Raw genomic sequence first — 67328 nt, forward strand, 5'->3', positions numbered from 1 at the left:
CCTCACTTGGGGAATGGATAAACAAACTTTGGTGGGTCCACACATTGAATTCTACGCAGCAATAAACAGGAATAAACTGATACACACAACTACATGGATGAATCTTAAACGTACTATACTAAGTGAAAGAAGTCAGACTCAAAATGCTATATACATTTTAACTTCCATTTTAGGAAACTCTGGAAAAGGGAAAAGTTTAAGTTAAGAAACTATATCAGTGGTTACCAGGAGCTTGGATTGGAGGAAGCCTTGACAATAAAGTGTCATGAGGGAAATTCTTGTTATGATGGAGCTGTTCTAATCATTAGGAACATTATCTTACCTTCTGTCCCTTATTTTTCTTACTAGGGGAGTGAAAAGAAGAACACTATCAACCCTCTAGAGCTAATATAAGATTAAGTGACACAAAATAATTGCAAAACACCAGGTACCAAGTATGTGATCAAGAAATACACTGTAAGGAAACTATATTCAATATCCTGTAATAAACCATAATGGAAAAGATTACAAAAAAGAATACATTCATATGTATAGCTGAATCAGTTTGCTGTACAGCAGAAATTAACACACACTATAAATCAACTCTACTTCAATAAAATACATGTAAAAAACTACATTGTAAATTTCAGTGTTAGCAATCTACTTTCCGCCATTGTACTCTAAACTAAATTAATTATTTGTCAGTGTTTGCCTAATGCAAGTCTTTGCCTGGAGCAACTTCCTCATAGGATCCACACATGTGAGAACCAGGAAGTATAGCTGCAGAGCTACTTACCTGTTAGTACCTGAATAAGTAAGTGGAACCAGTTATTTCACATCAGACAGGGCTAGAATTACTTCCAACATATACTAGTGACTTCATGCAAATCATCAGAAGCTGCCTTATTTGGTACACAAATTACCCAATTATGGCCCCTCCAGGAGATCAATTCTGAAAAGATATCATTGTTTTGGACTAAAGCAACTCCACCCTAGGATAGGGGTTGGCAATTGAAGCATAGACTGGATTTCAGCTGGTCTGGCTTCCTCTTGGGTTTCTTTGAGCAGGGCACAGCTTGTTCAACCTGTTCATTCTTTACCAGAGTTATATTCTGTAAAGATCACAACCAAAGTATAAATCCAAATATTGCTTGGGTCTTAAGTATCCCTATCTGATTTGCAGCCCACCGACTATTTGCTTTTAAGCAATGAACTAGACTCCTAGGGAGGCATGTCTTTCGGAAAAATCATGTTTATTATTATTTCCAAATTATAAAAGTTATAGATGCAAAATTAGGAATTGAGATGGTACAGAAAAGTATAAAAAAATGCAAAGCACCCCACTCCTAAGAATTAATGGCTAGTATATCTATTGTGATATTTCAACCATATGTATACATATATACTTTTTTTCTGTACTTAGATCTTAGCTCCATAAACATCAATATTAATGACATCCAGGTTTTTAGAAGAACAGCTATAATCAGGTTTCCATATATGATTCAAGATTGAATGGTTGTTCCTTGCTTTTCCTGGCCTTGGTGACCTTGAAGAAGAAAGAGATAAGATAAACAATGAGATGACCCTGATTATACATTTCCCCCTTCACTCACACTGTGTCACCTTTCTATGGGCTGCATCCCTTTTTCTCTTCCCGTCTGAGGGGCTCTTCTCCCACTCTCACCTATCTTCTTTAGTGAATTCCTGTCTTTTGAGTCACCACCCCTAATTCTTGGCTGGAACCCTGAAATGAGATATGCACTCACACCCAGCGTGAGTGCATGTGGACAGGCAGGAGTTATTGGAGAACAAGAGAGAGGAAGGAGCAGGTGTACTCAATGCCAAGAGTTGAAGGGAAAGTTCTTACTGGAAAGAAAGGTGGAAGAAAGGGGCAAAAGTTATTCCTGCCACCATGCTGTGAAGGAAGGATTGGGATATATCATTGAGAGTCTGAGTAATGGCAAGATCAAAGAGCATGTTCATGTTGGTGGGAATGTAAATTGATGCACTATGGAGAACAGTATGGAGGTTCCTTAAAAAACTAGAACTACCATATGACCCAGCAATCCCACTACTGGGCATATACCCTGAGAAAACCATAATTCAAAAAGAGTCATGTACCACAATGCTCATTACAGCTCTGTTTACAATAAAATAGCCAGGACATGGAAGCAACCTAAGTGTCCATCGACAGATGAATGGATAAAGAAGATATCATCAGAGTAGCTACTTCATAGGGTTATTCTGAAAATTAAATGAGAAGATCTATGTAAGATATTTAGCACATGTCCAAAATTATCAATATCATCCACTCAAGCAAGCTCTGTTCCACATTGACTATCTTCAGTAATAAGCAAATTCGACGTTAGCTGATTCCACATGTTTTGTGCAATGATTGGGTCCTATGGGATTAACTGCAATTAAGTACTCCAAGTTTGATGTCCTTTATTCCTACATAGGCATCTATACACAGACTAGAAATCCAGAGAGCACTAAAAGCACCATCATGATGAATGGCAGGGAGCAAAATTATAGTATGAGATTTTTTTACAACCTCAGTCACAAAAGATTTTGGGGAGAACACTTAATCGTAAAGACTTTTTTTATACCTACTATTTCACTTAAATGTCAGAATAGAGAATAGGCTTTAATTAAAGTTTGTAATAAGTAAAAAAAAAAAAAAAAAAAAAAAAAAAAAAAGAGCATGTGCATTTCTGAGTGCCTGATATGTCAGCCTTTGTATTTGATCTGTTTGCATTCCAGTGCAGGCATACCTTGAAGATATTATGGGCTCAGTTCCAGACCACTGTGATAAAGTGAATATTGCAATAAAATGACACACAATTTATTTGCTTTCTCAGCACATAGAAAACTTATGTTTACACCATACCATAGTCTATTAATGCAGTAGCATTAATTAATGTATTAATCAATGTATTCATGTACATACCTGAATCAAAAATACTTTATTGCTAAAAAGACATTAACCATCACCTGAATCTTCAGTGAGTCCTAATCTTTTTTTTATGGAGGAGGATCTTGCCTGGATGTGGATGGCTGCCGACTGACGAAGGTGATGGTTGCTGAAGGTTGGGGTGGTGGTGGCAATTTCTTAAATAAGACAATGATGAAGTCTGCTGGATTGATTGACTCTTCCTTTTCATGGAAAATCTCTCTATAGCATGCATTGCTGTTTGATAGTGTAGGGGAACAAAGTTTGCCACGTTTACCACCCCAAAATATGTCTTTCTGGCATAAGGATTAATTTATGTTGATTATTTTTGAGAAAGAGAAGAGTCTGTAAGTCTTTCTTTTCACCTCCCCTTTAGCTGTGTAAACAATTTAGATAAAGGGGCTGTTGCCAGAATAAAGGCCTCATCAGAGGTACCTGCAAAGAATATGGGCTAGGTGTAGTGGAGGAAAACTTGGCAGGGCCCAGAGATCAGAGTCCAGTCTGTGTCCCATCCTCTCTGCATGCCCAGAAACCATTTGTTTACCAAAACATTTGTTTTTCCGTCTTCATGTGAATTGTCTTTCTCCCCAGTGGAAGTCCCAAACAACTACCCCCAACATACTCTTTTGTCATTAACTGAAGATGGTATTTAAGGTGAGGGTTTCAGTCATCTTGGTGAGTTACTCACTTTTTCTGGGTCTCTCCCATGTATACATGCTAGTAAACTTTTGTTTGCTTTACTTCTGTTTATCTGTCTCACGTCAATTTAATTCTTAGACCAGCCAAAGAATCCAGGAGGGTAGAAGAAATTTTTTTCCTCACTGAGAATAGCATTTTACACACAGTAGAACTTCTTTCAAAATTGGAACCAAACTTCTCAAACCCTGCCAAAGCTATATCAACTAAGTTTGTGTAATATTATAAATCCTTTGTTGTCATTTCAATAGTATTCACAGCAGCCTCATCAGGAGTAGATTCCATCTTAAGAAGCCATTTTTTAAATTCACCCATAAGAAGCAACTCATTATACGCTGAAGTTTCATCATGAGATTGCAGCAATTCAGTAACATCTTCAGGCTCCACCTCTAATTCTAGTTCATTTGCTATATCTACCACATCTACAGTTACTTCCTCCACTGAAGTCATGAACCTTTCAAAATCATCCATGAGGGTTGGAATCAAACTTCCTCCAAATTTCCTTCAAACTCTCATTCATGTTGGTATGTTGACCTCTTCCCATGAAATAGGAATGTTCTTAATGACATCTAGAATGGTGAATCCTTTCCAGAAGATTTTTATTTGACTTTGCCCTGATCCATCAGAAGAATCATATCTACTGCAGCTATATAGCCTTGTGAAATGTATTGCCTAAATAATAATCCCTGGGCTGCAGAATGGATGTTGTGTTAGCATGATAACAACATTAATCTCGTTGTACATCTTCATCAGTGCTCTTAGGTGATCAGGTGCATTGTCAATGAGCCGTAATATTTTAAAAGGAACCTTTTTTTTCCTGAGCAGTAGGTCTCAACAGTGGGCTTAAAATATTCAGTAAACCATGTTGTAAACAGATGCACTGTCATCCAGGCTTTATTGTGCCATTTACAAGAGCAGAGGCAGAGTAGACTTAGCAATCTTAAGGGCCCTCAGAATTTCAGAGTGGTCAGTGAGCACTGATTTCAACTTAGTCACCAGCTGCGTTAGTCCATAACAGGAGAGTCAGTCCATCCTTCAAAGCTTTAAAACCATGCACTGACTTCTCCTCTCTAGCTATGGAAGCCCTAGATGGCATCTTCTTCCAATATCAGGCTGTTTCATCTTCATTGAAAATCTGTTGTTGAGTGTAGCAACCTTTATCAGTCATCTCTGCTAGATCTTCTGTATAACTTAGCTGCAGCTTCTACATCAGCAGCACTCGCTGCTTCACCTTGTACTTTTATGTTATAGAGATGGCTTCTTAATCCTCATGAACCAACTTCTGCTAACTTCAAACTTTTCTTCTGCAGATTTCTCACATCTCTCAGCCTTCACAGAATTGAAAAGTGTTAGGACCTTACTCTGGGACTATTGTAGCTGGTTTGACCTTCTATCCAGACCACTAAAACTTTTTCCATATAAAAAATAAGGCTGTTTTGCTTTGTTATTCATAGGTTCACTGGCATAACATTTTAAAATTCCTTTAAAACGTTTTTCTGTACATTCACAACTTGTCTAAATGCAAGATATCTAGCTTTTGACCTCTTTTTTGCCTTCCTCACTAAGCTTAAATATGTCTAGTTTTTGATTTAACCTGAGAGATATGTGACTCTTCCTTTCACTTGAACACTTAGAGGCCTCTGTGGGGTTATTAATTAGCCTAATTTCAATATTGTTTTTTCTCAGGGAATAGGGAGGCCCAAGGAGAGGGAGAGAGATGGGGGAATGGCCCATCAGTGGAGCAGTGAGAATACACATAACATTTATGAAAGAAATTTGCCATTTTATATGGGTGTGCGGTTCATGGCACTCCAAATGATTTCAATAGCAACATCGCTGATCACAGATCACCATGACAAATATAAGAATAATGAAAAAGGCTGAAATATTATGAGACTTGCCAAACATGACACAGAGACTCAAAGTGACAAACGTTTTGGAAAAATGGCACCAGGAGACTTGCTCTACACAGGATTGCTACAAACGCTCAATTTCTCAATTTGCCAAAAAAAAAAAAAAAGCAATATCTGGAAATCACAAGAAAATGAAGTGCAATAAAACAAGGTATGGCTGTGTTAACTTTTGTTAGTGTTCCAGGAATCCATCCCACATGAATGTGTATATGTGAGTTTGACAAAGACCATGGAATTTTCCCTGTAGGACCAAACACTTCTGTTGTAGACCAGTATGTGTATCTCACTAAAGGCAGGTAACTTTGAAATGCTCAGGGGCATCCTTGATCATTTAGATTGAAATGAGCTCTGTTAACTATCCTCTGGGATAAAAGGTTTTTCTTCTATTCTATACATGATGAATCAGATATACATCTATACATGATGAATCAGAGGTTCCTAGTATTTAAGTTATTAGTCACCTAGCAAATGACAGAGCCAGTATTTGAAACAAATCTGCCTTAAGGAAGTCCAAATTTACTAAATAATCTACCTGGTCTGAAAATTCAAACAATTCTACAATATTTAGCTTAGATATCATATCCTTTGATAGCCTCTCTGAAGTTTCTGTCTTCAATATGATTAAAAGTACCCTTAAATGAAAACTATAAGATGCTGATGAAAGAAATTGAAGATGGCACAAACAGATGGAAAAGTATATCATGTTCTTGGACTGGAAGAATCAATATTGTTAAAATGACCATACTACCTAAGGCAATCAACAGATTCAATGCAATCCCTATCAACTTACCAATAGCATTTTTCAAAGGACTGGAAAAAATTTTTTTATTTTGTATAGAAACACAGAAGACTCCAAATAGCCAAAACAATCTTAAGAAAGAAGAATGGAGCTGGAGGAATCACGCTCCCTGACTTCAGACTACTACAAAACTACAGTAATCAAAACAATATGGTACTGCCATAAAAACAAACAATAGATCAATGGAACAGGATAGAAAGCCCAGAAATAAACCCACACACTTATGGTCAATTAATAAATGACAAAGGAGGCAAGAATATACAATGGAGAAAAGACAGTCTGTTCAATAAGTGGTGCTGGGAAAACTGGACAGCTACATCTAAAAGAATCAAATTAGAACATTCCCTAATACCATATACAAAAATAAACTCAGAATGGATTAAGGACCTAAATGTAAGACCGGATACTATAAAACACCTATCACAAACATAGGCAGAACACTCTTTGAAATAAGTTGCAGCAATATTTTTTTGGATCAGTCTCCTAGAGTAATGGAAATGAAAACAAAAATGACCAAATGGGACCTAATTAAACTTACAGATTTTGCATAGCAAAGGAGACCATAAACAAAACGAAAAGACAACCTATGGCCTGGGAGAAAATATTTGCAAATGATGCTACCAACAAGGGATTAACTTCCAAAATATACAAACAGCTCATACAGCTTAATATCAAAATAACAAACCCAATCAAAAAATGGGCAGAGGACCTAAATATACATTTCTCTAAAGAAGACATATAATGGCCAACAAACTCATAAAAAGATGCTCAATGTTGCTAATTATTAGAGAAATGCAAATCAAAACTGCAATGAAGTGTAACCTCACACCAGTCAGAATGGCAATCATTAAAAAGACTACAAGGGGGCAGAGTCAAGATGGCAGTATGGGCTTCCCTGGTGGCGCAGTGGTTGATAGTCCGCCTACCGATGCAGGGATCGCGGGTTCGTGCCCCAGTCCAGGAGGATCCCACATGCCACGGAGCGGCTGGGCCCGTGAGCCAAGGCCGCTGAGCCTGTGTGTCTGGAGCCTGTGCTCTGCAACAGGAGAGGCCACAATGGTGAGAGGCCCATGTATCACCAAAAAAAAAAAATGGTATGGGAAGACACCAAGTTACCATCTGCCCACAACTAGGGAGCCTGCCTGCTGCCGGTGGAGGATCCTGATGCCCAAGGAGACGGAGGAACCCCGAAGTGAATGGGTAGGATGTGGGGGGACTGAAGGGGGAGGCCAGACAGGATTGGCACCCCTGAGGACAGGGAGATCAGGAGATGCAGGTAGGAGGGGCCCTCTGGGAGGAGGAGCTAGAGAGGAGTGGAGGGTGACTGCCCCACCCACTTGGGCCCAGGGAGCCTGCTGAGCTCCCAGGCCAATGCCCTGCCTTCCAAAGGCCCCTCCAGGCCACGTGGGCCCTTGGGAGTATAGGAGGGAGGTCGGGGAGATCAGGAGAGGCAGGCAGGAAGGGCCCTCTAGGAGGGAGGAGCAGGAGAGGAGAGGAGGGTGTTTGCCTCACCCACTCAAGCCCAGGAAGCCCGCTGGGCTCCCAGGTGAGGTCTCCTGCCCTCTGGGACCTCTGTTCTGTTGAGCCTAGGCCCCACGCCCCACTGCTCCCAGAGCCTTTTCCAGGACTGTGGGTCCTAAGCATAGGCCCTGCCCACTGCCCAAACCTTGCCCTTGCTTAGGCCCTACCCTCCACAATCAAGGCCTTTTCCACCATTTTTTTTTCTTTTCCCTCCTCCTCGTTTTTACTATTGTGGTACCTTCCAGTTGATAATTCATTTATATTTTTATTTTTATATTCTTTCTAACGTATCTGTTAGTTTACTAGTCCAATTTTATTTTCTACATTGTTATTGTTCCCTCTCTCTCTCTTTTTTTTTTTGCCACCCCCACGGTTTGCAGGATCTTCATTTATGAGCCAGGGGTTGGGCAGAAGCTCCTGCAGTGGAACCTCCAAGTCCAAACCACTGGACTAACAGAGAATCTCAGACCCCAGGGAATATTCATCAAACTGAGGTCTCACAGAGGTCCTCATCTCAGCACCAAGACCCAGCTCTACCCAACAGCCTACAAACTCCAGTTTTGGAAGCCTCAGGCCAAACAGCAAGTAAGACAGGAACACCATCCCAATAATTTAAAAAAAAAATAAAAATGAGAGGGCAAAAAATGATGTCACAGATGAAGAATCAAGGTAAAAAACCTACAACACCAAATAAATGAAGAGGAAATACACAATTTACCTGAAAAAGGATTCAGAGTAATGATAGCAAAGATGATCCAGAGTCGTGGAAATAGAATGGAGGCATGGATTGAGAAAATATAAGAAATGTTTAACAAAGATCTAGAAGAAATAAAGAACAAACAAAGAGATGAACAACACAATAACTGAAATGAAAAATACACTAGAAGGAATCAATAACAGAATAACTGAGGCAGAAGAACAAATAAGTGAGCTGGAAGACAAAATGGTGGAAATAACTGCTGATGAGCATAATAAAGAAAAAAAAAGAAAAGAAAAGAATTGAAGACTATCTCAGAGACCTCTGGGACAACACTAAATGGACCAACATTCACATTATAGGGGTCCCAGAAGAAGAAGAGGAAAAGAAACGGTCTGAGAAAATATTTGAAGAGATTATAGTCAAAAACTTGCCTAACATGGGAAAGGAAATAGTCACCCAAGTCCAGGAAGCACAGAGAGTCCCATACAGGATAAACCCTAGGAAAAACACACCAAGACACATATTAATCAAACTAACAAAAATTCAATTCAAAGAAAAAAGATTAAAAGCAGCAAGGGAAAAGCAAAGATAATATACAAAGGAATCCCCATACACAGATTTTTCAGCAGAAACTCTGCTGGCCTGAAGGGAGTGGCAGGATATACTTAAAGTGATGAAAGAGAAAAACCTACAATCAATATTACTATCCCCAGCAAGGATCTCATTCAGATTTAACAAGAAATCAAAAGCTTTCCAGACAAGCAAAAGCTAAGAGAATCCAGCACCACCAAACCAGCTTTACAACAAATGCTAAAGAAACTTCTCTAGGTGGGAAAAACAAGAGAAGAAAAAGACCCACAAAAACAAAGCCAAAGCAATTTAAAAAGTGGTAATAGGAGCATACATATCAATAATAACTTTCAATGTAAATGTATTAAATTCCCCAACCAAAAGGCACAGACTGGCTGAATGGATACAAAAATACGACGCATATATATGCTGTCTTCAAGAGACCCACTTAAGACTAGGGACACATACAGACTGAAAGTGAAGGGATGGAAAAAGATATTCCATGAAAATGGAAATCAAAAGAAAGCTGGAGTAGCAATACTCATATCAGATAAAATAGACTTTAAAATAAAGACTGTTGCATGAGATAAGGAAGGACACTACATAATGATCAAAGGATTAATCCAAGAAGAAGATATAACAATTATAAATGTTTATGCACCCAACATAGGAGCACCTCAATATATAAGGCAAATGCTAACAACCATGAAAGAAGAAATCGACAGTAACACAATAATAGTAGGGGACTTTAACACCACATTTACACCAATGGACATATCATCCAAACAGAAAATATATAAGGAAACACAAGCTTTAAATGACACAATAGACCAGATAGATTTAATTGATATTTATAGACCATCCCACCCAAAAGTGGCAGAATACACTTTCTTCTCAAGTGCACACGAAACATTCTCCAGGATACATCACATCTTTGGACACAAATCAAGCCTCAGAAAATTTAAGAAAATTGAAATCATATCAAGCATCTTTTCTGACCACAACACTATGAGATTGGAAATCAATTACAGGAAAAAATACTGAAAAAACACAAATACATGGAGGCTAAACAGTGCACTACTAAATAACCAAGAGACCACTGAAGAAATCAAAGAAGCAATAAAAAAGTACATAGAAACAAATGACAATGAAAACACATCGACCCAAAACCTATAGGAATAAAAGGAATAAAAACCATATGAACATTTCAATAGATGCAGAAAAAGCTTTTGACAAAAGCTTTTGATGCAGCAAAAGCAGTTCTAAGAGGGAAGTTTATAGCAATTCAATATCACCTCAAGAAACAAGAAAAATCTCAAATACACAATCTAACTGTACACTTAAAACAACTAGAGAAAGAACAAAGAAAACCCAAAGTCGGTAGAAGGCAAGAAATCATAAAGATCAGAGTAGAAATAAATGAAATAGAAATGAAGAAAACAATAGCAAGGATCAATAAAACTAAAACTTGGTTCTTTGAGAAGATAGACAAAATTGATAAACCCTTAGCCAGACTCATCAAGAAAAAAAAGGGAGAGTATGCAAATCAATAAAATTAGAAATGAAAAAGGAGAAATCACAACTGACACTGCAGAAATACAAAGGAATATAAGAGACTACTACCAACAACTTTATGCCAATATAATGGACAGCCACGAAGAAATGGACAAATTCTTGGAAAGGTACAATTTTCCAAGACTGAACCAGGAAGAATTAGAAAATATAAACAGACCTATCACAAGTAATGAAATTGAACCCGTAATTAAAAATCTTCAAAAAAACAAAAGTCCAGGACCAGATGGTTTCACGGGCGAATTCTATCACACACTTAGAGAAGAGCTAACACTGACCCTTCTCAAACTCTTCTAAAAATTGCAGAGGGAGAAACACTCCCAAATTCATTTAGAAAGCCACCATCACCCTGATACCAAAACCAGAAAAAAAATCCCCAAAACAGAAAATTATAGACCAATATCTCTGATGAACATAGATGCAAAAATCCTGAACAAAATACTAGAAAACAGAATACAACAACACATTAAACGGATCATACACCACAGTAAAGTGGGATTCATCCCAGGGATGTAAGGATTCTTTAATATATGCAAATCAATCAATGTGATACACCACATTAACAAATTAAGGAATAAAATCCATATGAACATCTCAATAGATGCAGAAAAAGCTTTTGACGAAACTCAACACCTATTTATGATAATAACCCTCCAGAAAATGGATATAGAGGGAACCTACCTCAACATAATAAAGGCCATATATGACAAACCCACAGCAAACTTCATACTCAACGGCGAAAAACTGAAAGCATTTCCACTAAGATCAGGAACAAGACAAGGATGTCCACTCTTGCCACTCTTATTCAACATATTTTTGGAAGTCCTAGCCATGGCAATCAGAGAAGAAAAAGAAAGAAAAAGAATACAAATTGGAAAAGAAGAAGTAAAACTGTTGCTGTTTGCAGATGACATGATACTATACATAGAAAATCCTAAAGCTGCCCCCAGAAAACTAATAGAACTAATCAATGAATTTGGTAAGGTTGCAGGATACAAAATTAATGCACAGAAATCTCTGGCATTCCTATACGCCAACAATGAAAAATCAGAAAGAAAAATTAAGGAAACACTCCCATTTACAATTGCAACAGAAAGAATAAAGTATCTGGGAATAAACCTGCCTAAAGAGGTGAAAGACTTGTACTCAGAAAACTATAAAACACTGATGAAAGAAATCAGAGATGACATAAACAGATGGAGAAATATATCATGTCCTTGGACTGGAAGAATCAAAAGCAATCTACAGATTCAATGCAATCTCTATCAAACTACCAATGGCATTCTTCACAGAATTAGAACAAAACGTTTTACAAGTTGTAAGGAACACAAAAGACCGTGAGTTGCCAAAGCAATCTTGAGAAAGAAAAATGGGGCTGGAGAAATCAGGCTCCCCAAATTCAAACTATACCACAAAGCTACAGTAATCAAGACAGTATGGTACTGGCACAAAAACAGAAATACAGATCAATGGTACAGGATAGAATGCCCAGAGATAAACTCACGCACATACGGTCACCTAATTTACAACAAAGGAAACAAGAACATACAATGGAGAAAAGACAACCTCTTCAATAAGTGGTGCTGGGAAAATTGGACAACTACATGTAAAAGAATGAAATTAGAGCAACTACCTAACACCATACACAAAAATAAACTCATGGATTAAAGACATAAATGTAAGACCAGACACTATAAAACTCTTAGAGGAAAATATAGGAAAAACACCCTTTGACATAAACCACAGCAAGATCTTTTTTGTCCCACCTCCTAGAGTAATAGAAAAAAAACAAAAATAAACAAATGGGACTTAATTAAACTTAAAAGCTTTTGCACAGCAAAGGAAACCATAAACAAGTCAAAAAGACAACCCTCAGAATGGGAGAAAATATTTGCAAGTGAAACAACAGACAAAGGATTAATCTCCAAAATATGCAAACAGTTCATGGAGCTCAATATCGAAAAAAAGCAACAACAATCTAATTAAAAATTGGGTGGAATACCTAAATTGACATTTCACCAAGTAAGACATACAGATGGTCAAGAGGCACATGAAAAGATGCTCAACATCACTAATTATTAGAGAAATGCAAATCAAAACTACAATGAGGTATCACCTCACGCCGGTCAGAATGGCCATTATCAAAAAATCTAGAAACAATAAATGCTGGAAAGGGTGTGGGGAAAAGGAAACCTGCTGCACTGTTGGTGAGAATGTAAATTGATACAACCACTATGGAAAAGAGGATGATGACCTAGAGGGGTGGGATAGGGTGGATGGGATGGAGGCTCAAGAGGGAAGGACATATATGCATATGACTGATTCACTATGGTATACAATAGAAACTAACACAGCATTGTAAAGCAATTATACTCCAATAAAAATATATTAAGAAAAAGATACTATGTGGATTAAATGAGATAATGTAAAGAAAAAAATAGTTACAAGTAACAAATGCTGGAGAGGGTGTGGAGAAAAAGAAACCTTCCTTACACTGTTGTTGGGAATGTAAATTGGTGCAGCCACTATGGAGAACAGTATGGAGGTTCCTTAAAAAGCTAAAAATAGAGTTACCACATAACCCAGCAATCCCACTACTGGGCATATGCCCTGAGAAAACCATAATTCAAAAAGAGACATGTACCACAATGTTCATTGCAGCACTACTTACAATAACCAGTACACGGAACCAACCTAAATGTCCATCGACAAATGAATGGATAAAGAAGATGTGGTACATATATACAATGGAATACTACTCAGCCATAAAAAGAATGAAATAATGCCATTAGCAGCAACATGGACGGACCTAGAGATTATCATACTAAGTGAAGTAGTCAGAGAAAGACAACTATCATATGTTATTATTTATATGTGGAATCTAAAAAAATGATACAAATGAACTTACTTACAAAACAGGAATAGATTGACAGACATAGAAAGCAACTTATGGTTACCAAAGAGGATAGCAGTGGGAGAAGCGGAAGTAAATTAGGAGTTTGGGATTAACATATGCACATTATTATCTATAAAATAGGTAACTGAGGACCTACTGTATAGCACAGAGAACTATACTCAGTATCTTGTAATAACCTATAAGGGAAAAGAATCTGAAAATGAATATATATGTGTGTGTGTGTGTGTGTGTGTGTGTGTGTGTGTGTAACTGATCCCATTTGCTGTACACTTGAAACTAAGAAAACATTGTAAATTAACGATACTTCAATACAAAAAAATTAAATTTAAAAATATCAGTAAAAAAAAATAATGAAAAGAAACTTTACACCCACTAAATGACAAAAATTAGTTCTCGTTCCACCTGCTGAACTCTCCGTAGTAACAGCAGTCTAGTTTTCTTAAAGACTTCTACTTTGGAACAATAATGACCCCCCAGAAAATCTCACCTTGATGAAACTGTGAATTATGGATCTCAGCTGCCTCTTATCCCCACTTAATGCCAATTCAAAGCAGATGAGTGTAAGTCTATCGCCTTTCTCACAGCTGACTCTGGTCAGTCGTTCTCCATAAACCAGGACTTCCATCACTCCTGTATTATCTTGTATTTCATAATATATGCATTCATTACATACCAATTTCTGCAAAAGAAAATTAGCATCCATCTTCTGAGAACTGGATCAGGAATTTCCACAACTTTGAAAAATATAGGGTGTTAGTGGAAACTGTTGTCTCAGACCAGTTAATATGAGCTGGAGGTCCAGAATTACAGGTACCAAATAGTGTAAGATGTCTTGTTCAGTTTATCCCCCCATTTAAATTCTCTTTCTGTCTTTCCTTCCTTTAAGTCTTTGTGTGCTGGGTTCTTCTAGAAAACTGGATTACTTTCCTAATTTTTCCTGCTCCCATCTCAGAATAGCTGAGATTTCTTAAGAAACTTGGATATAGTGTGGTCTGATAAGCTTCACAGGTTTCTTTGGATCTCCCTGAGAACAAAGGCCATTCATGTCTTACTATGAGTCTCAAAAAGATGGTTGCAAGTCCTCCTTAAGCAGATTATTATTTCAATATGTAATTCTTTCCTCTATCTTCTCTATTTATTCATTCTTCCCTAATCTGCCCAATCTTGAATCTAGATCATCTACTTCCATTGTTCTAATTTCTATATCACTTACTTTACTCATTAATTCTACAAATGCACATGTGTGCACAGTCAAACAGAGTGTATGGAAAACAACAGGGGGATAGGTAAACAGCCACCCTAGAAGACATATATAATGGATTATGAAACAATACTTCACATAACGGTTAGATCAGCTAACCTTAGTATTTCTATGATGTGTTGGGACTGAAATACTTACCCTAATTCTAAGAATTCAGCAAAATTCTGCATTTTATTGCCCATATTAATATATTGTGGAATGAAACAACTTGATTTTTCTAGCGTTTTCAACATCCATATTTCTCTTATTAGTTAATGCCAAGGTTTTTTGCTCAACAATTTTTTGATGAATGAATGTGAAGAAGTGAGAGAACTTTAGAGGTCAGATGATCAGAATCTTAGCTAACTGTGGATAAGAGCTGATTCTAGGGCAAAGTAGTCTATTGATTTCTGACTCTGGTTGTCATAGTTGAAATCCTAGCTTGGAAGGGCAATTTTTTATTCACAATTAAATTAAGCTGTCACTGAAACAGGAGGCAGAACTCAAAGAAACAAAACCAGAAGGAGAGCTCTCTCTCTTCCCCCCCACCTCTCTCTCTATATCTATATATATAAACAAATATAGATGGATATAGATTTGTATGTATCTATATATATATATACAGATATAAACTCTGCCCTTTACTGGCTCAGGGTGGCTATGAATGGATTAGCACAGCTGTTAAAATCCCATGATTTCTGGAGGACTTGCATGCTGTTACCTTGGGAAGAAAAATGTTAAGAGATTGTCTATGTTATATTCTGAAGTGGGAAGACGGCACCCAGCTATCCCTGGTCAGGGGGGCTTTGAGTTCCTGTGTTTATGAAGTTAACCAAATTCATTCGGCAGCTAAGACTTTTACGTTCTGGGGTTTCAGAAGAAATATTGCAAAACAATGGTGTGGGCTTACCTTATGCACCAGAAACACCCCATTCACAAATGTTCCTAGAGCTTGCGAGTAAAGATGACTGATTTTAGGAGTTGCATTTGCCTTTTGAATCAGGCTTTTAGAGATCTCCATCTTTCGGTCAGGGTTAACATCAGACACAGATGAGGCATTGAACACCTCCAGGAACCCATTGCGGCCAAAATAATCTGATATGGCAATGATTTTCTTTGGGATGAACTTCTCCTTCAGGTCAACATGATAAACCTTCACTTGGAAGAACTGGCTCTCAGTAGCCACTGTGGCATGAAACATCTTCCTCTCGCTTTCTCTGACATCATATGTAAATGGTTCCGTTGCTTTCAGCACTATCACTTCTTTGGGCCCCCTCTGGAAGCCCTCCTCTCTGGAAGCTTCTTTAGGTACAGCCTTCAATCTTGGTTTCTACATAGAAGTATACACCAAAAACAGGCACAATTAAGAACAGGATTCACTCTCTAATGAGAATCATCAACGGCTAAATGTTGACCTCAACAAAGAACATAATTAAGAACATAATTAACATATTAAGAACATAATTAGGTGGAGTTGGGAAAAAAACATAATTAACATATTAAGAACATAATTAGGTGGAGTTGGGAAAAAAAAAATCCTAGACAAAGATCACTGACATGGTATATATAATCTAATGGAATGTATGGAGATGATTTAAACAGTGAATTTTCTTCTTTTTCATTGTTTTATGAGTGTGGTAGGAAGAATACTTTTCTTTAAAAGGTATTAACTCAAGGGAAGAACTATTTCTCCCAGAAAGAGCTATGTAGAGTACAGAGGCAGTGGGCAATAGTAATGCTGCTGTGTAGTGATTTCTAGTAGAGATGAGGATGAAAAAATCAACTTAAATTATCCCATCAACTCATTTCAGTGTGCAAGATAAGATACAAATCTGGATGAACATAAATTGCCCTTGATAGCACTGAGAGTAGGGAATGGCTCCAGTCAGAATCCATTGATCTCATCCCAGTAGATGTGTGGCAATTTAAAGACACAAATTAGAAAGTCTCTTTTCAGGAAAGCAGTGTTATGTTGAAAAAGGGTTAGTAGACAGTCACTGGAAAAAAATCCCATGAACTTTCTGAATTTGGAAATGTCCTGGATAAAGAATGTTTTGAAGAAGAGCAGAATCAGCCACCCCAAAATATGTTTCTTAGGCTTAAGATGATTATTTTGAGAAACAACATACATAGAGGAAGCTCTAAAACCAGAAAGAAAGTTGCCCTTTTGTAAGGGAAATGTGCATTTATAAATTAAATCTCCATTTCTAAGGGTGTCTCCCCCTGTGTACTAGGAAGAGAAGGAGGACTCTAAATCTCAAGAGAATACTATCACCAGAGGAGAAACTGACTTAAATTTGCATAACAAGCATCACCCTCGTTTTTCCTGCTTTTCCTGGTAACCTCCACAAAACTCGCTTCCCCACACTTTTCTTTCTTCTGTCTTCACTAAAGATGGTATTTAAGCTGGGGGCTTAGGCCACCTCAGGGAGTTACTCATTCTTCTTGGGTCTCTTCTATGTATAGATGAGGTATACCTGTTAATAAACTTCTGCTAGTTTTTTCTTGACAATCTTTGATTTAATACAGGGGTCTCAGCCAAGAACTCAGAACGGTAGAGGGGAAATTGCTTTTCCTCCTCTACACACCCCTGTTAGAATAATGGCAGGACCCTTAGGAGAAGAATGCCAAAGGAGAAGTCAGGTGTCAGGGGACTTTTCTATGCACCCCTGTCTACCCAGTGCCTGCACCATTTCTGAGTTTCAGGAGAGCAGTTTGAATTGGAGGGGAGGTTACTGATCTGTAAGAAGAACTGTGAAGGCAAGGGGGGGCCATGGGAGTTCTAGGGACCAGTTCATGGAGACAGGCCAGCTGCCTCCACAGACCAGCAGTGCTCCATGTGGTCTGACTTGTACCGTTATACAGGCCACAGCCTGGGGGTCATGGGGCTTAACTCTGATTTCTCATCACTGTGGCCAATTCTCCCTACATCTGATGCTCATTCCCAGGCCAAGTTAATCACTAACAACAAATCTCATACTAGTAACAACAGCAGCACCTTGACAAGAAGTGCACAGGACCTAAGGAAGAAATTATGTATCTATACTCAGGGTCATGAAAGAAGACCTGATGGACACATGTTCTTATTATGTTCATTGTGTGTATAGGGAATACTGAAAATAGCCTAAAGTCAAATAGTAAAGGATTCTTTTTAAATTTATAAAAATTTTAAAGTGCAGTTATTCTCTTACGTTAAAATAATAATTTAAATCTATACTTCTTGAATTAAGTAGCACTTCAAGATATAGCAGGTGAAAGTAAAAACCTGAATTATAGAAAAATATGTGTAATGTGATCAACCTGGGACAAATTGATATTCTTTGTATATACATAACAAAAGGTAAAATCAGAAAGACTGTTTACCAAAATATGGCATTTGATAGAAGGGAGATTTCAGATAGTTAAAATTAATTATTTTTGTCTATGTATCTGCATTTCCTAAATTTCTTAGATGATATTACTTCCATAATTAAAAAAAAGAGAAAGAATTGGTGATAGTGCTTTGTTTCTGTATTTCTCCAACTTATTGCGCCCTAAGCTCTCTCACTCATGATGTATTGAGAGAAACACAGAAATAAAATTAAACAAACAAATTACTAGTTATACCCATGACTGAAGAGGAATGATTTATGTGCACACTAGGTCATAGAATATCCTAATACAAAGGGCAGCATAATAAGAGTCCGAATTTGAATGTAGGTAGGATCTCAAAATACACACTCAATAACAATATGTGTGATCTAATTAATAAAGAATTGTATGTCGTAGGGGATTAGTGTGAAGTTCCTTTATGGTTCTAGAGAACGCTGTCATTATGTTGTAGGGAGGGAAAATACTGAAAACAGGAATCTGGTACCTTGCTTGAGGAACTGCTGGATGAGGTTGGTGGCAGCATCTGAGGAGTCTGAAGGCAGCCCTCATTAGGGATTATGCTGCGGTTTGCACATTGTGGAAGCTGACTCTGCTCCAGGCATAGTTCCTTTTTCATGGAGTCAAGCGTTTTATTGGTTGTGTCTTCTATTTTTTGAATCCAAAAATATGTATTTTCTTCTTCCTGGTTAATGGTTTTCAATATCAGATGAACCATAACATTTCTCTCTTGCCCCCCACCCTCTCTCTCTCCGTCTCTATCTCTCTCTGTCTCTCTCTCACACACACACACCACAGGATCTTCACTCTGCCAATCTGCTCTGGAATAATAGTACATCTTCAGATACCCTCAACACCTCCCCTGCTTGGAGTCCAACCAGGATTTCAAACTTCTCTCTACAAATGTTAAAAACTCAGGTGATCAAAATTTCATCGGTCTGTTTTGGAATTCTGGCTCTACCTCTGATGCAAACTGGCCTGTATCAACTTCACCAAGACAACACTTGGAGTAATTTATTAGTAGAAAACTCTACCAGGTTATAATGGAAGCACATCTCTGAACAATGTTGGCTGTACTTATGGACATTTTATTAACTAAGTCTTCATTACCTTATATATTTACCAAATAAGCAAATCGGTTCTATCATCTACTCTTCAAATCCAGGAAACCCAGGTCTGCATTCATTTGAATGCTTTGTTTATCAGCATACCAGAGACATTGTTTCAAATTCATAATTCCAGAGGCAGGATTCTGCTATCTACCTAGTCTCTATCAAGCAACCAAATCTTTCATAGTTCTCAGCAATAAACAGACCCATTCACAATTTCACCCAGGGTATTCTCAGTACACGGATTTTTATAATTGTTTAAGCCAGGGCAGGAAGTGTCTGTAAAATCAATTATTTTGACTATCTTTGGTTTCACTGATGAAAGACCATTTCTAACGTTCTGCAGTATAGAATTGCCACAGTTCTTACCACTTCTAGCATTCATTTAACCAATCCATAAAATATCAGTTGTTGATAAAATTGTAGATGAGGGAGCTGCTTAAAATGCCTGTCTCTGGCATGCAGCTACTTGATTAGAATACCCTCTGACCTTCCTTGTCACTTCATTCCTCATTAGAAGGCTTAAGAGTCTGGGCAATGGAAACAAATCTGAGATATAACACTATCCGACATAAATTTTTACAAATAAATTTCAGATATTGTAGCATCTATACTACAATATATGCATTTAACGCTCAAGTTTTAGAATTTAGTTAGGCTACATTTGAATCCTGGCTCTAACATTCATTTTCTGCATGACCTTGAAGAAGATTTCTAACCTCTAAGAACTTCAGTTTTCTCATATGTAAAATGGGATTAACAATAGCCTCCTCGTGTGACGTTACAAAGAACAAATGAGACAGTGTACACAAAGAACACAGGTTTTAGAGTCTAGCATCATTAAATGCTCATTACCTAGAAATATCACTACATTATTATCTTACAATAGACACAGGGCTTTCTATTTTTGCTCTGATCCACAGATGTTTCATGCTTAATGTTGGCTTTCTTGGTGGAAACCCAATAGAGAGGTGGTATGGGAAGCACTTTATTAAAGAAGCTTCTCCATTCACTTCTGCTACATTTAGTAATTCAATCTCATTGACAAGAGCATCTTGATCATTTTTTACATTCGGTTAAACCAAAAACTCCCACCATAACTGTAGGATTTAGGTCCCCAAAACATACTATATGGCTGGATAATACTTAAAAATAGTAATTGAATTTTTTCCCTTGGCTTATTTCCTTCACCACTCTACCCTGTTCTTGAAGCATGCCAATGTGTGCTGTTTGCTACTGGGGAGACATAGCAGCAGGAATAAAAGAAAATATTGGTCTGCTTCTGTCTTTGAATCCCAAACAGAGCCTATATTACAAAGAAAATAGTTGGGAGACCCCATGATGAAGAAGAGCAGGGCTTTCCTGCTCTTTCCACTGATGAATCAAAGACAGAATGGGTCAGATCGTCTTTGTGCCAGGTCTCCTACAGAGGTGGCTGGACCCCAAAGAAGAAATGACTGAATGGTGTGTTTAGGTGTATGAGGCCAAAAGGACAGATGAGCCTCCCTGGGATTCCTGTGCTCCAAGGAGTTTTAGGGGCAGCAGAATGATTCTTATGAAAGTAGAAATGACTATGTCACAAATTTAGGCAGATAGGACCTTAGAAAGTGTCAATTCTAAGCCTGTATGCATAGAAAAATAGGGTTGTCTTGCAAGAGGGAGGGGATATGGGGATATATGTATACGTATAGCTGACTCACTTTGTTACACAGCAGAAACTAACACACATTGTAAAGCAATTATACTCCAATAAAGATGTTTAAAAAAATAAAGAAGAAAAATAGGGTTGTCTAGAGATGTCCACATAAGTCATTGTTGTAGCAGAGAGACAGTGAGCCTGGGGTTTCAGTGACTAGACCAAGGCCAGCTGGACCTAGAGGCAAACAGGCACAGATTACTAGCTCCATCCCATAAATAAAACAAAGAGAGACTATGTGAGGAATTATTAATTATTGGAGGTAACAGTAATAAAAACAATAACAAAACTTGAAAAATCTTGTCAGAAGAAATCTGTCTTCAACTGGTATACGTGGATTTGCGTAGGGGGCTTCAGCCTCAGCAGCTTGGAACTTGGGTGACAAACTATTTTAGAGAATAGTGATTTAAATACTCCTTTTGCCTAGTCCTCAGTCACTTGCTTATTTACTGCAGAAACAGGCATTGTATCCCAGTGTGATGATAAGCACAGGGGTCAAATCAGGGCAGAACAAAGGCAGGCTAGGATAGGAGCTGATACACACGTGTGTGTACTCACTTTTCCATTCTCATCTGGTCTTTGCTGGGAAAGAGCACTGTGAATGAAAACTATGGCTGGATGCTGCAGCCATCAAGGCATCACATTACAGCTGCCCCGACAGTAAGCCCTGAGGGAACTCAAGATAGAAACAGGATGCCCGCCATCTAGCAGTCAACTGCTGCAGCCAACCCTGATGGTGCACCTTGAGGAAATTCAGCATGAGAAAGCACAGGAGACTGGCCCCAGATAGCTGAGGTTCATAGCAAAGGAATGATTTCAGTGAGTTCAGACTCTTGCATCTTCCTATACATAGAAAAGTGCCAAATTCCTTAACTTGAGATATTTGGCTGTCTTTATTAACAGTAATCTTTTGATGTTCCAACTACCTGGTCTTTGTTGCAAAACCTCCTATACATCCTGGCTCCCCACTTGCTTCTTCAGAGCAGTATCTCAGAGCTATCTGAGATTCTGTGTCCCTCACTTAAGTCCTCATATTGTCTGCTGAATAAAACATAACTCTCAACTTTTAGGTTGTGCATTTTTCTTCAGTTGACAGGCACCTGATAACTGATGTTATAGTATAGTAACAAAGAAAAATGTACGTTTATTACAGTTGCAGTAAGTGCTAAAAAGGAAAAGGAAACGGATCTTTGAAAGCAAACAAAAGGAATACCTAGGACTTCCCTGGTGGCACAGCCGTTAAGAATCTGCCTGCCAATGCAGGGGACACGGGTTCGAGCCCTGGTCTGGGAAGATCTCACATGCCACGGAGCAACTAAGTCCATGCACCACAACTACTGAGCCTGCGCTCTAGAGCCAGCCAACCACAACTACTGAGCCTGCGAGTCACAACTACTGAAGTCTGCATGCCTAGAGCCCATGCTCTGCAACAAGAGAAGCCACCGCAATGAGAAGCCCACACACCACAATGAAGAGTAGCCCCCACTCACCACAACAAAGACCCAACGCAGCCAAAAATAAAATGTAGATAAATAAATAAATTTATTAAAAAAAAAGAGGAATACCTAATGTATTCTGGGAGGGGGGTATCAGTGAGGACTTGTATGAGGAAGAAATTCAGGTTTGCACCTGAAAGGTGAAGACACCTGAACCAGTGGTGAATCAGGACAAGTGATTCCAAACAAAGAAAGCAGTCCATGTCAAAACATCTGACGTGGGAAGGAACACAGAACTTTAAAAATAAACCCTATCATGTGGTGGGTGAACAAAGGGGAGTAGGGCCAAGGAAAGTGGAATGTAAGGGTGAACAGACATTCATCTTGACTTGTCTGGTCACCTTCCCCTCCTCTTTCTATTCAACACAAGAGTGTAACCCTCTCAAAATTAGAGATTATTTCATAAATACATGCTTTGTAAATAGCCAAGGAGTTAGAATAGAGTGGGATCACAAAACATACATGGAAAAATGAATGAGTGATTATGTTAAATAAATAAATGGTAAATTGTGGGAAATGAGATTACGATAATTCTTGTACTTATGTTGTAGGAGGTCCAAGGAATGGGAACAGGGAGCAGGTACCTTGACTGAGAAACTGCTGGATGGTGTTGGTGGAGGTATAGATTTCACTGCACAACTGTTCCCAGTTGGGCATTTGCTGGCTGCTGAAGTTCCTGGAAGTTGACTCTGTTTCTGAGATACGGTCTTCCTTTTTAAGTCATTAATTTTGTCATTTTTTTTCTCGAGAAAAAAAGATTTTTTCCTTAGTTCTTGATAATGATATTCAAAATCACATAGAACACAACATCATTTCTTTTCTCTCTTTTTCTTTTCTCTTTTTTAATGTAGAGTCTTAAGTTTTCAATTTTTTTCTGAAATAATAGCACATATACAGATACCTGTATTACCTATCCTTCTCCTATCTCAACTAGGATTACAAATTTCACTCTCCAAATATTAAAAGCTCAGATGAAATTTCATTGGTTTGGGATGGAATCCAGGTCCTACATCTGATGCAAACTGGCCAAAGCAGGAAGGTAAACTTCCCTGGTTATAAGGGAAGCAAATCTCAGTCCAGAATTGGCTGCATTTAAGGATGTTTATTAACTATGACTTTCTGATCAAGAAAATACACAAGTGGGTTTCTGATATCTGCTCTTCAGGCTCCTAGAAACCTACTGATATTTTGGGAAAGATTACTGGATGAAATATGGACTCTTGGAACTAATAAAAATGACAACAAGGAAACTACACCCCAAATAGAGAGTCCCTTTATATGGGAGGTCTGTCTTCAAGGGGCATGTGTGTGTGTGTGGGGGGGGGTGGGTATGCAGCCTGAGTCAGAGGGCAGCTTGGGTCTTAGGTGAGAAACAATGTTAGAGAATAGTGGTTTAAATCCTGCTCTTGCCTACCCTTCATGTTGTCTTGGGGCCATCTTTTAGTGCCCATTCATCTCAAATACAGCTCCATCGTCCTGGGTTGCATATAACCACAGGGCAAAACAAAAAGCAGGTTGGAATAGGAGTCAATGTCTACAGGTGTGAAATCACTTTCCCACCCCTGTCTTGTCTTCCTCTTGGACAGGTTACCTATAATCTGAGCTCCTTGTCTAGAAGGAAAGAAAAACGTAGAGTTATCACAGTTGTGATAAGTACTATAAAGGAATAGTAAAGTGTCCAAATAATGAGAGTATCTGATCCTTTCTTGAAAGGGGTTGTTTCCGTGAGGACTTGCCTGGGGAAGGAATTCAGGTTGGTATCTGAAGGTTGAATGCATTTGAGCCAGAGAAGAGACAGGGATAATGAATTCCCAATCAAGGAAAGAGCCTATGTGCAAACACCTGACATGGGAAAGAGCATATAATGCCGAGAACTAGTCTAGACCCGTGGTTAAGGGGAAAGGGGTGAAAGGAGACTGAAATGTAGGGGAGAAACATACCCTTATAGTCATGTCTAATTGTCTGGCCACTACCATTCCTTATTTCAGGACCAAACATAAGACAGTCACATTCTTGAGGTCAGGAATTATTTCATAAATGCATACCTTGCCAAAAGCCACAAGACTTAGAATACATTGAGGTCTCAATATCTGCATTTGATAAATTAATGGGTGATTTTATTATATAAGGAAATTTTATATAGTAAGGGATTACTGAGAAACTCTTTCAAGGTCATGAGGATCCTTATAATATGATGTAGGGTGGTGAACATATTAGGAAGAGGAAAATGGTACCTTGGTTGAGGAACTGCTGGATGGGTCTGGTGGAAGCATTTGAGGAGTCTGGAGAAGGCTCTCAGTTGACTGTGTACTGGTTACTAACAATCCTGGAAGCTGACTCTGCTCCTTCTTTAGATTCATCCTCTTAGATTCATTAGTTTTTGTGGTTTTCTTTCCCTGAAAGTAGGGTTTTCCCCCCCTGGTTAATACTTTTCAATAATAAAAGAAACACATCTTTACTACTGAGAAAATCAAGTTTTTATTATTAGATTCTAATTATACTAAAATTTATGTCCTTGGGAACTCCAGGCCAGAAGGTAAGCAGTGCACATGTATGTTGGCTTCATACAAATAGTAAGGAAAATTTTATACATGTCATTCCTGTACTCACTTCTGTGTTGATGAGAGGAGCAGTGGACTTGGATTTAGAAAATCTAAGTTTGAATTTAGTCTCTTTGAGTAGGCTTTGGCAAGCTGTTTTCCTAATCTGCTTGCTATTTTAATATACATCTAAAAGAGGGGTAATGATTTCGTATTTCCACCATAGGGAATTATATTACACAACTTAAAGTGCACAGTAGTTCAGAAACATAATGCGTGATCAGTACCTATTAATTCACTGGCTCTAAAATTAATTTTCACTCTGGCCCTGGATCCCTATTTCTCTGATTCGTTTATTTGCATGTTGAGAAATGAATAAAGAACTAAGTGTTCATAAGAAGGTAACAAGTAGAAAAGCCACAGTAAAATCTCCTTTTGTGGGACCTTAGCCATCCTACCTTCACAGGTGTATCCTTGATTGATTCAGGTCCCAAAGCTTTATTAGTGGTGGATGTAGATTGGTCAGGACTGGGTTTATTCAGCTTGCTCTTTTTCACTGGAGTTGCTTCTTTTGCTTTGCTTCTCCTAATAACTGATGTGGTAAAAGAGAACATGATAAATCCAGAGGAGATGGTCTAAGATACCTGAAGCACCTTCAATACTATTTCCTGTCACTTCCTGCTTTTGGATCTGGGTAAGCTTGTATCTGCCTCTACTGCATTAGCCTAGCTTGGCCATAGGTGGCCAGCAGTAGCAGCATAGGTATAGGTACTGGCTCAGACTTCCTCAGTGGTTTCCTTTCCTGTCCCCTGTACCACAAGCATATTCTTCCTGTCCTCTGGACTCCTATCTAGCTCAGTCGAACCCTTTTACAATCCACTTATTCTATATTTTCCTTTCAAGAATCTAAAGTTTTCATGATGCTAGTGGTGGGTCAATTTCTACAGAAGATCTATTTGAATTACTGAAACCAGAGAAAATGAATATAATCTAATTTGTGATGGGACAAAGTGGTGATACTAGACTTTGACTTTTTAAAATATGTTTTCCTAATCCAGTGGTTTTATAAGAGGCAAGTTCTTCACATCTCTCAGAGGTAGGTTTTTATTTAAGTACTGCCTCAGAGTTTTTCTAGAAAGTATAAAAATGATGGAGTAAATATGATAATAGAGCATGCATATTAACTGATTTAAATATTTCAAGAACCTACATATTCTAATTTTGTTTCATCATTGTCTAACCTTTCTAATGTATGGAAGCCTCAGCCTTTCTCATCAGCTCCTTCTAATATTTTCTTTGCCCACACCCCCAAAATACACCCTCTAAAACATATCAGATCTCTTTGTAGGAAAGGCATCCTCTAAGTTGTCAATTTGTTGGCATCTAAAGTACTACCATTGTCATGGCTACGAGTCCTAAGTTGGGAAAGAAGGGTCTAAACTTTGACCAAATCAGGGTTCTATTTAAGGTTGAGGTCAGTACAGAGAGAGTGTGAAAGAGGTTCTTCCAAGTACCTTTTAACTTCTCCTTTCGAAGAGTTTTAGCAAGGTCTTTAATTTCTTCTATATCTTTGATCAAGTCTATTAATCTGTCAACACAGCCAGACCCAGGGAACTTTACTTCCATCAAGTCAGCAATCTTAATTCTGTCATATTCATCTTGCATTTTACTAGTCAGTCTTAAATCCTTGGCCAGTAAACACTTAATCATGCTAAACTGATAATCACTGATGTGCTGAAATCCTTTCAGCAGAACAATTCTTTTGAATTCACTCCCCATCTCTCAAGTTAGGGATGTGCCTGCAAGAGAAAAATAACATACAGTGTTACACCTTTATACAGACAATTTAAAAGACTGGTTATATCTATGTGAGTTAACGGCATATGTCAAAGTATTATCCATGGGTGTGTGTGACAAAAAGACTATTACCAGATGTGTTACTGCAGAAAATGGGTTGAAAACTGCTGTATGAGAAACTTCTAAGAAATTCTCCCATTTTAATGATGATCTTGAGTTGGTTTAAGGGTGGGTATGGTGGAAGGAGGTCCAGAAATAAGCAATGGTTGCAGTGTGTCAAGTATGGACTATGCAGTGTCAAAGTCCCTGATTCCTCCTCCCATCCTTTATTGGAGCTGCAGCCTACTTCTTGAATGTCTGCCTTGTTGGTTCATGACTCTTTCCGCCATGTCTGAAGTGGCCTATGAACAAAATGGGCTGCAACCTCTCGCCTTATACAAATATCCTTCTGCCATAGCCCTACAGCTCCACGCTGGGTACCAACCCTAGTCCATCCACTTGGCACTTCCCTAGTCAGTTCTTATTAGCATCATCTCTCCCTGGGGCATGGACCATGTTCTCTGTGTACTATGTCCCCATATCAGTGTCCCTTTGTTGGACTTCTCCCTTCTCTTTTAGACAGGATCACAGCATTTATTGGCTGGAATTATTTCGATAGGCTGCTTGATTTTTCTCCTTCCAGGCTTAATTTCTCTAATCAGTTCTTTTCATAGAGCCAGATATCTCTCTATAAAGCCACAGTTCTATCTCACTTGACATCCTTCAACAGTTTCCCATTTTCTCTTTGAAAAAGTTCTTGCTCCATAGCCTGGCTTAAAATGCCTTGAATAATCTGCCTTTCTTTACCTCTGTAATTTTTATGTCTCTTGCTCTAGAAATATACACCACACCTTACCTTTTCATATTTCATGACTTTGTTAATTCCCTTCCCAAAGCCTAGAAAGCCATTCCCATCTCTCTTCCTCTGAATACCTCCTTAGAGCATTCAAGACTCAACTGAGGCTTTGTCTTCTGAAAGCTACCAGGGGCCTGATTTGGGAGTGAGTGTCACTCTTCTGGGCCTCTTTAGCACACTGTGCACCTCCTTGATGGCACTCAATGTATGGTATGCATTCCAGTTTTCTGTTTCAAGTCATGAATTCTTTTAGTTAGGAAACACGTGTTTGTGTACCTTTTCTATAATTGGAATGTTCAAATTCCCAGGGTTATGAATTATTCCTTCTTGAGAGATCAGGAGCACCCTCAGTTAGATCAGGCCCATAGAGTGATGAGCCCACACCGGCCCAGGACCACCACAGTGCTGCAGCCTGCCTTATCAGAAACCAGCCAATCCACCAGCAGGCCTGAAACAGCCCAAGAATCTCCTGGGCCATTGACCTGCCTGCCAGTAGGTCAAAACCAATTCTGGGACAACTTGGACCCCTTAGCCAGTGGCCCTAGGCTTTGGCCCCAATGACCAACAGGCTTATACCAGCTTCAGGACCTCCAGGGTCCTGTAGCCAGTGGCCGACCCACCAGTGAGCCAGCACTAGTCCCAGTAAGCCCTGGTCCCTGGTCCTGTCCTTTAGCAGGCTGACTCCAGCCCTGGGGCCACTGGGCCCCAGACCCAACCACCAACAGGCCAACACCAGTTCTGAAACACACTGGACCCCTTAGCCAGCTGCCCCATAATCAAACCCCACTCACTAGTGGCCAGCACCAGTTTTGGGACACGCCAGAACCTGTAGCCTGCTGGCCTGCCCACCAGTGGGCCATCACTCTCCCTGGGACCCCCAAGGTTGCACAGCCGGTCACCTTGTGACCCAGACTCACCAACCATTTTCCTTAGCACAAGGCAGGGCCTGGCAACCAACTGGGGTCAGCCACACCTACCAGACTATACACGATAGTCAGCCGACCACAAAAGAAGACTTGCATAGCTCTCATAGGGTGAACCCCTAGAGCAGGGGCCCCCGAACCCTGGGCTACAGACCGGTACCAGTCCATGGCCTATTAGGAACAGGGCTTCACAGCAGGAGATGAGCAGGGGGCAAGCAAGCAAAGCTTCATCCGTATTTATAACTGCTCCCCATTGCTCGCATTACTGCCTGAGCTCCACCTCCTGTCAGATCAGCGACCGCATTAGAGTCTCATAGGAGTGCGAACCCTGCTGTGACTGCACATGTGAGGGATCTAGGTTGCACGCTCCTTATGAGAATCTAATGCCTGATGATCTGAGGTGGAGCTGAGGCAGTGTTGCTAGCACTGGGGAGTAGCTGCAAATATAGATTATCATTAGCAGAGAGGTTTGACTGCACAGAGACCATAATAAATCAATCGCTTGCAGACTCATATCAAAACCCTATCCGTGAGTGGCAAGTGACAAGCTGCATCTGGTGGTAGGCTTTATAGTGGCAAGTGAGTTGATGTACTTCAATTGTACAGCTGCATCTGGTGGCAGAGCTTAAGCCAGAATCCGACACTTATTCTAGTCTGCACATGGCTGGCCCATTATTTTATTTACTACTTCTGTCCATGCCTCTTTCCCGCACTGCGCACTTCTCTCAGTCACAGTTCTGGCAAGCCCACAAGCTAACCCCAGCCAAAATGAGTAAAAAACAAACGTCACTGGAGAGCTTCTTTGAAAATGGGGAAAGACCCAATGATGAGACAGGAGAAGACTCTTAAGACTGCCAACAAAATGAAAGCTGCATTTAAAAGAAAATACCAAGAGTTCTACTTAAATTACGGGTTCATTGCAACAGGTGATTCACATTCTCCAAGCCCACTTTGCATAATATGCGGTGACCAGCTATCCAACGAAGCCATGAAACCTTCAAAACTGTTTCACCACATGGAGACAAAGCACCCTGCATGAAAAGACAAGCCTTTGGATTTTTTCAAAACAAAAAAACGTGAACACAAAGAACAGAAGCAATTATCGAAGGCCACCACTTCATCACATGTGTCTGCACTGAGAGCGTCATTCTTAATGGCTAATTGCATTGCTAAAGCTAAGAAGCCCTTTACTATTGGTGAACAGTTGATCCTGCCTGCTGCTAAGGACATTTGTTGTGAAATTTTAGGAGAGGCTGCAGTTCAAAGGTGGCACGCGTTCCTCTTTCGGCTAGCACCATAACTAGATGAATTGATGAAATAGCACAGGATATCGAGGCACAATTGTTAGAGAGGATTAATGGGTCACCGTGGTATACATTCCACGTTGATGAGTCTACCAATGTTGACAACAAAGCAACAATGCTTGTTTTTGTGTGATATATTTTTCAGGAGGATGTGCATGAGGATATGTTATGTGCACTTTTGTTGCCAACCAACACCACAGCTGCAGAACTATTCAAGTCTTTGAATGATTACACATCAGGAAAACTGAATTGGTCATTTTGTGTCGGTATATGCACAGACAGAGTGGCTGCCATGACTGGACAGCTTTCTGGTTTCACTACTCAGGTCAACTGGGTCGCTTCTGAATGTGAGTCTACGCACTGTGTCATCCATAGAGAAATGCTGGTTAGCCGAAAAATGTCACCTGAACGTAACAACGTTTTGCAGATGTGATTAAAATTATCAGCCACATTAAAGTACATGCCCTTAACTCACATTTGTTCACATAGCTCTGTGAGGAGATGGACACAGAGTACACACATCTTATACACAGAAGTGAGATGGCTTTCTAAAAGTAGATCACTGGCGAGAGTTTTTGAGTTATGAGAGCCGCTTCAGAGATTTCTTTTAGAAAAACAGTCACCATTGGCAGCACATTTCAGTGACACAAAATGGGTCTCAAACTTGCTTACTTGTGTGATGTATTCAACCTGCTCAACAAACTCGATCTGTCACTTCAGGGGAGAGCTACAACTGCGTTCAAGTCAGCAGATAAAGTGACTTCATTCAAAGCCAAACTGGAATTAGGGGGGTGACGAGTGAACATTGGGATATTTGATATGTTTCAAACATTAGCAGAGATTTTGAGAGACAGATCCAGGGCCTTCTTTCTCCCAGCTGGTGCATGATCACCTATCTCAGCTTTCTAGAGAGTTTGAGCATTACTTCCCAACCACAAAAGACCCCCAAACTCGGAAGGAATGGATCTACAACTCATTTGTGAGTAAGCCAGGTGAATCGATTTTGTTCATGCTAGAAGAGGATCAACTGCTTGAGACTGCAAATGACAGTGGCCTTAAAAGTATGTTTGAGACAACTTCAAATCTCCATGCAGTCTGGATTAAAGTCAAGGTGGAATATCCTTAAATTGCCACAAAAGCACTGAAAAGCCTGCTTCCATTTCCAACATCCTATCTTTGTGAAGCAGGGTTTTCTGCAATGTCAGCAACCAAAACGAGATTACAGAGTAGACTGGACACGAGCAACACACTTCAGCTGTCACTGTCTCCCATCATCCCCAGATGGGACCATCTAGTTGCAGGAAAACCGCTCAGGGCTCCCACTGATTCTGCATTACGGTGAGTTGTATAATTATTTCATTATATATCACATTGTAATAATAATAGAAATAAAGAGCATAATAAATGTAATGCGCTTCAATCATCCCAAAACCATTTCCCCCACCTCAGTCTGTGGAATAATTGTCTTCCATGAAACTGGTCTCTGGTGCCAAAAAGTTGGAGACTGCATCCCTAGAGCATATAGCTCTGGTGACGAGAAGGGAGTGCACTGCTGGGACAAATAGGACATCTTCTACAAAAGACTACTTCTCCAAGGTCAGGAAACATAACCAACGTACCAAATACACAGAAATAAAAGAAGAAATTAGGTAAAATGAAGCTATAGAGGAATATGTTCCAAATGAAGGAACAAGATAAGACCTCAGAAGAACAACTAAGTGAAGTGGACATAGGCAACCTACCCAATAAATAGTTCACAGAGGTGACCATAAAGATGCTCAAAGAACTCGGGAGAAGATTGGATGAACAGAGTGGAAAGTTAGACGTTTTTAACAAAAAATTAGAAAATATAAAGAAGAATCAAACAGAGATGAAGAATAAAATAACTGAAATGAAAAATAAACCAGAAAGAATCAACAGTAGAGCTAATGATACAGTAGAACAGATCAATGAGCCGGAAGACAGAATAATGGAAATCACTAAAGCTGAACAAAAATAAAAAAAAAAGAAAGAAAGAAATGAGGACAGTTTAAGAGAACTCTGGGACAACATCAAACATGTTACCATTCATCATATCATAGGAGGGTCCCAGAAGGAGAAGAGAGAGAAAAAGGGGCAGAGAACATATTTGAAGACATTAATAGCTGAAAACTTCCTTAACCTGTGTAAGGAAACAGACAGGAAGCCTAGAGAGTCCCAAACAGGATCAACCCAACGAGGACCACACCAAGACACACTGTAATTAAGATGGCAAAAATTAAAGATAAGGAGAAAATATTAAAATCAGCAAGGGAAAAGCAACAAGTTTCATACAAGGGAATTCCCATAAGGCTATCAGCTGACTTTTTGGCAGAAACTCTGCAGACCAGAAGGGAGTGGCATGATATGTTTAAAGTGATGAAAAAGAATAATCTACAACCAAGAATACTCTTGCCAGCAAGTCTTTCATTCAGATTTTATGGAGAGATTAAAAGTTTTACAGGCAAGCAAAAGCTAAAAGAGTTCAGCACCAGCAAACTGGCTTTAAAAGAAATGTTAAAGGGACTTTTCCAAGTAAAAAGAAAAGAAACATGAAACATAAAAGGAAAAAAATCTCATTCGTAAATGCAAATATACAGTAAAGGTAATATATTAGCCATGTATAAAGCTAGTAGGAAGGTTAAAAGACAAAAGTTGTAAAATCATCTACATCTGCAATAAGTTGTTAAGGGAAACAAAAAGATGTGAATATGATGTCAAAATTATAAATGTGGAAAGGGGGGAGGAAATGCAGTGTTGTTAAAATGTGTTTAAACTTAAGAGGTCAGCAAGTTAAAATAATCATGTATACATGAACAAGACAAGGATGCCCACTCTCACCACTTTTATTTAACATAGTATTAGAAGCCTAGTCACAGCAACCAAACTAGAAACAAAGAAAAATAAAAGGAATCCAAATTGTAAAGGAAAAATTAAAACTGTTACTGTTTGCAGATGAAATTCTATTATACATAGAAAATCCTAAAGACCACAGAAAACCTACTAAAACTCACCAATGAATTCACTTAAGTTGCAGGATATGAAGTTAATATATAGAAATCTGTTGCATTTCTATACACTAACAATGAACTATCAAAAACAGAAATTAAGAAAACAATCCCATTTATAATCACATCAAAAAGAACAAAATGCTTAAGAATAAATCTACTAAGGAGGTAGAAGAACTGTATTTGGAAAACTATAAGACACTGATGAAAGAAATTGAAGACAACACAAAAAAATGGAAAGATATAATGTTCATGGATTGAATGAATTAATATTATTAAAATGACTAAACTACCCAAAGCACTCTACAGATACAATGCAATCCCTATCAAACTACGAATGGCAGTTTTCACAGAACTAGAACAAAAGAATCTAAAATTTGTATGGAAACACAAAAGACTTCAAACAGCCAAAACAACTTTGAGAAAGAAGAACAAAGTTGGAGGTACCATGATCCCTGATTTCAGACTATACTACAAAGCTACAGTAATCAAGACACTATGGGTCAGGTACTGGAATTAAAACAGAAATATAGGAAATGGAACTAGATAGAAAGCCCAGAGATAAACCCATAAACATATGGTCACCTTATTTTTGATAAAGGTGCAAGAATATACAATGGAGAAAAGAGAATTTCCTCAATAAGTAGTGGTGGGAAAACTGGACAGCTACATGTAAAAGAATGAAATTAGAACACTACCTAACACCATACACAAAAATAAACTCAAAATGGATTAAAGACCTAAAATGGGGATATATGTATATGTATAGCTGATTCACTTTGTTATAAAGCAGAAACTAACACACCATTGTAAAGCAATTATACTCCAATAAAGATGTAAAAAAAAAAAAAAGAAAGAAAGAAAGAATCACTATGTGGCATAACAGGAACTACCAAAATGTTGTAGGTCAGTTATGCTGCAAAAGCAAACAAACAAACAAACAAACAAACTCATAGCAAAGAAATTCGATTTGTGGTAACCTGTGAGGAGAAAGGGAATTGGATGAAGTCAGGAAGAAGGTGAGAACTTTCTTTTATAACATAAATAGGTACTAGGGATGTAATGTACAACATGATAAATATAATTACCACTGCTGTATGTTGTATATGAAAGTTATTATGAGAGTATATCCTAAGAGTTCTCTTCATAAGAAAAAGAAAATTTTTTGTACTTCTTCAATTTTGTATCTATAGAAGATGATGGATGTTGTCTAAACTTATTATGCTTATCGTTTCATAATGGATATAAATCAAATCACTATGCTGCACACCTTAAATTCATACAGTGCCATATGTCAATTATGTCTCAATAAAACTGGAAGAAAAAATGTAAAATGCAGACCTTAGCTCCCTTTCCCCAGATAATAATTTAGATTCATTAAATAGCCTCTCTGAAGTTTCTAGATTGTGAATTTCACAACATATCTAGTCCCAGGGGTAAGAGAAGAGGTACTCCCCATCTATCTTGAGGGGAAAATAATTTTTAGAGTAGAATTTTTAATCTAGTCTAAATGCTACTTAAATATGAGGGCCTCAAACACTATTGTATTCGAGGCATTGGTAGTTTTGGCAGACAAAGACCCACATGGAAACATCTATTGGAAATAATAGTCAGTAAAAATTAATATATAAAGTCAAGAAAAACTGTAAGCTGAAAGGTAAGTAAGGGTGAAAACTTAACTCGATTAGGCATGTCTATGCCTGAAAACTAAATAAAGCCCTGACTGAAGAGAAGAGAAGCAGGAAGTATATCAACATGGTGGAGGGGGAGAGGGAGGACAAAGAATATGACAGTTCACTAATGTATTTGTCTTAAATGGTAAGTCAGATAGGGGTATAAGTAAAAAACAAATCAAAAAAGGAGAATATAGAAGTATCAGAAATTGAAATGAAGAAAGCAGATACAAGACAATATAGGTTAATTATCAGCATAAAGGTTCTAACCGGTTAAGCTTAAGTGACAAATTGGTCAACTTGGATTTAAGAAATCTGGCAATGTATTGTTAACAAAAGATCACTTAAAGGTGGAAAAGTAAACTATTTATCATGCAAAGAGTAAGTAAAAGAAAACCAGTTTATCTATATTACTGTGGTTTTAAATAGATCTGAAGATAAGAAGTATCATCAGAGCACAGCACAATGATAAAACGTCCACCTCCTAGGGAAATACAACAGGTTTAATTGTGTATTTGCCTATTAAAAGTAAATATAATAAGTGTAATTAACAGCATTTATCTAACATACATAAGATTCTGAAATGAATATTAAAAATCTTATATTCTAGCCAAGCACATATAAAATATTACTGTATCAGGCCATACAGTCTTTAAACAATTCTAAAAGTAGACAATAGAAATCTATTTGTAATTGCCTCTCTCTGCCTCTCTCCTATGCCTTGCCACCAGAAAAAAAAAAAAAGTATTAATTTTCAGGAAGGAAGAAAGGAATCCTAAAAGAAACTGAAATAACAACACTGAGCTGGTGTAAAATGGAGTCTAAAAGAAAAAGTAAACTGTCTTAAGAGAGGTAAAGAAGCCATGTTTTGTATAACTGTACTTGTGGAATTGAAACTTGTCTGCTCTTCTCTGTGTGTGTGTGTTTTCTAAAATTAGGACAATGTCATACAATACACTTTTATATCCAGATGTATTTTTTTACTCAATATTATTTTATGATACTTTTATCATGCCCCTATCTTGACTTTCACCGAGGCCCCCACCACAGCCACCAAGTTTCCTGTGCATTTTCCAGGGAAGGAAACCAAACCTTTGCTCTAAATATAGCTCATGCCGATAGTGGCCTGGGGAATACATTTTAATATCTTCTATAGTCAAAATGCATCTCCCTTTGTTCAGGCTTCAGTTGTAGTGGAATAAAATGTCTATTATTTGCCTAGGCAGTAAAGGATTAGAATCAAGCTACTGCTGTTTTCACTTTTCTGAGTATAGTTGATATAAAACATTTCTTCCCAAATTCTTCATGACTAAAGCTCCCCGTCTCACCTTGAGGCCACCAACCAGGTACCCACAGCTCTCTAAAGAAATCATTACCAGTCTTACCTCAGTGAAAACGTCCTCCACAGTAGTCTAGATGTTGAGGTTTTCTTTAGATACGCAAGAATCACTGCTTATTTTGCTTAAGTAGGACGATAAATCAGTAAAGCTCTCAGAGACTGAACTTCAGAATTTTATAATCTCCTGAAGGGCAGAGGAAAAAGAAGTATTTTGAAAGACAACAAGGAAAAAGGGCACTGGCTATACAAAAACTTGATTTAGTGCTGGCTTCCTCATACGGTGCTTTCCTGGGGAGAGAGAGAAGTTAGGAAACAGTATTGAGACTCCTCCCACCAATGTTCTTAGCTTTCAGTTTCATTAGTCAGAGAAAATAAACGGTTTATTTCCTGTAAATATCTTAATCAAAATGAAAAATTATGGCAAAGTTACACTTAAAATTTTTTTATTATAAATGTCAGTAGATGAAAAGAGTTCCAACATTAGAACTCTGTTATCCAGCAGACTTACATGAGGGTCATTAGAAAACTATATTCCCTTGAATGACTCTCAAATATACAAGAAGTAAGGTAAGCCATCTGGCCACTTATCCCTTACTTCCTGTTCTCAGAGTAGCAGTGGCAAGAGGAGATCTTGGAAGAACCCTCTATCTCTACTCTTTTTGACTGAAACTCCTGGAAGGGGGTGAGTTTTCTATAAAATAGCTGTTGGTTTAAACAGTACCTAAAACATTCACCCAGTTAATGACTGACACACCTGGAGCTTGACAGAAGTAGAAGGTCATTACAAATATGTGAATCCTTCCTCAGATTATGTAGAAAGAAATGTGATATTAGTGGCCCTCTTGACTATGACTAGCTACTTAACCTCACTGATTAACTTCATGCTTACTCATCATGCTTTCTGCATTAGTCAAAGGTAAACACAAGTGGCTAGTGGGCTTATATCATGACAGCTTCGAAACCTTGCAAATTCTGGAAGAACACTGAACCTCTGGAATAAGAGGGGCCTGATAAACCTTTCCGTCTACGGTGTTACTTCTGTGAAGGACAGCGGATGCCTTCCAGAGTACCGTACGCCCTGAGATGTCAAATAAATGGCACCAGCCAGCGGACCTCATAGTGGTTACTCACCAGCTGATCTGCAAGTAGAGTGAGATCATGACTGCAAATGGGCCCTAAAACAGCTAATGTTCGTAGATAATCCGAGGTCTTCTAAAGAGAAGAAAGTCAATTACTTTCATACAAACTAGAGTGATGGAAGGGATAGTTGAAGTCTGGATATGAAACCCTCTGAATAACTTCACCAAAGTAGGAGTAAGTCAGGAAAAAGCAAAGAGGATCTGAGGTGAGGTCCAGAAACACCTGTGGGTGTTCACTGTTTTCTGTCACAGGTTTTAGGTTGCTGTTATGTGGATGCAATGGAGCTGGTGTTAAGGTAATGCGTAAAGAGGAACTTTAGGGAGGTCAGGAGATCCCACTCCAGAGATCAGAGGGCAGTGGACACATGGGAGGAATGGCCATAATTCAGAACATTTTCCTGCCCCTTTTCTTATAATCAATTCATGTGGAGTAATGTTCTCAGTTGAGACTCCAGTATACAACACACAGATTACTGTTATCAATAAACACAGTTCAGAGCAATGCTCCATAATTCATATTGTGCAGTTGGTATTTTAATAGATGAAGCAAAGAAATGCTAAAAAACCTTAACTTTGCCAACCTAGTTAAGGTTTACAGAATTTCACTCTCAGGAGGATGAAATGTATGGCATGGAAATAGAGGCAGACACTCAGTTGTGCAAACCAAGACAGTTCAGCTAGAGAGGAGAGATAGGAAGGGAGTAGGAAATGTCAGCACAGTTAGTATGTGTGTTACTGGTTCTATGGCAGCAAGACAAATTCTAGACTCCTCTGAGGAGTGAGCTAGTTATTTCATGCCATGGCACGACTGGCTTGGAAATTCAGTGGGATTCAGCATTAGAGGAAATTAGAATAACCAAGGGACTCGAGAGTGCAGATTAACATCAATCTCTGGTTTTGGCAATTCAGCTGAATAATATTCTTCTCAAACTTTAGGTTTGGCTTTTATTACCCAAACACACACACACACACACACACACACGTATACATACATGCATGCACTCTCATACATGCATGTACACACACATGCACAGACAGCCAATCATTCTCTTGTTTTTGCATGCTTGGAAGAAAATTCTTCTATCTACTTTTTTTAATTCAACAAATATTTAACAGTAAGTAAGATTTAAGGATCTAATGTACAGCATGGTGACAATAGCTAATAATACTGTATTGTATACTTGAAATTTGCTAAGAGAGTAAATCTTAAGCATTTTTACAAAAAAAGGTAACTTTTTTTTTTTTTTTTTTGCGGTACACGGACCTCTCACTGCCGCGGCCTCTCCCACTGCGGAGCACAGGCTTCGGACGTGCAGGCCCAGCGGCCATGGTCCACGGGCCCAGCCGCTCCGCGGCACATGGGATCCTCCCGGACCGGGGCACGAACCTGCGTCCCCTGCATCGGCAGGCGGACTCTCAACCACTGCGCCACCAGGGAAGCCCAAAGGTAACTTTTAAAGTTTGTGCATGTGTGCACTTTTCAGTCTTAAATATGAGTAAACAGACATGAATCACGTTCAGAAAAACCCCTAATGTGAAAAAGAACAAAACATGCAGAGAAAGGAACTTAAAAGAAACAGAGACAAAGGATGAGGGAGAAGAAAACTACATATTTATATATATATATATATATATATATATATATATATAGAGAGAGAGAGAGAGAGAGAGAGAGAGAGAGAGAGAGAGAGAGAGAGAGAGAGAGAGAGAGAGAGAGAGAGAGAGAGAGAGAGAGAGAGAGAGAGAGAGAGAGAGAGAGAGAGAGAGAGAGAGAGAGTCATCAGAGATAGAAGGCATTGTATCAATGAAATAAAAAGATCATGCTAACAAATGTGAAAAAATAAAGAAATTAACAGAAGAGTTTTTAGAGATGTGTCTTTTAAATGTGATAGCATAAAAAATTTAAATTTAATAGAGTGGTGGAGGATAAATTTGAGGAGTTCCTTTTCAGTGTATACCTAGAAGACAATGAGACGGAGAAAACGGAGAGAAAAGAAGAAGTGTAGAGGTTTATGCTTGGGTGAATATTAACCAGCTCAAGGTGGTTATATATAATAGATGCCCAAGCAAGAATGAACCAAGACAATAAAGAAAAGGAAGTTATCAAAGAACTAACATCTAGCTTGCTGAATCGGGGTGGTGGGGGGGACAACATATATAAAAGCACATTATTTTAAAAACACCAAGGAGAGAGCAAGTCTTAAAGCTTCCAGAAAAAAAAAACAAAACAGATCACATCCAAGGATTAGGAATAAGAATGGTATGGCCTTTTTTTTTTTAGCTATCTATTTTACATTTGGTAGTGTATATATGTCCATGCCACTCTCTCACTTTGTCCCAGCTTACCCTTCCCCCTACCTGTATCCTCAAGTCCATTCTCTAGTAGGTTTGAGTCTTTCTTCCCATCTTGCCCCTAGGTTCTTCATGACCATTTTTTTTTTTTAGAGTCCATATATATGTGTTAGCATATGGTATTTGTTTTTCTCTTTCTGACTTACTTCACTCTGTATGACAGACTCTAGGTCCATCCACCCCACTAAAAATAACTCAATTTTGTTTCTTTTTATGGCTGAGTAATATTCCATTGTATATAATGGCATGGCCTTCTTGACAGCAGCACCAGAAGCTAGAAGACACGGCAGATGGGAGGGGGGCACAATCGCTTTACCACTTGAAGGCAAACAATTTTTAGCCTGGTATTCTATACCCAGCTGACAATTAATTACACATAAGTATAAGGAAGGAACAAAATTGTTCAGGGAATCCCCAGGACAACGATGAAGAGAGGTCCCTGAACCTTGACTCGTGCAGAGCTGGAGAGCAGAGCAGCTTGTCCAGATGGAAGGGGTAGACACGGAACTCAAGGAGGACTCCTGACCAAAGAAAGAGTGGCAGAGGGTGTGGGAAGGAGGGGGTCTGCCTGTGCTGCAGGTGGTGAGTGGCCCTTATAAAGTAAGTGAGTTTGCTTTGAGGGGAATTTTACAATTTTGGCAGTTTAGAAAGTCCTAGGGAACCAGGGCATAAAAAGTTGAACAAACTATTAAAGAAATGTCATTGACTTCAGAAAAACATTAAAGACACATAAGGAAGGAACACAATACAGTATATAGCTTACCTGTGAGTTTTATTTACATAGTCATAGTAATATAAAATACCAAACATTGATTTGGCCAAAAATTTTTTGAAAATTTTTGAAATGACTGTATTGGGGAAATGGAAGGAAGGAATCACATGTATTTGTGAGATATGGGGCTCTCACAATGTACAAGAAAAAGGGTTTCATATAAAACAAACTTGTGGTTACCAATTATTCCCGGGGAGGGATAATTTAGGAACTTGGGATTAACATACACACACTGCTATGTATAAAATAGATAACCAGAAAGGATCTACTGTACAGCACAGGGAATTCTGCTCAATAGTTTGTGATAACCTATAAGGGAAAAGGATCTGAAAAAGAATATATATATATATATGTGTGTGTGTGTGTGTGTGTGTGTGTGTGTGTGTGTGTGTGTATACATGTACATATATATATATTCTGAATCACTGTGCTGTACACCTGAAACTAACACAACATTGTAAATCAACTATATTTCAATTAATAAATAATAAAAAAATGTTAAAAGATTAAATTAAAACATAAGGGGCTCTACTAGATGCTGATTAAAGTATCAGAATCTTTCCACTTGCTTTTCCTAAGGATCTATTAATTTTACACAAAATTTCAAACACAACCTACATTAAGATATAATAGTATTTTATAAGTAGAATTAACTACTTCCAGCTAAGAGAATTTGGGAAGTTTCCATTAGGGAAAAAGGGCATTTGGGCTGGTCCTATCAGAAAGAATCAGATTTCAATAAGTGGGAATACAAAAAATAGAATCCCAGGTCAGCAGAATGGAATAGTCCATTTCAAGGACTGTCCCTGTAGAGTCAACAAGTCATCTATTCCCTGGGGTCCCTGATTGCCTCTGGCACAGAGAGCTAACCTTTATCACTAGCCTTTAAGTGGTAGGGCCTTCCATAGGTTATCTCATGTAACCTCACAACACACTATGTGTAAATACATTAACGGCACCTCATCGATGAGGGAACTGAAAGTGAAAGGCGTTAAGGCTCTTGTTCAAGGGTACCCAGCTAGTCAGTGGTGGAGACAGAATTTAAACTCAGTTAAATGCCCATTTCCTTTCTATCACTCTGCCCTGCCTTATGGAATATCTGCACATAATTTATAGACTTGACACCCAATATACAGAAAGCCTTTTTTTTAGGAGTACAGACAGATCAAATAAAGAAACCCTAGAGGGGCAGGCTCTGCACTCACCCACAACCACCGTTTCTAGGTCTTTCTCACCACATCCTTCCCCTCAGCTCTCACACAGCTCAACACACAGATAAATGTTCTACCAGAGAGGAAGCAACAACTTCAGACTGTTCAAGATTCTTACTGCAAATAACACAATCGACTATGGCTAGCTGTACTTTTTTTTTCAATTTGTTGTACAATGTGATGATTTAATGAATTGGAGGGGCTTTATTAAAGGATAGTAACCTCTCAGATCATTGGGAAGGCTGAAGGAGCAAAATCAAGTCTAAACTCACGCAAACAAAAAATGCCGCATGCTTTGCACACCTCCTTACCCCGCCCATATTCACACACTCCAAGCCAGGCAGCAAAACTGCTCTGAAAGAGCAAGCTCAGTGCTTCTGCCACTGCACACAAGACATCAAGACCTGACTTCACCTCATTCACGAAATCTGCAGTACGAATGCCACTTCCATATCAGGAAGTTGACCTTTGGGTTGCTGCATTCGCCTAAAACCCACACATCTTTGAAAACAGCTGTATCAGCAAGAGGGAAGCCCCATGTGCATCCTGGTTCTCCTGCTGAGGACTTCCAAATCAAGCCTTACTTGGAAGCAGGTGACAGGGCAAACCTATGCCACATGTATCCAGCTGGGCTGCAAGAGAACTTGAGAGTCTGAATTCTGAGCTGGGAGGTGGGAATTGTTACATGTGAATTATTTAAAAGATGTTGGGCAACCGCGAATATGACACGTCTGCTGTAAACCCATTCAAAAGACATAGGAGTCATTCATCACTCACGGATTTCTGGCTCAAGAGCATAGGTGAATGATGGGGTGAATGATGGGGGGTCATTACAGAGAATAAGAGCACTGGAGGTGGGGTACATCAGGACAGGTGAAGAGACATGGCTTGAGTGCTAGAAGTCTTGAGTTTGAGGTTCCTGTGAGATGTAAATGGAGATTTAATTGCATAGATGACCCTGGAGCTTAGATGGAAGGTCAGAACTCCAGATAATAAAATGGACAGCATCAGAATACAGACGGCAATCGATGCTGTAGAACAGGTTGAGATCGTCATGCTGAGTGAAGACAGTGTGGGCCTTGGAGCCACAGAGAGCTCAGACAGGAAGTGGCTGGGCAGAAGAGGAAGAGTCAGCAAGGGACACTTACAAAGAAAGGCCAGAGCAGGATGGAAAAGAAGCAACAGCTGGCGCGGTTCTGGAAGGCAAGACAGAGAGTGTTTCAAGAAGGGTGGGGTTCAGACCCAGCAAACCCTTCTAGAAACAGTCATTAGGTAATTAGTCATTTCCTCCATTTACCCCTCATTCCATAATTTTAGTCTGGTTTCCCCTGTTTACGTTGAGTCACAATAACCTGAAACAGACAGTAGGTAAAAATGTAACACAAGCGAGGCAATAATAAAAGCCTGAGAGTCGATCCTAAGGCTCTTCCAGCTTCTAAATCATATTCTCAGGGCCTCCTTCTCTTCCTACCTTGTGAACACGGGCCCTTTGTTCGTGGTGTGTGGTCATCTTTCTGTTCTCTCCCTGGTCATCTTATCCATAATGCTCTGTGGCCAGGCCTTTCCCCACATCCCTCTGTCCCGATAGACTAAGCTCAGGCTACCCTGACCATACCTACCCTCCATTTCACCCTCGCCCTTCATTTGGTTAATTCCTATTCACCTCCAGATCTCTCTTTATATTTCACTTTCTCCAAAATTATTTTCAAGTCCTCCCAGCCTAAATTTGGGTTAAGTACTCCAACCGTCCATCCCCATAAAACCCAGGACTTCCCATATATCGACATTGTGCGCAGAAGTGCCTGGGCTCTGGCTCTGCACAAAGTTAGAATTCCCGCTCCACCACCTGTGTGAGCTTGGGAAAGTCTCTTACCCCACTGGAGACCGACAGTGCCTAATCCATGCAGGTGCTGTGAAAATTTAAAAAGTTCAAGTACTTAAGGCACTAAGCATAGTAATTGAAAGACAGAAAGCACTTGGCAAACACTGCATTATTATTAGTATCATCCATATTATTACCCTCATCATGTTGTTTAAGGCCTAATATCTGCCTTCTTCCCTGAGATATAAACTCTGTAGGGGTAGAAACTGAATATGTCTTGTTTAAAAACAAAAGAAAAAAAAAATCAACACTGGGACTGGAATCGAGTAAGACTTCAATGCACATTCATTAAATATGGGATTCTCAGGCACTTGTGTAAAAAATAATTCCAAACCCAAAGGACCCAGATCCTCCACAAACCTGCCACCCTAAAAGTCATTTCTATCCAAATGTATAATGAAAAACTCACACTCAACATATCCTAAATCAGTGATTATCTTGGGCCCCTAAGTACCATCTCATTCTGATTCTGCTTTTACTGTTAATGGAACCACAATCCTCCCAGTGACCTAGGCTCCAAACTTCATAGTCATCTCCAATTCTTCCCTCTTCCTTGACCCCTACATCTAGTCAATTTCATAAATACTGACAATATTAGGGACAAGGCTGATTCAGGGGTGATGGTAGTCAGGTGAGGTTGTGATAAAAAAATAAAAATGATCACCATACCTGATAGTAAGTTAACCTTTCAATATCTATGGGAAGCCTGCCTGAAGGAACCGTCCTCGTACTGAACTGCAGAAGGGCACCTGAAGACAAAAACAGGGGGATCAGGATGGTGATTTTGGTATTTATATTCCAACATTTATATTAATCATTTATTAATGATTTTTAATGGTAATAACCTGTCAAACCATTTGTGTGTTATGAAAAGCAACTGCAGGCTTTCTCTTCATTCTCAAGAGTCTGCTTTTGAATTTAATAGTGACATGCAGCACAGTTGGGTACATTTCTTCAGTGCTAAGCGGTCCTTTGATCCCTGAGGTTTCCTGCATAATCGGAAATGTTCCAATTTACTCTTGTCCCTTTCCTACTTCTCATTTACCACAGTGGATGATGGAAAATTACAAAATGATAGAAAAAGTTAATGCAACTGGTGATAAGCCAGGAGAGTGACCCTAATTGGGACATCAAGTAGGCAGGAAGAAGGGGAGGAGGGATAGAAAAAGCATAGGGTTACTTTGACATTATCAAGCATAGCTGAGGTTCTGGAGTGATTGAATGGGCTCTGAAAAATGGAATGATGTGTGTATATGTGGGACATAAAAGTTGTGTCTCTGACACCTGGATCCTACATCTTCCTGGCCATGTGGCCATTGTACATGCCTTAGAATCATGGGATGAAGATACACCAGGTACTAGGAGCCTCATGAGTCAGTTGGGCCTGATGTTTATTGTTTCATAATGTCAAGGAAATGACCTAAAGTTTCACACTGGTTTTCCCAATTATATCCCCGAACATATGCTTCCAAAAAGGCAACGATGTCCCTCCACCAAACCCCAACCTCAATGAAACTATAGTGTCCAAATATCAGCTGCAGATTTTCTCCTACGTATTGTTGGATAAAAGTAGCTATTTTTAAGCTTATCTCCATTCTCACACTTGATCTTAGTCCATCATCCAACTGACTACATCTTCCTTCCTTTGCCTTTTCTTGAAACATAACACAGTATCCTGGCTAAGGATTGTCATACATATGAGAAGGAGAAGGTTTTCATAGAAACTCCTGGCCTGGGTGATGGGCTATCTCTGAGCCACTCACCGACCTGGGTACATACAAGTATTGTTTAAATTAATAATCCTAACTGTGCAAAGTAAGCATGACTATTACCCCCACTTTATAGATGAGAAAATAGAGGCTTAGAGGTGTTTTGTGACCGGCCCCAAATCATACAACTAATGAGTAGCAGTAATAGGGTTTGAACTTCAGCCTTGTGAAGCCAGAGCCAAGCTCTTAAAGATTATAAAACACTGCCCTCTCGTGGCAATATGAAGAAGTACAGCTCAGTGACCAGCAGGATAAAAACCACGTGGATCAACAGGAGGTAAAAATATAGCATATGTCTTGCTTAAAGATGTAGCAATTTGGGGTTGCTTGTACAGCTCCACTATATGCAGGCATCCTTACTGAGTCTTGCTATCTGTCTCTTCCTTAAGAAGTTCTTTTCCTAGTTCTATTCTTTTACTCTCAGCGTAGCTGAATGCAAAACAAAACACAAGGCCCTCTGCTTAGTTCTTTAAATTATGTGCCAGCCTGGACCAAAAAAGACTACTCAGGGGCATTTTCCTGGGTGCCAGAATCACAATATCACAATAACAGAACTGGAGGCTGGAAAACACCACCCAGATCCCCAAACCCCACAAGGAAAGCATTTATTCCTCCAGGAGTATTGGCTGCTGACAGCTGAGTTTGTCTTCTGGGATTGCTCAAGGCTGAAGGAAGCTGCCTTGCCCAAGGTTACACTCTCGTATGGACAGGTTCAAAGTTCCAGCCCTCCTGCCTCAGTTAGTTAGAGACCACTAGAAGCCATCTCAACTCTAAAGTAACAGAGGGATTGGCTGCATCCCCATTACAATTGCACTGCGGTTCAACTTCTTCCTCTGCCCAAGCTGCTTCCCTCTCTCCTTTCAAGTGTTTCCAAGAGCATCCTCTAATAAGCCTCCCACAGGCAAATCTTGGAGTCTGTTTCTCAGACAACCAACCTAAGATAATACTCAACTCTTAACTTGAATCATACTCACAAATACTGTCACTTTAAATAAGGTGCAGGAGTGCAGGGTAAAGATATATATCAGAAAAGCACATGGATATAAAGTTCAGAAACATACCAGAAGGTAAAAGTCATATATGAATTGGGGACCAATGAATCAGTCCTCATATGCTGCTAGAGTATGTGCCCACTTCACATTTCATAACTTTGTAATCGCCATCATGCCACTTAAATTCCTTGTCCTTCAGTTTTTTAATCTCTAAATAAAAGGATGTAATTAAATGTTTTCTATGGTCACTTCAGACCAAGTCCAAAACTTTACCTTAAAACTTCATAGTGAAACTCTTACAATCTTTCCTACAAGGTTGTGTTTGAAGGTTATTTGTTTGTTTTCATTTTGACCTTGAGCTGTTCATCTACTGTTTTGATATGGTGATTAGGGATACAGGCCTTTTCCATCAGTATCAGCATCAAACATATGCAAGGCATGGTTCAACTCTAGGGAACCTTGGGACAGTAATTGTTGATTCCTCTTTGGGGTAAAGTTCTCTTTTAAGTTGATGCTAAAATTTTTCACTAGGAAGAAACTCACTCCAATTATCCACATTAGCATGAAGTGTCTCATTCTCAAAGACTCAAGCTCAAATCCCTCCTGGAATCCCTCTTATTCAGTAACTTCCTTTTGACCTTCTTTCCCTTTTAGTTTCTTCTTTGAATGGAGACATGGGAATAAAGGTACAGACTGTCATCAGGAAAGATGAATGACTGTTACATGAGAAAACTCAATCCCAATGTTAAACTTATAAAACTTAGTTTGCGTGGTCCTAAGGAAATGTTGAACTTAGGAAGACAGTAAAAAATAATTAATACAAGATAAAGTAACTTAAATAGCAGAGCTAGAGAAAAGAATGATGGGATAGAGGTTAAAGTTTCTGTATTCAGACATTCTTGATCTCACAGGTGTAGAGGACAGAAAAGTTTTTCTTCAATCAAATTAATATCACGTGTTGTTATGACCCCTGAAAAAACCAGGGCAGAATCCGTCCACAGTGACACTTCTGTCATGGTATGACTTGGCAGGTTCTGTCTTCCCTTTTTTATATTATAGGCTGGGTCCCTTTTCATTATTCCCATCAAGGAAGAAGAGGAAGAACTCCTGTGAGCCTTAAAGATTCACAAGTTACAAGACCGTCCTATATGCCTGAAGGTAGACACCATGAATAAAATGATATACTTATAAAACACAGTCATTACATCACTAATCATTAGAGAAATGCAAATCAAAACTACAGTGAGGTATCACCTCCCACCAGTCAGAATGGCCATCATCAAAAAATCTACGAACAATAAATACTGGAGAGGGTGTGGAGAAAAGGGAACCCTCTTGCACTGTTGGTGGGAATGTAAATTGATACAGCCACTATGGAGAACAGTATGGAGGTTCCCTAAAAAGCTAAAACTAGAACTACCATATGACCCAGCAATCCCACTACTGGGCATATACCCTGAGAAAACCTAATTCAAAAACAGTCATGTACCACAATGTTCATTGCAGCTCTGTTTACAATAGCCAGGTCATGGAAGCAACCTAAGTGTCCATCGACAGATGAATGGATAAAGAAGATGTGGCATGTATATACAATGGAATATTACTCAGCCATAAAAAGAAACAAAATTGAGTTATTTTTAGTGAGGTGGATGGACCTAGAGTCTATCATACATACTGAAGTAAGTCAGAAAGAGAAAAACAAATACCGTATGCTAACACATATATAGGAATCTAAAAAAAAAAAAAAGGGTTCTGAAGAACCTAGGGGCAGGACAGGAATAAAGACACAGACATAGAGAATGGACTTGAGGACACAGGGAGAGGGGAAGGGTAAGCTGAGACGAACTGAGAGAGTGGCATGAACATATATACACTACCAAATGTAAAATAGACAGCTAGTGGGAAGCAGTGGCATAGCACAGGGAGATCAGCTCGGTGCTTTGTGACCACCTAGAGGGGTGGGATAGGGAGGGTGGGAGGGAGATGCAAGAGGGAGGAGATATGGGGATATATATATATATACATATAGCTGATTCAGTTTGTTATACAGCAGAAACTAACACACCATTGTAAAGCAATTAGACTCCAATAAAGATGTTAAAAAAAAAAAGAAAGAACAACAATAAAGACACAATCTTAGATGGAAAAAGAAACAAAACACAATCATTACATATATCCTCATTATCTCTATTTTGGGAGCAATCTGGATGGCACGAACCAAAGCAGCCAGTTTAAGGTTTTCCTCTCCGGATGCCCTTTTATTTGGAAAATAACTTAGAAGGCTGAAGTATAAGAGAGGTACCAATAAATGATATGCAAGTGTGTGTATATCGGTGTGTGTGTGTGTGTGTGTGTGTGTATGTTCATCAAATGCCAGTAATTGCCAAAGCAAAACTGGCTTTGTCCCTCTCCGTTGAAAAGTTCCTCTTTAAGAGGTGACCATTTAACCTGGTGTCACCTCTAGATGTGTTCTGTCATGGAGGGGCTTCAAGGACACATAGAATAAAAAACAAATGGCATCCCTGAAATTATGCAATGTAACAGGAAGCAACGAGGGTGATTTGTCCACAGACACATACCCTAAAAATAGCTCTATTTCTTTCATTCAAATTAAGGAAGGAAATGATTAAAAAGTGAAATCCTTAGGTCAGTCTGGATCTTATAGTGAATTAAAGATTCTTCACAAAAGAGAGCAAATAATTATCATCTAGCAATCCACCTCCTGGCATTTACCTTAAGAAATAAAAATGTGATCTCAGATTTAAAGAAATGGTTATTCCTCCTAACGCAATTTTAACAGTAAAATACGAAAATATTTTCTGAACAAAACTAAGAATGGTATTGAAGAATATGACGCAGGAAATGGTTCACCATGTTGCGTTATCTGAAAACAGTAAGTTACCACATAATATATACGATAAGTCCCAAATTTCATGAATATATGTTCAGCTGGAGTTTGTGATGGCACATAACAGTTTTAGCCCTAATTAGGCAGAGCATAAGTTAAACCCCACCAAACATGCCCCACAATTATACAGATTAGAGACTGGCTCCCATTCTCTGCCCACCTTACATTATCAGACTGAAGCAGTGAGAAGCTCTAATCTTCTGGGGGAGGGGTAAAACATAGTGAAGCTGGAGGAGGGGTAGGAACACTGCCCCATGCAGGCAGCTGAGAGGGGGACAGTGTATCCTCATGTCCCTGTATTCTCCAGGCCCAACCACAACCTAAGGATAGGATCAATCACAGTGTCTATGCTCAGAGTGAGACACTAGAGTGTGAAGAGGATAGGTTCCTTGCCTGACGTTACAAAGGTATAAATAGAGGGTAAGAATTTGATCCCAGGTAATTATTCTCTAGAGCCTAAAATTTTAACCAAATACCAATCTGCTTCTGCATAAATAAATTACTGGAAAGACATTAACACACACACACACACACGCACACACACACAGCTCCATGACATTTACAAATGGAAGGGAGTATTAGTGATGGCATATGTAATTCCACAAGGTCTAGCATATTATTTTGATTTACCTCCCTGGCTATACAATATTAAAAGGCATCTGAATTTCCTGAGGGTCAGTGGAGAGATGTAGCCAGACACATTAGATTCTGCAGTGGTGGTGGCGGGGAGTTGGGGAATGTATTTAATATTTGCTACAGATTACCTAGAAAAAAGAAGTTGATGATATTGATTAGTGGATTTGTAGCTGCTTTAAAAGGTACATCTCTAGAGTTTTGATTTGTGAATAGAATTCAGCTTGGAAGAACAATCTGGAGAGGCATGCCACAGGATTCTGTTCTGATGGAGCTTTTTCATCATTCACTCAGAAGCAAGCACCAGATTTGCTGAAAACACAAAGATTCAAGGGAAAGCTTATATGTACTGGTAAACACAATAGATATCTCACATAGCCTAAATGGACCAGAAAAATATGCACATTAAATTTGCAAAATCAACTTTCATAAATTTAAGTTTTGGAATATAGAAAGAAAACATCAAATGTATAATTGACAGGAAAGGACTATATTAATAGTCATTCTCATAGTTCCATATGAAATGAAAAAACATTACACATAAATCAGCTTCAAGTGGATCGAAAACTTAACTGAGAAAGAAAATACCATAACACTTTTAGAAGAGCACATACAACAATAAATTCATGACAGAGGAGTTGTAAAGGGTACAGAATGAAAATCATGAAGGAAAAGTTGATCAGATAAATTATATTAAAATTGGGACCTTCTGTTGACGAAAACATCAGAGAAAGTGGAAAAATAATCTAAAAATTGGGAGGAGACATGTGAAGGCCCATACAGCCGACAGAGGTTTAGTATCCAGAATATACGGAGAAGTCCCATAAATCTATAAGAAAAAGACAAACAACCCAATAGATACATGAGCAGAAGATTAGAGCAGCACTTTACATGTGAAGAAACACAACTGGCAAACTAATATGTGAAAAGGTGCTTAAACTCATCAATGGTAACCAGGGAAATGAAAATTTAAACCACAGTGAGATGCCACTTAACCACCACCAGAAAAGCAAGTATTAAAATTTGACAAACCAAACATTGGTGAGGACATGGATAAATGGAAATTAGTTTTTTTTTAATTTTTAATTTTTAAAAAAATTTTTGCCATGCTGCACAGCATGTGGGCTCTTAGCCCCCAACCAGGGATCAAACCCATGCCCCCTGCATTGGAAGCATGAGTCCTAACCACTGGGCTGCCAGGAAAGTCCCCCAGTAAGTAGTCTTATCCACTGCAGAAGTATAAGGAAGTATAAATTGTTTGGATCATAATGTGGCATTATCAAGTAATTTTGAAGATACACATATCCTATGATACAGCAGTCCCCATGCTAGAAAAACTTCTTAGCAGCCCTGTTTGTTAAAGCAAAAAGAAATAAAGAAATAAAAAGTCACCAACCAGGGGCTTCCCTGGTGGCTCAGTGGCTAAGAATCCGCCTGCCAATTCAGGGGACACAGGTTCGAGCCCTGGTCCAGGAAGATCCCACATGCCGTGGAGCAACTAAGCCCATGCGCCACACCTACTGAGCCTGTGCTCTAGAGCCCGCGAGCCACAACTACTGAGCCCATGTGCCACAACTACTGAAGCCCATGCGCCTAGAGTCCGTGTTCTGCAACAAGAGAAGCCACTGCAATGAGAAGTCCGTGTACCACAATGAAGAGTAGCCCCTGCTCACTGCAACTAGAGTAAGTCCGCGTGCAGCAACGAAGACCCAATGCAGCCAAAAATAAATAAATAAATTTATTTTAAAAAATAATAAAGTGACCAACAATAAAATGGACAAATAAATTGTGGTATATTCATGTAGTGGAAAATTACACGACTGCAAAAGTGAACTACAGTTTAAACAACAACGTGAATGAATCTTAGCAAGTTGCAGAATATACATAATATGATTTCATGTATTTAAGGTATAAAATGTACAAATTGAACAATATATTGTTTACTGATACAAAACTTAAAAGAAAAGCAAAGGGATAAAACCTCCAAATTCAGAAAAGTAGTTACTTCAGGGGAGTGGGAAGTGAATGGGACTGGAGAGGCACATGGGGCTTTGGAGCTAATGATCATATTCTATTTCATAAATTAATTGGGTGGTGGGTACACAGGTATTTGTTGTGCTTTTATACGTCTGCATCTTAAACATGTGCTTATAAATATTATTTTGTGTACCTATGCAGTAGTTAACAATTTTAAGACATCAAATATTCTCTTTTTTTAGTATGGGTAACGGCATACCATGAAGCTCTTTTACAATTATTTATGATGGTTTACATTTTTAAAATAACTTTTCCAAAATTGAGGATTCTGTTCTACCTTTTCATTTTGTGTGTCTAATGTATTTTCAGTGTTATTCTCGTTCTAGCCTGCTTGTGCTAGCAAAAAAGGTAAAACAACCTATCAAAAAAAATATATTTTACTATTTCTTTCATTAAGCTCGGGTTTTTTTTTCTTTTTGGTGCTGTGACAGAACAATTTAAATCATTACTGAAGATCAGAAAATATAGCCAAACAAAAGTAGACAAGAAAAACAATGCTCATAACCCCACAGAGGCAAGCACTCCTGACACTTCTGGGAAAATCCTTTCCGATCAATTTCCTTGCTGGCTATGAGCTAATAAAAAAATGGAAAGAGTAGTACTTTGTTATACATGTTTTATAATCAACCATCATTTAGTCAATCTATATCAGAGAGCAGAAAACTCTGAATCTGCCCTCTCTCTTTTCCTCTGTATAAATCCTAAGGGATTTATAAAATAATTCAATCCTTCCCTCAAGGCAGGAAAAAACAAAGAGGTTGGATGGAGAATGTCAACTCCAATCAGTTGGTGGCTGAGTGAGCTCTGTTTTTTTTTTTTTGTTTTATTTTTTTATTTTTAAAACATCTTTATTGGGGTATAATTGCTTTACAATGGTGTGTTAGTTTCTGCTTTATAACAAAGTGAATCAGCTATACATATACATATGTTCCCATATGTCTTCCCTCTTGCGTCTCCCTCCCTCCCACTCTCCCCATCCCACCCCTCCAGGCTGACATGAGCTCTGTTTTGAGACACTTTCTAAGAATGCAGCTGAGCAGTGAACTCTGTCTGTGCCAAGAGCTTGGGAAGAGAGAGGGAAGAAGCACCCATGCCCAGAGTCTGCCATCACAGCATACAGGGCTTCTTTGTTTACATGACAGCTTCCTTGGTGATCTCTATTTTCCCAGCTAAGTTCTCTAGAATACTCTCTACTATATTCTGCACCTTTCTTTGTCTTCTTCCTTTACAGCCTATGTTGAATGGTACCTAGTTTACTCTGTCTAATATCGAAAGTGTACGTAACTTGAGATCTTTAAGGTACGACACTTGCTTTGAAGTGGAAAGAGCTACACTTAAAATATCATAATGGATGCCTGGAAATCTATAATGGCTAGAAGCATTTAAAATTTAAATAACTTAATTGGAATATCATACATTGTACACTACCAAGAATTCCCTATGAAGGAGATAGGAACACTGAAAAGGAGAACATTACAGCTTCAATTTGTACTTTATAATGATGACCATAGGTGTTCATTTTCAAGTCAAAGCTATTATGATGATAGGAGGGGACTAAATTGAGAAGAATTTGCAGAGCATATGGAATTGGACTAGCATCTCATTTATTAAATCTCAATAAAATTGAGCCATCATATCACACCAGCCCAATTTTATAAAATCTCCCCTGTTACAATAAACCAGATTGTAATGTGTCTTGGTAGAGTAGGTCTGGGCTCTAAGAAGGCTCTTCTACCAAAGGAAAGAGGGCTGGTTCCTGATATAACATAAGCTTTCTTTTGAAACTAATGTACAACTGTGATGATATCCATCCAGAGTGTTACTACTCGCTGAAAAGGTCCTCCTTTAACTAGTTTTTAACTTTAGTGCCCACCCACATCTTCTCATTTGAGATTTAAAAGAGGCAACTTGGTGTAGTGGAAAGGGCAGGAACTTAAAAATTTTTTCACATCTTCATTTCTTGGTTTCTCTCATTCGCTAGCCAATGACCTTGGGCATGTTACTTAGCCTCTCTGAGTCCTATCTGCCAAAGATACAATGTCCCCCTTGCAGGGATGTTGTGAAGAGAAATAGGATAATATGTCAGTATGACCTATTGCAATGGCTAATTCATGGTATGAGCTTAATCAGTGTCAGTTGTGCCATGTATATCAGGGAAATAATAATCTAGAATCTAATAAATAAACTGCCATTTATTTTTATTTCAAAAAATTTTAATGGCTTTTGATGCTATTTACCCACAGTCTCCTTTTCCAGCTCTAAGAGACATTTTAAAACTATGGCTTCCTAAGGCAACCTCTCTAAACTTTTTCTGATTCCTATGGCCTACTAGTGCCTCCTTGAAGTATGATCACAACCAGAACTGCAAGTGGTACTCTCAGGCAGACAGACCATGGTGACAGAGTGCTACTCACTAAAGCATCGGAGCGGGAACCAGCCAAGAATGCATGTAACTCTTTGTAGGTGTTACCAGCCATGAGAGCAGAGGTATATATAAATGGGCTGCTTGAAGATTTTGTCTCCTGGAGGGGCTACAAGGGGACTGCATTGGCCTTTAGTCATACACACACACACACACACACACACACACACACACACACCACCACCACCACCACCACCACCACTTCCCTTCATCCTTTAATCCCTTTCCTGCTTGTGATCTGGGTGATTTCCAAGACATTAGGTTGTTCTGGGATTGAAGCAACTCTAAGACACAGAAAATCCGAAATTGCAAGAAAGCCCTCAGGCCTCTCTTTCACCCTCCAAGAGGATGAACCCTTGAACTGCAGGATATAGAAAAGTGAGAATTCTCCCCAAATCTTAGGTAAACCACTAAGTCCTGTAGCTGTGTTATCTCTGAGATCTGGCATTCCTTAAAGGTCACTGTGCCAATGTTTTATATTCTTAGGTACCCACCCTGATGGAGCCTTTTACACTTTATAAAGCCCTTTCAAATACATAGTACATGTAATTTTCATAACCAAATGAGGTGAGTAACATTTCCCCAAACTCCATAAGTGAGAACACAGTGGCTTCTAATCCCAAGGTGAATTCTTTTCCACTGGCCCATGGTTACATCACGCCAGGCCTTGTGCATTCCGGTCCCCTCATGTCCCAGGCTGCAACACAGAACTACCTTCTTCAGGAAACACTCACCACACATGCACACACAAATTTCACAGCCATAGCAAACCTGTCTAGAGTTATGAGAAGTATAGAGAGACACAAGTGATTATACAAGAGGCAACATAAGTGAAAGTGGATTTTGAACCAGGGTGCCTGGGTTCAAATCCTCCTTTCCCCACTGAACTGAGTAACACTGGGCAAGTCACTAATCCTATGCTTTAATTCTCTTATCTCTAAAGTGGAGATAATAGTAGTACTTGAGAATCACATAAATCAGTGCATAGAAAACACTTAGATTAGTGCTTGTTAAGTGGCACAAACTAAGTGTTAGCTCACATCACTAGACTGGCAAATCAATTCTCTTAACACAAGAATCGCAGGCGCTACAACCACGCATCCATAGAAGAGAAATAAAAGAAATACTCAATTCATCCTGAGGTAGTCTTTCATTCCCAGGAGGGCTCTCCTTCATTTTCCTGATTTTTTAGATCTTCAGACAATTTATGAAAATACATTTTAAAAAATTCCTATGACATAGTCGAGAGCTGAGACAGGAGAAGCATTTCTATCACAAATTCAGCTACCTGAAGCCTAGCCACTATTGCTAGCATACATTTGAAGACCTTTCACACACAAAATAATAAGAACTTAATCTCTTAAAATCATCAGCACAAATATTCAACCCATTTTGAAACAGAATTTTCTCACATTTCACCTCCCTCTCACCATAGAAGGCATCAACCTCTAAGCAACACAAAATCTATGGATTATATGCCCTTTTGGTTGGATACCTGTCATATGCCAGGCCCTGTGCTGGCCCTGAAAAATACAACAGAAAACCAGACAGATACAGTCCCTCATCTCACAGAGCTTAAAATTTAGAGTTGCATGTGCTCTCCAACATGGTTACCATGAACAATGTGTGGCTATTTAAATTTAAAATTAATTAAAATCAAATAAAAGCAAAAGTGTATTTCCTCAGTCACACTAGCTACATTTTTTTTTTTTTTTTGGCCATGCCGCACGGTTTGTGGGATCTTAGTTCCCTGACCAGGGATTGAACTCAGGCCCTCAGCAGTTAAGGAAAGCACAGAGTCGTAACCACTGGACTGCCAGGGAAGTCCCTAGCTACTTTTTAAATGTTCAACGGTCACGTATGCCTAGTAGCTACTGCATTGGACAGCACGGATATAGAATATTCCCAGCCTTGTGAAAAGTCCTACTGGAGGGTGCTAATGCAGAGAAAGATAAAGGTAAGTAAACAGGCAATGGGAATATGGCACAGAAAATGCTATGACAGAGAAACAGGATGCTAAGGGAAAAATCCCTAACTCAGACTTGATAGGAGACAGGGATTCTGGAACAATTCCTAGAGATAGTGACATCCAAGCTGAGGCTTGTTCATTTGTTTAACAAGCATCTGTCATGCACCAGGCACTGGGAGTAGAGGAGCATATAATATAAACAAAGGTTCTTTTTCACAGAGCCTCAGTGGAGGAAGACAATCAAGAAACAAATACACTCCCCAAATAATTTCTGTTTGTGACACACGCTCTGGAGGAAAACAATGGCATAATGGGGAGAGGTTACTTCAGTTTGCTGAGAAGTGAAAACCCAGCTGAGTTTGGGAATCTTAAATATATACTATTGATACTACGTATAAAATAGATAACTAATGAGAACATACTGTATAGCACAGGGAACTCTACTCAATGCTCTGTGGTGACCTGAATGGAAAGGAAGTCCAAAAAGGAGGGGATATATGTATATGTATGGCTGATTCATTTTGCTGTACAGTAGAAACTAACACAGTTAAGCAATTATACTCCAATGAAAATTAATTTAAAAAATAGATATGACGACACAAGCTTCATGTTATGTGATTTTTCTTTTCACCAGTGCTCAGTAACCCCAAAGTAGGTTCAAAAAAGGCAGACGGTTAGGATCTTGCAGCAGCGGATGGTTGAACAATAGAATTAAGGATAAGGGGAAGAGTTATTGAAGTTCTGGGCCATGCCATTCAAGTTTCATAGAAAAATCAGTGAAGACAGGTGGCGCTAATAGGCACTGAGGAAACAGGTCCCAAACTGGAGATCCAGATGAAGCAGAAGGAGACAAAGGGCAGGGACAACTGGGTGATAGAACTGGAAGGATAGAGAGACATGAAGGTGCGGTCAGAAGACAAAGTGCAAATTTTATTATTCAGAGAAAAAAATTTCCTATAGGAGTGGCGATAGGACTAGATGGATACAATGAAACAGAGGTGAAAGCTGATGTAGGTGAAATACCTAGGATCCGAAACTCTGACTCATCTCTATAATGTACAGCTCACAACCATGTTCCACAAGGTTTTCATAGACCTGTTTTGTTTTGGTTTTTTCTCCCATAGACCTACCATATCACTTTGTGTCTGATTATATTAACGACTTTTCTTTTTTCATATCACCTGCTTGAATCAAGAGCAGGGACACAACCACATCTTCCTGGTGCGCTAGGTCCTCACTGGCATGTCCTACACTACTTTCCTTAGTAAAGGACTTCCTACAGCTCTGGGCTCCTCCCATGTTCCTTAGAAAAGCCAAAGGATCACTTAATCTTACCCTTGTGTGCCTAAAGTAGGATTCTAACCTGCAACAGGTAAGCACAACCTTAGAAACAAGGTTAGGTTGAACTAAGGGAGCCTGATTTAAGAAATGTCAAGGAGTACACTGGCTTCAAGTGATACCCCCACCAGTGTTTACATTTACACATTGGCCTTAATAATTTCCTTCATTGGGGATATAAAGCAAGAGCAGAGTGTAATTCTTACTCCCAGTCTTAGCCATTTATTTTGGCTTCTACCGTGGAAATCGTCTATGCTTCAACCAGGGACCCACACTCTGCCATCAAATTATGAACCCTCAGGACATGTCCACAATACATAAAAAGTGAATTGGTAGATAAAACCTAGTAAAAGTCAGAATGCATCACTATAGGTAAACTCTTCACAGAAACATGGACTGTCCTTTCTCTGCCTTATAATGTCTGAGCTACTCCAACTCACCCCTCCAGACCCCACTCATTTGACTCTCCATGTTCATGAAGCCTTTCCAAACCTTCCCACATCTTCCCCCCATAAAACATTCTCACCTCTGGGCCACCACTGTTTGTCTCTACTGCAATTTGTTTTTTAATCTGTTTCCCATTATAAACCACATATTCCTTGAAACAAAGAACAATATTTTATTCATCTTTGTTTTCCTGATTTTTATGTATTAGGTAGTGCCTAATACATAGAATATGCTTAATGAATGTTTGAGGGAGGGAAGAAGAAAAGGGAAATAGGGAGGAAGGAAAGACGGAATATGTGAATTAGGAAGGAGAGTGACACTCAGGCTACAGATAACTTGATAAAATCCTGCATGCTCCTATTACAAAAGGGGAAAGCAGGGATAAGCAGAAATGTGACTATAAGACCCTTCCTGAAGCTAAGCTTGTGTTTATGCCTAAGCTCTAGATCAGTCCAGAATGTTCCTCTACAACAGTGAATCAGGATACATGCATCCTTCTTCATACCTTCTAGCCATAGAGGAGGCAGCATGCTTAGTGAAGAGGGGGCCGAAGTCAATGACCTGGTTCTTGGCTCTGTGGCCCTGCATGAGCTCCCTAACCCGTCTGAATCTGAGTCCTATCTGTAACACCAGGCTATTAACAACCGCTCTATGACCTATGCTCAAGTGAGATAACTGAACTGAAAATCTCCATAAAATCTAAAGGGCACTGCCCATGGATGAGATCACTGTCATTGGATCTAGCTCCACTTGGTTTCCAGACCTACCCTCCCCGCAGGCCAAAGTGTATTCCAGCTGTTGTAGGCTGTCCCATCCACATGTAACACAGGGAGTATACGCGCGTTCATCCTATGTTAGCTGGATGGTATCATATATGCTCACAGTTTCACCATGTCTTATTATCCCTGTCTACTGTGCTGGGCTTATGGTAATCATCAGCTTGGTGTTCATCTCAGAGAGACTGTCAGTCACTGCAGCAAAGCTTGCCCGGGTCAATCTGGAGAGAGTCATCTCTCTACCTCACCAAGTTTAGAATTGGAGAAGATAAGACAGAGGTAGCTTTGCTTAGTCCTCGATGCATAACTTCGTGGTTCTGGGACGGGCATAGATGAGTAAGATGGATGGACCAATCATTTTCTAGAGTCCTGAGTTAGTGTCTACCACTGAAATGCGAGAGAAGATGAACTCGCTCCTAAACCATCCTCTTTCGGTTGCCGTACAGATATTTTTCTTCTCTTGGCTGCAAAGAGGCAAGAACGCCTTCCCTGAAAATCAGATCTAAAACATGAAAAGAAATTCTAGGTTTAGCTTTCAATTCCTTACCAATCATCTCCCTCTCCCAAATTCGCCCACACCAACACCAAGAGGATGCGAAGGAGCTATTCTGGAACCCAATTAAGCAATGGAGGTTTGACATGAAATCTATTCTAGCTAGTATTTCCTCCCACAGTTGGTAACAGATAGCCCTACCTCATCCTGAATTTTCTTATATATTAAGCAGAGCTAACAGAGAAAACCTACATGTTCTTTTTGTTTCATGAAGTTTCTCACCTTTCCCCAAGTAGGATATAGGATCTGCGTCATTCAGGGCATTTGAATGGCAATGTTGAATACGAAGATGAAGATTATGGGCTGAATGTCAGAAGATCTGAAAGGCTCATGAGGAGAAGATGGAAAGAAACTACCGCAGTGACAGGAGCGTTTCCCCTCTGGCAAAAAAAGGAGAGTGGTTTGGGGTATGGGTTTTGTTTTTGTTTTCAATTTGAGAGAATAATTTCTTGTTATAATAACAAAAGATTTCACTGAAACTGGAACAGTTGACAGAATATGGTTGAACTTAATTAAACCCTCAAGGGGGAATAAGAAGAGGGTCAAACAAAGTCAATGAATGGAGAAGCCCAAGACTGGTCTGGAATTAAATAAGATAGTAAGATTGAGAGAGCTCTATAAAGTACAGAGTATTGTGCCAATGTCAATTCCTTTTTACTTTTAGAACCATTACTGCAGGATTAGCCTTTCTCTTAGATAAAACAGATAGTTGCTTCTGTGGGATTATTTCTAAGGATCCTGAAGACCTACCTGTCTTCCAAATTGCCCCTAAACTGATTTGTAATAAGATGGTCAAATCCTATGCCACACAAAGTTCCAATACTACTTTGGGAAATAAAAATGAAACATATCTAGCTTAGTAGTTAACGAATGAGTTGTAAAACCATCAGCTATTAACACCATGGCTCTTTATAGCTAGCCAATCACCCTGCGAGGTTTTGAGGACATGGGCCACAGATCATGTAAATTTTCACTTATTGTTTCTCTCATTCAACAAACATATATGGAGTGTCTGTTATGTGTGAGGCATTCTGGGCTCTTTTACTCCATGGTAGAACAAAAAAGACAAGGTCCCTGCCCTGGAGAAGTTCATATTCTAGCTGGGGAGAGGAGCAATAAACATAATAGATATGTAAGTGAGACAGTATAAATATCAAATATGTGTAAGTGAGATAGTATACTTATAAGTATAAGAAATGCCAGGACAGAATAAAGGGGTTCAGGGATGCAGGCGAAGTGAGTGATGGCAATTTTAAATTGGGTGGGCAGTCTATGTCTCCTTGAGAAGGTAAAATTTAAGCAAAGACCTGAAGGAGTTGATTATGCAGAGAGAAAACTCATGTGAAGGTTCTAGGGCAGTAGCACACGCATGAGTTCAAGAATCACTGAGGAGCCCAAAGTGATCACAGCAGAGCAAGAAGCAGGGAGATAATACAAGGTGAGATCAGAGAAGTATGTTGAGAGAGGGGTAGACAGATCATGTAGGGCCTTACAGGTAGAAGGGCCATATAATTTATTGTCCAGATTGGAATCCATGTAAGGATAAAGGAGGTGTTACTAATAATTACACTGGGGCAATAATCTTAAAGCAGGCAAACCCGGATGTTTGGTGGCCTTACTGATAAGCCACTGTCTGGCATCTGGCTTTTACTTTGAAGCAAATGGGAAGTCACAATATATACACTACCAGATGTAAAATAGATAGCTGGTGGGAAGCAGCCGCAGAGCACAGGGAGATCAGCTCGGTGCTTTGTGACCACCTAGAGGGGTGGGATAGGGAGGGTGAGAGGCAGACGCAAGAGGGAGGGGATATGGGGATATATGTATAGGTGTAGCTGATTCACTTTGTTATAAAGCAGAAACTAACACACCACTGTAAAGCAATTATACTCCAATAAAGATGTTAAACATAAATAAATAAATAAATAAAATAATAAAAGGGGCGGGGGGCGGGGGAAGAAAGCAGTGTGCTCTGAGGTTGAAACTGGGAGATAATTTGTAATTTAGATGAAAAAAAGTCATCAAAAACTTAACACTCAGGCAATTCCAACCCCAAAAGCCTCTACTTTTCCTATCAATACTGACTGTATGCCAGGTTTCCTGCAGATGTGAGTGGGAAGAATATTCTTGACACATTTGGCAAGATGACTCCTTAGAGCAGGAGGGGTGAGCCTGTAGGCCACAGCAGACATCAAAGAAGGCAATGGTACTAGTCAGTCCTTTAAAAGAGGGACAGAAGGGGACCATGGATGGGCCGAGGGAATCTTTGTTTACTCTCTCTCAGAGTATTTCACCCCTACTACCACCGTTAATCCACCCCAGACAAAGCACCACATCTTATTACATTTTAGGTCCTCTACATCCTTCCTACCCAGAGGAGTTTACAACTCTCCCCCAGTCTAACGGCTATCACTCTTGTTGCATATTTTTACTGTGATAAAATATATATGACATAATATTTATAATTTTAACAATTTGTAAGTCTACAATTCAGTAGCACTAAATACATTCGCAATGATGTGTAAGCATCCCCACTGTTTATAATCAAAACATTTTCATCACCTGAACTCCTGTTGCTTTTTAATGTTTATTCTAAACCCAACGATTACCTCTCACTCAGACCTCCACAGCGATGAACACCACATAGCTGACAAATTCACATTTCTTAAGGCAATATGTTCAGGTTCTGAGGCAGCTCAATGTTACCGAATGTTACTCAGTGTTAAATCTTCACTCTTCCTTTCTAAAATTATCCCATGTGGTCTCAGTGTGTCCAGTTTACAAGCAAGCAAAGAGAGAGAAAAACACTACAAAACAGCTCCCACCTTCCCCAGCCTCCCTGATGCATAGGGAGAGCCACATGACACAGTGCTAACTCAGCAAAAGCTGTGGGGAGGATCTCACAGCAAAGCTTGTGAAGGAGTGGAAGGGGAGGCACAGACAAGCCCTTTGCCCATCCACTTCTACTGCTTCGAATAGGGCACTAACATGGAATTGAAAGAGCCATTTTGTGGCCATAAGGTAACAAGCACACCCTATGTGTGACTAAGTGGAAAAAAAGAAGTATCCTGAGTCCCAGATGGCTTTGCAAAGCTGCTACACCAGCCCTAGGTGGTTGACTACCAGACATAAAAATAAGGCTTTAGATTAAATGTCTGTTAAATCAATGGTTTTTTTGTTTGTTCGTTTGTTCATTTAAGTCTCTGTTTCTTTCAATTGAATACGAATCAAAAAAACTTCTCTGTCATGGGATCATCGCTGCTTTAATATGGTCTGTGCCAACGAACAGCAAAGTTGTCCAAACTCTCCAATTGTGTCCTGACCATTTCTAACAGGCACTATTAAATTTTTACAAAAAAATGTATACTGACAAAGATGTTAATCACACCTCTGGACTTAAAAATGAGTAGACGAGCCACATAAATTATCTTCCTTTTAAAAAAGCCATTTCAAGAGATTTTCTTTAATAGCATAAAATATTTTCATGGATAAGGGAGCTTGCAAACACACATGTACCTTTGGACAAGATTATTTCCTCACCTCCACCCCTTACTCCCACGTGAAGGTGGATGTGAGATTGGAGAAATGAATACAGGAGATGGAAGAGATGAGGAAAAGGTTGGTACAAAGAATGGACTATAACACTGTGTATGTTTACACTCCTGTGTCCCAGCAGAACTGCCACGGGTTCCCTTCAGCCTAGCTTCCCACCAGCACCCCTGCAGACGCACCAACATGCTCAGCTGCTTTACTTCCAAACCTCTGGTCCTCAGTCAGGTTCTTCTATCTTCTCTAGAAACCTCCCTAGCCCTTTTCTTTTTTGGAAAATGTTAAAGTCTCTAGAACTGGCTAGGGACCTGAAGAGAGGCATGATTTAGGGGTGAAAAGAAAAATCATCAAAATTTCTTCATACGCAGGCTTCAAGAAAAAGATGAGATACGTGAAAGAAAAATGAGAAAATGGCATAAATAAGTACCCACTTGTTTTATTCTTCCCCTTGATACTGAGAAGGGCCCTGGGGGGCTCCTGGGCACAAAAGCCTTTTTGTGTCCCCCATTTCTCTGATTACAGGAAATAGGCTTCATTCAGCCTCCATGACCTTCCCTGAGTTCCAACGGGCAGATTCAAGAAGTTGCTAATTAGGGAAGGGAGGGGAGGCCAGACCAGGGAGAAACAAACAGTCAAGAGAAACCATAGCGCAGCCTTGGGGCAAGGTCCTGGCTCCTCATCAAGGGATACACACAGCAACATCTTTGAGCTGTTTTGTACAGACCGAAAGCCCCACCTCGTGGGAGAAATTAATGGGTAACATACGAAGGAATGCTGCCGGCAAGCAAGTAGACCCCAGACCAGTTGGAACCAGAAGGTTGATGATGCTGACTCCCACTTACCTCACCACCAGCCAATCAGAAGAATGTTCACGAAATGATCACGCCCTCTTTGAACAATTGCTATAAAACTCCCCACTACCTCCTCCAGGGTGGGTCACACAGTTTTGAGGACATTAGCCTGCTATGGCCCCCTTTGCCTGGCAAAGCAATAAACCTATTCTTTTCTACTTCACCCAAAACTCTGTCTCCGAGATTTAATTTGGTGTCAGCATACAGAGGCTGGATTCGGCTTCACCCTTAACCCACAGTTTTTCTTTAATAGGAAGTAATACTTTACCTCCTCCTCTATGATGGATTAAGGGTACATTACAGGAAGTATAGAAACTTTATCAAAGAAATTGAAATTAATTAATTACTACCATTTTATGCCTATTAAATTAGTAAAGTTAAAAACTACAAATATATTTATGGAGACTCTGATAATTTGCAGGACATCCTAGAAAGCAATTTATTAATACATATCGAGTCAAAAAATAGTTACGACTTTGACTTAACAATTGCACTTGTGATGTATCTTGTGATAACTCGAAAGAAGATTCCACATCAGTTACACATAATGAAAATTTGAAGATGCTCAGTTCAGAGTTACTTAGGATAGCAAAAGAAGAAAAAGGAAACAATCCTAATGCAATAAATATTAATGACAATGTGCCAGGCTGTGTGCCAAGCAATGGGGATACAATTCAAAAAGACAAACAAACCCCATGCCCAAATGGGGTTTATATTCTAGTGGAAGAAACAAATAAAAACATGTGTCAGGTAGTGATCACATCAACAAAAAATAAATGAAGCAAAGAAAATCATTGAGCTTCTATATGATGGAGCCAGAAATTAACCTCAGGTCATGTGAGTTATGCTCTTCTCAATGCTTTACCAACTTACCTCAAAGCAGACCCAGGAAATTCATTCAGATCTGCTGCCCTAAATTCCCCCGTGGAGAGCAAGAAAGGAAACCATATTAGAGAAGCTATGAAGAAGAGAGAATTTCAGGACCCCAAGGTGTTTTACCTGCCAGGAGGGCAGGTGACTTTGTGAAGCCATGGGAGTGACCAGCTCACAGGACAGAGGCCAAGGCAGTGAGTGGGGTTTCCCTTCAGCTTCTTCCCTGATTTCTGAGTGTGGCTGAGACCAAGAGCATGGCTCTACTTCCACAGAAAACTTGCTTCAGGAGTCATCTTACAACATTTTATTCAATGGAAGCCCTGAGAACCAGAATCTGAAGTGTCACCAAATTGGGGGGGGGGCACCATTTATTCACAAAAGACCCCAATTCTATGTTCCTTCAGACCCTCTTGCTCTGCCCTTGGTATACAAGGGCCTATGGACCTCAAAATGTCATTTAGAACTACGATGATTTTCTGATGCAGCTATTCCCAACTTTCTAGCAAATTATCTGTGAAGACAAAGATAGATGTGAAGATTTGCAAAGAAAAATCTTACACCATCAGTCAACCAATTGCCAGAATGTGAGAAGCTGATGGTAATGACTTGATAAGTGCAACCAGAAGCCTTAATATACTTTACTACCCAAAACCAAAATCAAAAAGTGTGAAGACATTTTGTCCCTCCCCCAATTGCTGCCCCTCCAGATGAGAGAAATTGAGTCTGTGCCAAGTAGAACTGAGATCAAACCCTTCTTGGCATGAATATTGATATTTTAGCAGCCAAAGTGTCACCTGTTCTCATCCTCCTTCTTTCTACATACATTCATGAATTACAATATCTAGAAAACATCAGGGAAAATTTGGGGTGAGGGTGGAGGTGCTGGATCGTGGCAACACACTCCATTAGTGGTCCAGGGAATTACACATCCTCACTATAACATGTTGTTGGTGGGGTAGAGTCAGGTAGAGCTCTAATAACAACTCTTCTGCTTTGTTTTGTTTTTTTGCGGTACACGGGCCTCTCACTGTTGTGGCCTCTCCCATTGTGGAGCACAAGCTCCGGGCACGCAGGCTCAGTGGCCATGGCTCACGGGCCCAGCCGCTCTGTGGCATGTGGTATCTTCCCGGACCGGGATCCGAACACGTGTCCCCTGCATCGGCAGGCGGACTCTCAACCACTGCGCCACCAGGGAAGCCCTCTAGTAACAACTCTTACTGGGGATTGTGGTTTTCTTGTAATCCAGTGTTCAGCATCTATAATAGTCAGTATACCTGAAACTACTATAATATGTCAATTATATCTGAATTTTTTAAAAAAGCAAAACATAAATGAATAAAATAAACAGTAGGACAAGACTCATATCAGTGAGAAGAAGCCACACAATACTAGCTCGTAACAACAACCACAGCGAGATCAGGTAGAACTGGGCACATTCATGGGCATTTTTTTTTTTTTTTTTTTGCTGTACGTGGGCCTCTCACTGTTGTGGCCTCCCCCGTTGCAGAGCACAGGCTCCGGACGCGCAGGCCCAGCGGCCATGGCTCACGGGCCCAGCCGCTCCGCGGCATGTGGGATCCTCCCAGACCGGGGCACGAACCCGCGTCCCCTGCATCGGCAGACGGACTCGCAACCACTGCGCCACCAGGGAAGCCCCATTCATGGGCATTTTGACCTCAGATTAGACTGATGATTATTCTAATAGCAGAGGAGACAGGGAATGAGGCCTAGGGCAGTCCACATCTCCTTTGGGAGATGCTTGGGATGTATAGAACTCTTCTTCACCAAGAAAATTAAAACAACCTGGCATGAGGCCTAATAAAACACCTTATAGAGCAAAGCAAAAGAGACCTTGTTATATTCTGGAACTAGATAGAGTAGTGCTTGCACAGCACTGTGAACATTGTAAAAGCCGCAGAATTGTTCACTTTAAAATGCTTAATTCTATGTTATGTGAATTTCACCTCCATTTTAAAAAAGGAGTGAGAAAACATCTGGTAGCAATTTACTTGGACTCTAAGAAAATGACTTGTCCCCACAGAGTTAATGACATAGGACTTATGAAACAAGAAGCAAGGGAAATATATAAATATCGATCCTAAAAAAAACAAGATGTTTAAAAAGGAGAAAGCAAACATAGAAGAAGTATAATATGAAAATAAAGCTAATCACACCAAATCCAAATATATCACTTACCCCAATACATGTAAATTAAACTTGTCAGTTAAAAGAGAATGACGGATTGGATTACAACACAATCCAACTTCTGTGCGACTTACAAAAGACACACCTACAGCATGAAAATAATGAAAAGTTGAAAAGAATGAGAAGAGGTACATTCAGCCAAATACTAACCAAAAGACAGCCAGTACAGATATATTAATATCAGCCAAAGAAGACTTTAAGACAAATAGCATCATTAAGGACAGAGTTCCTATGCAATGAATAAAGCCTAAAGTCACTAAAGTAATGTAACAATTCTAAACATGTACACACATTATTAAATAGACTCAGTAGATTTAAACAAAAATTGAAAGACCTGCAAAAATAAATTGACAAATCACCATGATGGTGGGAGATTACAGCATGCCTTTTTTCAATCAATTATGATTCAAGCAGCCAAAACAATTCAGCAAAAATATAGAAGAGTTGAATAACACAATTAACAACTTCATCTGATGGAACATTTAGAGATAGTTATTATGTATTTAATAGATGTAATAAAATACATCTTTTATGTATTTTAAAAGATGTCTCAACCAATTTCAAAGAATAGCTGTCACATGGATTTTTTTTTTTTTTTTTTTTTTTTTTTTTGCCGCACCACG

General features: G+C 39.3%; 1 protein-coding gene across 2 annotated transcripts; it reads right to left on the reverse strand.

Moving 5' to 3' along the window:
• Positions 1 to 1211: 1211 nt before the first annotated feature.
• On the reverse strand, positions 1212 to 36326 carry MNDA (myeloid cell nuclear differentiation antigen). Of its 2 annotated transcripts, XM_024750374.1 has the most exons (9): positions 36074 to 36326; positions 26585 to 26869; positions 25529 to 25662; positions 24765 to 24926; positions 23115 to 23273; positions 18717 to 18914; positions 15771 to 16190; positions 14108 to 14299; positions 1212 to 1525 (listed from the first exon to the last, which is right to left on the reverse strand). In XM_024750374.1, the coding sequence occupies exons 2-9, from the start codon at positions 26847 to 26849 to the stop codon at positions 1463 to 1465; spliced, it is 1593 nt and encodes a 530-aa protein (XP_024606142.1). In that variant the 5' UTR covers positions 26850 to 26869; positions 36074 to 36326; the 3' UTR covers positions 1212 to 1462. The 2 variants fall into 2 exon arrangements, with proteins under 2 accessions (XP_024606142.1, XP_024606150.1); XM_024750382.1 differs by lacking the exons at positions 18717 to 18914; positions 23115 to 23273.
• Positions 36327 to 67328: the final 31002 nt, after the last annotated feature.

Source organism: Neophocaena asiaeorientalis, unplaced genomic scaffold (genome assembly GCF_003031525.2).
Source record: "Neophocaena asiaeorientalis asiaeorientalis breed wild unplaced genomic scaffold, Neophocaena_asiaeorientalis_V1.1 scaffold315, whole genome shotgun sequence".
NCBI classification, from domain to species: domain Eukaryota; kingdom Metazoa; phylum Chordata; class Mammalia; order Artiodactyla; family Phocoenidae; genus Neophocaena; species Neophocaena asiaeorientalis.

What these genes read in the sequence shown, in the direction of transcription:
- MNDA (XM_024750374.1), bottom strand. Translation starts at nt 26,849, where the DNA reads ATGGGGAGTGAATTCAAAAGAATTGTTCTGCTGAAAGGATTTCAGCAC. An exon ending in TCAAGGATACACCTGTGAAG is followed by an intron (nt 24,927 to 25,528) that starts GTAGGATGGCTA and finishes CCCTACTTTCAG; the next exon opens with GGAAAGAAAACCACAAAAAC. An exon ending in CCAGCAGTTTCTCAGTCAAG is followed by an intron (nt 18,915 to 23,114) that starts GTACCTGCTCCC and finishes ACCATTAACCAG; the next exon opens with GAAGAAGAAAATACATATTT.